The sequence below is a fragment of the Manacus vitellinus genome, unplaced genomic scaffold (assembly GCF_001715985.3).
Source record: "Manacus vitellinus isolate BGI_N305 unplaced genomic scaffold, ASM171598v3 scaffold_3_pilon, whole genome shotgun sequence".
NCBI lineage: Eukaryota > Metazoa > Chordata > Aves > Passeriformes > Pipridae > Manacus > Manacus vitellinus.
The window spans coordinates 5973186-6034133 of record NW_021940535.1 but is presented as its reverse complement, the minus strand read 5'-3'; the positions used below and the strand labels follow the sequence as shown (position 1 = coordinate 6034133).

General features: G+C 39.1%; 2 protein-coding genes across 2 annotated transcripts in view; one reads left to right on the top strand and one right to left on the bottom strand.

Annotated features, from left to right (window-relative positions):
* The first annotated feature begins 1228 nt into the window (after window positions 1-1228).
* SUSD5 (sushi domain containing 5) lies at window positions 1229-40987 on the top strand. Its single transcript, XM_008925132.2, has 5 exons — window positions 1229-1337; window positions 9313-9490; window positions 22018-22136; window positions 30603-30791; window positions 39665-40987. The coding sequence occupies exons 1-5, from the start codon at window positions 1244-1246 to the stop codon at window positions 40951-40953; spliced, it is 1869 nt and encodes a 622-aa protein (XP_008923380.2). The 5' UTR covers window positions 1229-1243; the 3' UTR covers window positions 40954-40987.
* An 8133-nt stretch (window positions 40988-49120) lies between these two features.
* CRTAP (cartilage associated protein) overlaps window positions 49121-60948 on the bottom strand; it is a 22112-nt gene continuing 10284 nt past the window's right edge. Inside the window, 2 exon segments of the mRNA XM_018075188.2 lie at window positions 49121-49822; window positions 59744-59827. Coding sequence (XP_017930677.2) covers window positions 49763-49822; window positions 59744-59827 — 144 coding nt within the window. The 3' untranslated portion in view covers window positions 49121-49762.

Sequence of the window (60948 nt, the reverse complement as noted above, 5' to 3'; positions counted from 1 at the left end):
AGAAAACAACATTAAGCAGGTTCACCATTCTCAGAAGATGCCTACAACTGCCTGCCAGCACCTTGCCTTGTAGGACACCACGGCCTCTGTTCCTGGTGGCTCAGTCTCTAGCCAGACTGAGCATTTTTGCCCAGCTTCGAATTTCTAAGGGAAAAATTTTAAGAAGCTGAAATAAAAGCAAAATAGGATGGGAATATGAAAACAACATTTCTGAGCCCTACTGAGTTCCAACAGCAACACAAAACTATTCCGTTTATATATTTAGCGAAATAAATCCTGGCATCAACACCAGTATGTTTCCTCTTATTGTGGGGAATTCTTTTGACTTGTGTTGGGACAGATATAAGTCGAATGAGTGTAAGGGACAGATGTCAGTGCTGTAAGTGCTAGTGGGAACTGGAAATTCCCTTCATCAGCTGCTTTCAGAGTGTTCCAAGCTGACCAGCACCATTCATCTGGACCAGGAGTGCTGGAGAAGACTAGCTGACAGATCCCTGCTTCAACCTTCAGTTCCTCATGCCTGTCCCGAAGCTGGAATCTGAAGTAGCAAGATTAACCCATCCTGATGCTGATCTTCAGGGAGGCTTGGCCGGCAGAGTCCCATGCCATTTGGCACTTTTCCTCAGCCTTCACCTGAAGACCATCACTCTCGCTGCAGCAGCCACTGACCTCAGCAAGGCACTGCTGGCTGATTTCACGTTGGAGAGAGGAAAACACTCCCCACGTCTGCAGGCGTCCCTCTGGAGATGCACAGCTAAGCCCACAAACTCACCACGTGCCAGTGCCAGCTACCTAGCTGCCCTTCTCCTCTCATCCAGGGGTTTCTTCTCCTCGTCGCTTGTCCTTTCCCCCCCTTTTCTCTCCCTCCCGGCTTTTACATTTCTTCCACCGTGATCCATTAGGTATTTACCGGCAGGATAATGTGACTTTTCACACCGGCTCTCCGTGTGCACTGCCCTGCAGTCGGGACTGGATAAAGCCTCTCCCCAGTCCCAGCTGGCTGGACATCTCCCCCCCACCTTCCCCTCCCCTTCACACTAGCCAAGCCAAGGATTCCTCTCTCCCTCCCTCTTTCTTTTTCCACCCCTCCCGCCTTCAGTGCAAGCCCAAGACGCAGGATCCTGCCGAGGGAAAGTGCTCCTTGAAATCATCACCGCAGACCCCGCTGAGAGAGTGCAGAGGAGGAGAGAGAAAACGCCTCGGCAGCCAACCTCCTGCGGCTGAGGGCTTTGCAAACAGGGCAATGGCTCTAGGCTCTCAGAGACCCTCTCTCACCTTTCTCCAGGGTGTGGGATCTGTCTTCTTCATTCTTCAGATCATCTCTGTTCAGGCTGATGGTGAGTCTCCCATTCAGTTTGGGCTGGGTTGCTATGGCTGGAATGAGAGCTGTATGTTGAAATGTGTTATTGCAAAAAAAAAAAAAACAAACAAACCAAAAACTTTTTTTTTTTTAATAAGAAGCTTAAATGCACTCCCCAGTTTGGGTTAGGAAACTTCTGATTCAGAGGTTTTTGAGACTCTACAAAAATCCTGGGGTTAAGCAGAGAAAGGAAATAAGATCTCAGAAGGGTGAAATTATTTTATTACAACAAAATGACAGGATAGTGAACTTTTCCAGAGGAAATAAGAATAATAAAACAAAGCCAGAACACGACTAAGAAGACTCAACTATGTTTTAGGAGACGTCTTTTCTCCAAAGAACTTCCTCATCTGCCCACTTCAGATGCCCTGCAATGTCAATTTATTGGGGCAGGCTCTTGAGGAAGGGAAAACAAAAAGTGAAAAACTTTCATAACATTTTCTGTTCAGTGCCACACACGCTGAAGATGACTACTTGCCTTTCTGCACATGAGTTTCATCTGCACTTCACTGCTGAGGGATGTGCTCAGGACATGAATTTGGCTGAAGCACCAGGTGCCGGTTACTCTGAAACGGGACTTTTTACTCACTGCTGGTAATCCTGCATAGCTGCATCCCTTGAAAGTTTCCAGTAGCCTTTGCCCTTTTGATGATTCAGCCTGTGATAATGATGACCACCTTGCCTTAGCAAAAACACGATTTATTTTTGAAACCACTGTGTCTTTTCCTGGGAGAGCAATGCTGAGTGGCCACATTTTTCCACTTTCACAGCTGTGATAGATTTATGCCTGATCTCAGGATTTTTTTATTTCAATACACTAATCCTTTACCATTGATGTTTGCTGCGTTATTCCAGAGAACAGATCTTAAACATTGTAAGGCAACAAAAACCTCTTTTTGTTTGTTCTCAGAGTATTTTTCCTGTTTAACTTAAATTTATTTCAGTTGGTGACAAAATATGGCAAAGGAAAGGGAGAAAATTAATCTTGCCTGTACTTTCCACCGTTTTGTGTAAAATACCATTTATACAACAGAACTCTGTCTTGTAAGTTTGAAGAAAATTACTTTTCATTAAGCATAAAAAAAAAAGAGAGAAATACATCAGGAAACTGCACTGCATTGCAATAGGCAAAACTGCAATTCTGTTTTAGGATATACTCCTTCCCTAGCAAAATACCTCTGAAATGAAGGAAGAGGGGGAAAGCATATCCATGAAAAAGAGTTCTCCATAGAACTCAAGCAGAGAGGACAGGAATAATAATTTCTGTTGCTAACAGTGCTTCACCTGAAAAATCCCCTTGTTTTTTCAGGAGCACCCTTCAATTTATTATTTCTGTAGAACTAATGTCATCATCTAAAAGAAAAACAGGTGTCCTCTAAAAGAGAAAGGAGAAAAAATGTTGGAGATCATTTTAAGGCAGAGTTCATGACAGATTTTAAAGATCATTCAACAGTTTGTCAAATTTACTTCACACATGGTAAAGCATTTTTAAGAATTAAAGGGTAGAATATCTAAAGTACATTACAGTTGTCATGCATTATTATAATACTGTTGTTTCCGTTTTTATTTAAATTCTGAGTAGCATTGTGAAAAATACGTAAGTCTGTTCTTAACTTGATCTTCAGTGGGTTTTCCTGGTATTAATATTCAAGCAAATAACTGTAACACTGTCCTATAAGCCATCTGGGTTATTATACAGTAAAACAGAAGAAAACAATGTATGTGGACTTTAAAATTTATGCCTATGTGTTTAAGAAGATCTGAGAGGATGAAAACAGGATTATTACTTTCTTTTCTAACAGATTCTGGCCTGACACAGACAGAAACCACTTTCTCATTTGTTAAATTGTAGGGTAAATGCAATTGTGCTAGTCTCTAATACACACAAATGTCACTTAAGTGCCAAAGGACCATTCTGGGTGACACATATGCGCTTGTGTATTTGTTATTTTTAACTAAAGGTACCTGAATGTTTTGCAAACCACTGAAGGGATTTTGAATTTGCCTTGTAAAAAAACTGTGAAATTCAAACTGACCCCTGTTATAGTCAAACCTCTGAAACTGATTACAATATATTTCCCTAAGGAAGACTTTTGCTTTATTATCTCTCACACAAATAATGACAGAGAGCAGGCAATAAAACTAGAGGCCATTGAGGTCTGGTGAAGGTGTAAAGCCCCAAAGCTTAATTGATCTCTTTTGACCAGTATTTACCACGGCACACATTGCTGTAGCACAGATAGGCTCCAGAAAGACTGAAATAAATGCCGACATAAAATATAGCTTTGTTTCACTTTGTAGCTTTTTTTTACAATTGAAATGTGCTTGCTCATAGCTGTTCAGGTCCAGGTCAGATGGACAGAAGGCTCCCTGAGGGCTTGTTCCTGTCCTGATGGACCATGGAGTGCCACTACCGTTAGTGTGGTTACTGGAGAATAATATGGGTTATTGTGGTAGTTCTCAATGGTACCAGTTCAAGGGGTTAACATTTCTTTGAATTTGTGCTGGACTAGGAGAACAAGGATGTGACTTCCTGCGTCCTGCACAGGAGTTGCCTCTGCTTTTTTTTCCTCCCTATTTTGTCTTTTTATGGCTGCTAAAGTATGCACACATATGAACCATAGTTTTCTGAAGAGTACTTGCTCTGAGACAGAGAATGCCAGGAGAGGATGATGGCAATTCATCTACCCTACCAAGACACTCCTGAATTGAAAAAATGTGCTAATTTCAAAACTTTATTAGTTGTTCCAAAGTGGAGTTGATCTGTTGGCTAAATTTGGATTACATGAAAACCCTATTGGTCAAGTCAGTCATCTGGTAGTGTTCACACTATAGTGACTGCAGAGGTCGCAAGGGAAAAGATCCAGAATGCAGAAAGCTAGGAACAAACAGGTGAGGATCTGAGATACATACTTCTGACTAGAAACTGTTGATGTCCGAAGCAGGAAAAAAAAAAACGCTACTATAGTCCTTCCTTTGTCTTGTTTTGTGTCCTTTTTTCAAGCAAAGGAAAAAAAAGCATGTTTTTTCTCTTCTGTTCTCTCTAGATGCTCCCATTTGAGTAGCAGGTGTCTATGCATTTCAGTGTCTAAGCATCTCAGGCTTCTGCTTTCAAAACAACGCAGATTCTTCCACAAAAATTCCAACTATTTGATTCTAAACTGTGTAGTAAAATCAAAATTTAGGCTCCAACTGAGTTTAGCTGAGGAGGAACACAAAGGTGGCCTCTTGATTTTGCTGGTTTTTTGATGATGTAATATTTTTTGAATTTAAGAAGACATCATTCACTTTAGTTTCTCACAGAAATAAACTCCACAGTCATGAACACTAAGTAGAAGTGGCAGCTAACCAAATCTCTGTACTGAATCCTTCACCCTTTCTGTTACAATCAAGGCCATTGTTACACACACCCATAGAAATGGAAACTAAATTGCTCTTGAGGTACAGAAGTGTCCTTCCCTTCCTCTGCTCTCTTTACCTAATTTGAAGTTTTCAACATTCAAGTAAAAATGTATTAGACTCCACATTTGCACATCTGTCACCCCATTTATTTTGTTGAAACTGATTAGTTTTTATCTTTTTAACTAGGAAGTGTCATTCCATGAGATTAGCACACTGGGCACACCTTTTAAAGTGTTTTCATATTATATTATTTGTGCGAGACATTCTTACTTCAGAGTGTATTTGGCTATGCAATTTTATGTTCCTTCTTCAAGCATAATGCAAATCCTGCTGAACACATGGAGAAATTTGAATTCATTTCAGTGGGCTTTGAGCTGTGCCTGTGCACCTCAAAAGAACTTCTTGTTGTGTCCGTTACATAGAATATGTATAGATTAGACAAACTCTCTTCTTGATAACCAAGAGAATTCTGCTAAATCCACTGACATTCCACAAAATATGAAGGTTTTGGGCTGGTTTTATCTTTGAAGGGTTTTGTTTTTAGACTTCCATACATTTGATCGCAGATGGCTCTTTAATCTCGAAAAAATAATAAGGATCAGTTGTTAGAAGCTGAGTTTAGCAAAATTTGGAGCTGGAAATAAGGTGGAGTGAGAGTAATGAACCATTGGAACAGTTTACTATAAAGTGTGCTGTAAATTCTCCGTTACTTGGAGGCATTGAATCATGACTAGATGCATGTTGAAAAGACATGCTCTAGTTCAACCATGAATTTTTGGACTTGATGGTGGAATTACTGGGGGAAATCTACAGTCTAGTTATGCAGGAATTTAACAAGGTGATAAAAATGCTTCTAAAAGCCCTGAGATCTATATTTTCAGTCAGAGTATATTGGGCTACTCTTAAGTAAAAACTATATTAATCTATTTCTTGTTTACAAGGTTTTAGTGCAAAAATTAATTAAAATATTATCAATATATCAAAATATAATCAAATTCTATAATAATAATGATCAGATAATGGTGGAGGCTAGCAATATAATACAGGCTAGTCACTAAAGAGAGACTCTCTGATTTCAAATGTGAGCTTTCCATCAGAACTATGAATCCAGCTGATAATTAGCAGTTGGAAGAATTATGTCTTATTATTTCTGTCTTATCAGTGACATTAAAAACTTTTTCACTGGTTTCAGATGGGAATCTGAAAAAACCTTACTGTGACAAGGATATTTTTCATTCTGAACATGCTAAACTCAACATGTTCATTCAGCCTCCTGAGAAATACTACTTTGTGGATTTTATCTTGATCTTTAAACCATAGGGACTTGCTTTGTTTAGAAAGGCTTCAGAAAAGTACATGGAGTTTTTGTAACAACTTTCTACCCCACCTGTGGAGGTGAAAACATTATGGGAAACAAAGGTTACCAGTCAAAAATGAAGGAAGAGAGTTGAGAGGAAACTCAGACATGGTGGCTGTTCAGAGGTGCCACAACCAAAGGCATATTACATTCTTCATGTAGATATGATCCTTGATCCTCTGTCTTATGAAAATATAGAGCAGTCTCATATTTAAAACAGAATGACAACACCTCTCTTGATACTATCCCAGAGAGAAAACTGATTTCAACTATCCCAATGGAAAAAATTACTGTAATTTCATCATGTATGTGAGACAAACCTTTTCTAAAAAACTTTTCATTAAAACTAGCAGAGATAAAAATGTTACAAATAATTAAACAGAATCCTTAGATTCCCTTAGATTGAAAATGATACCACATGTTAACCATGACACTATAAGGTGCAGAATTCAATTTAGTGTTGCAGTCTTTTTTATTTAAGAGGACTTCCTGTTTTGATGCACTTTTGTATTTTTCCTGTTACCATGCTAGCATGTCTCCTGTATATTTTTCCTGTGAGTGCCCCTCAGTAGTGTTATACATCTCAGGATATTGAGGATCCAGCTATTCCATTGGTCAAGCATCTGATAAGTGAACCTTACATCCCATGATATTTTCTAGGTGAGAAATTAGACAAAACCAGAGGACAAATCTTTAAAATTGGGCAGATGGCCATAGAACTTCTAAAACTTTGGAGAAGATTTACAGTTTGATCTGTTAAGAGGGTCAGGCTTCTGGCTGACCAGAATTTCCTATAAAGCAGCTCACTGTAATTTTCCCAACCAGCACATCTTTCCTAGCTTACCCTAAAATCCACTTGTGTATAGAATTTAAACATATTAGATAGCTTTACAAATGACAAGACTCTGTTTTGAATCAGCATCTTCATAGGTTCTAATAAGTAGTTTGTTAGTAGTAAGCACTAGTAAACACATAAAAGCAGTTAGGGAAAGCTGTCTCAGCCTCTGCCTTGGATATCTAAACTCCTCTAAAAATGTAATTGTTGCTTATTAGTGAAAAGACTAAATTATTAACTCAATTTCTTCTGATTGTATCTGAATGGAACTACCATGTCAAACTAACATTGATAATTTATATCAGATACTATGCAAATTTACCCTATATGTCTTTGATGACACATCTCAATCCTGACGGTCAAGCGGTGAAATGTAGAATGTGGATGTTTTTAGAATGTAGAATTTTTTATCTGGGACAAAGCCTCAGCAAAGCATTACATTTGATTACATTTGATTTCCTTTAGGAACAAAGCTGTTTTGCAACTTTGGAATGGTTGTTTAAAACGATCATCTTTCTGCTTATACTATCTCTCTCCCTCGGCCGTGCATACTTCACTAGTCTGTTCATGGCTTTAGAAACAGGAGCTGTGACATTAGTGTCATGGGCATTATTTGGGATATTTTGCAAAGAAACCTGATGTTTGTGTACTTAGGAATGTAGAGGCTTGCTTCTTTCACTACTTTGTGTAAATTCCCCTATTCTGATTACAGTTCATGATATTGATTGCAGTTGAGAATCAAGAGACAATGTAGTCTACTGGTTAGGATACTGATCTGGGCTTCTGGTTGTATTCCTTGGTCAACTACTGTTAACTGCCTGAGAAAATCACTCTGGGAACTCTGAATTTCTATTCCTTCTCATAGCTGTTTGCCCTACCTATTTAAATTGCCATCTGTCCAAGTCGGAATGATTTCTTACTGTGCACATGTAGAATTCCCATCAAAGCAGGAATTTTCGTCAGTACCCATCTGCACTTGCTAACTGATGTAAACACAAAACCCATGTTTACTTGAGAGAAACCTTGCATTTTTTGATGTAAGACTATTATTCTTCTAGTGGGTTCAGCTGTGCACAGGTGAGAACAGAAAGCTCTCAGGGACAGACCTACCCTGTGTAAGTTCCCTGTATTTAGGATTAGACTTAGATTTATCAATTTATTAAAATAATATGTGGTGGGGGTGGCACTTGGTGCAGAATCAGGCAGAATCAGTCTGAAGGATTCCTAATATTGGTCAATACATCCTGTGAGTGTAAAGCTAACTACATAGTGAACACTCAGTATGTGCTGGAAGCTATGCATTCCTATAATCACTACCGCTAATCCACTTTGGAAATGAGACATAAGTAAGTGTTTCCAGGCATTTACTGAATGAGCAGTGCTTAAAAATTTTCTTCCTGCACCTACAAGCAAATTCAATCCATATCTTTGCAATTTAGAAGTTATTCTGATTTATATATCATCAGAAAGAAGATAGGTATGGCAACTCTACTGTCAGCACTGTAAACTGCCTCAGTGTTTATTTCTTTTTCTGGAGACACCCAGCTAATACGTTTATTCCATAACCCAGTAACTGCTCAAGTGTCATTGCCAAAAACACAATTGCCTTGTTCCCAGTTGCCAAAACCTCTAACTTTCACCCATACAGCTTTCATGGTGTTAGATAAATAAAATTAAAATAAACCAAACCGAATATATAGATAACACCAAAAAATTGTTATGCTAAACATGTTCTCATGCTAATTAAAAAAAAAAAAGCCTTCCATTAAGAAAAAATTTTATCTGTCTTTTTAAAAAGACATAATAAAAAAGTAGTTTGTATTTAGACTCAAGTTGTCATATACTGATATAATTTTGATTTTAGAGAAAGTATAAATATAAATCTATTTCTACATGGGAGACTGGGTTGCAATACTAGCTCTTAAGAATGTGCTTACTTTATAGGTGTAGCTGTTATAAAGTAACTGTAAAATGTTTAGCAATGAATTCCAGTGTTAGTAGCCTACAAGAGATGTTCTGACTTTGACTATATATGTGCATATGAGAGAGTGTCATGCTTTCTTTCTCCAGATCTTAAGCACACACCTACAGAGCAAGACAAGCTTCTCCTATGAGCTAGGAATCAGTAGGGGCTTAGCCACACTTGGTTTTCTGTTGTTGAACAAAATTAAAAGAAAAGCTAATACAAAGATACTTACAGTCTTGATAAAATTACCCATTTCAAAAGGTAGGTTGCCCATTAAAATAAACTTAGTAAAAGCATGGAGACTTTATTCGGTGATAATTTGCAGTATTTCTGTTGAATATGTATTGAGCATAATTCCATGACGAATGGCATGTCCTTTCTTGGTGTTGCAGGGAAAGTGTTTGCACTTGAGTCCAAGAACAACTCTCAGGGTCTGGATTTAGCTGAAGCTGAGAAAGCTTGTGTTGACCTGAGCGCTCGCTTAGCAACTGCAGAAGAACTGAAAAGGGCTGTTCTGGACTGTTCTTTTGCTGGCTGCACCACAGGATGGCTCGCCAGTGGCTCTGCCGGGTAAGGACAACAGCATAACACTTTCTGAGAAGTATGAATGACAAGTTTTTCCTCCTTGACTAAGAATATAACCAAAAAACTGGCCACAATTCAAGCACCATGACATATAGTGAAATATGCTGCTGTCCCCCCAAGAATTAATTTTTTACGGCTAATGTTGCAAGCACACAAATCTTCATCAGTCTCAGATTATATATTTCACAGATTTGAAGCAATTTCCTCTTCTTTCCTTCTGAATTACATCACTGTGGTTCCTGTTTTCTTGGCCTGTAGTGGCATGCTGAGCCCTGAATAAGCTTGCAGGTTGAGGGCACAGTGCTGCAGTTAGTGTCAGTGCTCCCACTGACTCTGTTATTCTCCACTGTTTAAGAAGCTCAGCAAGTTGAACTTCTCATGGAAATCATGTATCTGTCTTAGGTATCGACCTATGCCTGAACAGACAATAGGCACGTTCAAATAGATACAGCTTTAGATATGATAACGCTCGTGTGGTATACAGTTTGTTGAGAGAGCCCACCAGGGAACTGATGCTGTCCCTCAATGTGTTTGAGGCAGCTCAGGGGACTTGGGTAGCTCAGGTGGCTTAGCACTAGGCTGAACTTTGCCTCGCATTACAGATAATGTTGCAAGGTGTGATGGCCTGACACAGCCCCCTCCATGAACCAATTTAAAAGAGGAATGTAGAGGTGTCCTGTGGTGGAAACCACTTCCCTCTGTTGATCATAGTTTCACGAGGCTACAGTCAGCCTTCACAAGCACTCCAGAGGTCCCAACTACTATCAGTGGAATTCAAAATTTTGAGAACATATGTCCACACAGGTGCAGCTACATGCCAGAAGCAGTATGGCCCTGACACAGTGCCACTCTGCTGTGGCTGATAAGGGCTTCCCAAACTCAACCTATCTCATTCCAGTCTTGCACTGAACTGGCTATATGCCACGCACTGGGCCAAGCACTTACATCCTAACTGTCCAGTCTGTTCCAAAATTAAAGTCTTCACAGCATGCCTCAGGAACAGGTAGGCAGGCTTCATAGTTGCCAAAGGGATCAAATCATGGCATGAATGTCTCATGTCCCTGAAGCTGGGACCATACAGGAAAAGGTAGATATATTCCCAGGAGTATATCTAATCTATTGTCAATGTTCAATGGTGATGAAGTTTTGTTTTATCAAAATACTGTTTCCAAGTTCCCAAACTTTAGCGTGTTATTGGATTTTGTGACAGTTATCAGTCACTTAAGCAAGCATCGGCGTTTCTGTATTTTTAGCGATAAAATTCCCAAAGGACAAAAAATTGCTGCTACTAAATGAAAGGCGGTACTTAAACCATTTCAAGCAAAAGCAACTATTTTCAGTGATTCTCATTTTTCCCAGGTGAAAAATCATTTGAAAATTTGTATGTAATTTTGGTCTTAAAAAAAAAAAAATAAAAATCCAGAAATCTCTCAGTATATAAGACAGTGATCTAAACCCTAAACATTTTTTTCTTAAGACAGTTGCTGACATGTTACACAGGCTAAAGACCCAGGAAAACTATATAACTCTAAGAAGTTCATGGCAAAGTTGTAGGCAGGGTCTTTTATGTAACTTCTGTATTCTGGAAGCAAGGAATGATGACAAGTAGGAGACAACTAGCCCTTTTTTTATCTAAGCAATACCACTAGTTAGTCCAGTGAGATCCTGAATTAATTACTGCAGGCACAGGAGTCACAACTATTAATAGACGAGCTGTGGACCTACCCCTGAATATCCTCAATATCAAAACTGTGTACAGTGATAAAAACACATCATACTAATGGGAAGGAAAGGAAGATTTTTCATCCCTTCCAACTTGCCATACACATTCCTCCAGTAAGCTGTCCTTAGTATGGAAATCTCTAAACTATTTATCAGAAAGATCATTGTGGGGGCACATCAGCACACCACTGCTGTGCATTCACCACATCTGACCTTCACTGGAGAGCTTCACCAGAGAGAAGTTCTGTGGAGCTGGAATTTTATACTCTGGGGCTATTTTACCCATGGCTGGGCAAGCACCAGCAAGTATGTTACTTGGTTCATTGAACTGGATATTTTTGACTCTGGGGAAAAGTAGAAACTGTATAATGCCTAAAAAGGCTATACTGGTTTCATTGATAGTTAATGCAGCTCTGGAGAAAGAAACGAGCCATCGAGTGCAAAGTATGCAAATGGGACAAAGTTGTTCAAGTTGAACAAGTTCAAGTTGAATATAGAGATTTATAGAGGGATTTAGGTGAACAGGTAAAATTATTCCAAATGGAGTTCAATGATAATACATACAGGGGAAACATGCAATCTACTTGAAAATAGGGTTCTGATTTACCTCTGTCAGTCCACCAAAGATGTGAGGACATCACTATGGACAGCACAAAGAAAACCACTGTCAGACTGCAGCTGTAGTAAAAACAGACAAACAAACAAGCAAACAAAGAAGTTGCTAGAGTACTTATGGGACGGGATGGAGAATATGAAGAAAAAACATATACAAATAGGTCAGTGTAAAAGCCTCCTTTGGAAAATTTATATGTATTGTTGTTACTGCATCTTAGGAAAGGTATTAAAGAGTCTTAAAAAAGTGGCTCAAGAATGATAAAACAAATGAAAAAGCTATTAAGAACTCAAAATATTTTACAAAATTATTTAGTTTTAAAAATTTACCTATTCAATACTTCTGGCATTTACTTGATAAATGGAAACATGACAGCAAGAATAGAGGATAGCTGATATACAGAAAAGCCTCAATCCACACTCTGATTTAACACAGAGAGGGGAAAGTGGGCTTCACAGCATGCCCAGAGGTTAGAGAAGTAGGGGAAATTATTTTCAAAATAAAGGACTCTTCATTGGGCATGCCTTGTGTTATTTATCTAGATGGACCTCCACATCTTTGAATGAGAAGTGACCTCCCCCCGTTTGCCAGGGCCACAACTGTCCAGGACTTTATAGGTTGGATTAAAAATCTTGGAATCCTGCCAGCAGCTGACTGGCATCCAGTGCAGATCACAGAGCTTTAGTCTAATATTCTCCCATATCCTTTTGGACTGTGTGCATCAGAAAGGAGATGAATAGGAGGGAATATGATAAAAGAAGTTCCCTATTTCAGAAAGAATGAAGTTTGGTTTGTTTATTTGGTGCCTGGAATGTATCCCAATCTTTCTCCCGAGGAAAAATGGATTAAACATTGGCAGTAGAAGTAAACACAAACAAATTATGTGAGTGAAGTCATTGTAGTGTTACAGATTTTCTTACATGCTTCTGCCCTCCTTTCACCACTTAGACTTAAAACTGAACAGGAGCTCTAGCAGACACATAAAGACTTTTTCCCTGCTAGATCCATTTTTCACATTTTGTACAAGTCAGTGATTTGTTCACTTCTGATGGCTATTTTATGGTTTTAGGGAATAATCGCAATCCCACTCCAAGCAAATATATCCATCACTGTTGGTTGTTGTGTCCTTACTATTATTTTTATGGCCAAATCAAGGCCTGGAAACCTGTGGGAGTTTTTTCTCTTATGACTTAGGCACATCACTGAGTCAGTGTGAGCATGTTTATATTTCCTACTCTCTGGGCTATACATTTTATATGGGAAAAGATGAGAATTTGGTCTAAAGAACCAGTCCAGTTTGGCTGACTGTCAAATTAATTTCTGATGACTTGTGTGTAAATGTGGATCCATATGTAAGTACAAGAAGTTTTCAAGATTATAATGGAACACCTTCTGTTCTCTTGTGGCCACCCAGCTCACTCCAAGCTACTTCTTACTGACCCACTGAAGGGACTGTTCCCTCCTCAGCCGTGCAGGTAGATGTGCTCACATCTGGTCTATTTTAAGTCAGAAGTGAACAGGGTGGACCACCAGCTATGTTAGGGTGTTAAAAACATTGTTCTGCAGAGACTGATGCTCGTGGAAGAAGATATCCACCTATCTTCTGAGTGCTTGTGTTGCACTCTCTAACCCACTTCAGTCCCTGCAAACTAGGCTACCCCAAGCAGCAGGTCTTGACAAATATGATTCATTTCAACTGATGTAGAATGGAAATTGCTTAAACAAATAGATCCTTGCCAGCAAATCCAGAGACACAATAAACTGGGTGGTTTTGTGGTTTGAGCAGCCTGAGACAGAACCTCTTTCACAGGCATAAGGGGATGTTTTGTCTTCCACTTTCAGTTGTTCATACCAACCCAATTCAGAGCTCAGGGCTCTTTGCACAGACAAGTCACTGGCAGGTCCAAGGACTTGGGAACTTATTGAGAAGAGCCATTGACAAAGTTGTCAGAGGTAACTTCTTCCAGCAGCCCAGAAGTAAGTCGTTTACAAGTCAGTCCTGACATGTGTAACTTATTATTATTACACATTGTTGCATTTCAGGAAATGAAATGTCGTTAGGCAAGTCTCATTTGTCAGATGAGCCCTAATAGCTATTTATACTAAAAATGACACTCTTATGACTTACTTGCATGTCAGACAAGTGAGTCAGTAAAACCATCAAGTAATCTGCCAAAATATAAATGGAAAAAAGGTGGCAGAGTTCTCTGAACAGCTCTCACTGCTATCTTTTGAATTTAGATGTCATATTGGAAAACTTGGGCAGTGTGTCTTGTAGGGTCTTATATTCTTTTGTGGGGTTTTTGAAATTTGGAAAGTGAGCACGACACGATTGGTCTTATGATCAACCCTGTGCACAGAAAATTAGAAAGCAGCTATTTATTTTAGAAATTGTTAAACATCCTCAACAGCTTGTATTAATATATTCATAGCAAATTTACTCATTTCCATTGCTTTTCTAGGACTGAAAAGCTGAAGCTGTCCTGTTCCCTATCCTGTTCCTTATTTGCCTACAAGAGAATGAAGCCATGTATCCCCTCTATGACAGCTTTGAATCTCTGCATAGAATTTCAGTTCTATGATAGACCTCCTGCAGGGCTGTCAACCTGTTCCCTTGCATGAAATTGCCCTGGGCTGGTTCCTACCCAGTCCCTGGGGGATTTATTTTAGAGGGGATAACTCTGGAGTGAGCAAGCAGAATCAGCTAGAATAAGCTTTGCTGTGGAAGTCAGAAGGCTGGAGTTCTTTTCTTGGCTGACCACAGACCAGATGTTTGCTGCTAGGAAAATTACTTCATCTCTATTTTTCCTTCCTTTTGTTAGCTCTTTGGAGTTTGCCCTGACTCGTATTGAATGCTTCTACAGTGTTAAACACAACAGGGCCCTCATTGCAGATGACACCAGTGCGAAATGTAATAATAACACTCAGAAATGGCATTTCACAAGACTACCTCCTTCTTTTTCTGCCTACTGCACAGGACTTGCCCAGCACCTGACAGTAGGGTAATAAAAGCACATTTCTTGGGAAAGAGAAAAAGCAATATCCAGGGAATGAAAGAAAGGGTTACTTGCTGACCTTGCCAGTCCTCTCATCCGTGTGTGTAAACCCTTGGACTTGTGGGTCCCTTGAAATTCGTTCCAGTGTATATGCTAAAACAGCCCCAGTGGCTTATTTGCAGAGAAGCAGTCCTAGTGATACATCAATTTGGCAAGCTCTCTGTTTTATTTCAAGGCTGTGCTCTGCTGTCTGATGATAACACACATGAATTTGCTCCCAGATGTGTTTGAGGCAGGTCAAGTAATTCCCTTCAACAGAAAAATCCAGACATAGCTGACAGGACACGGCCTAATTCAAAATGCTAAAGTTGCTTATGAAACTGTCTGAGGAGGTCTTGTACTCCAAAATGCCTTCATGTCACAACCTTCGGTCCCACAGCTCTTGGCTGGTGTCACACTCCGCTAGAAGATGACTTTGTCTTCTTGTTGTTTCTTGTCAGCCATCTCAGAAAGTCTTATACAAAGTAATTGTATTTCAGGAAAAGGGATTTCTACATAAAGTTCAGTCAAGAGACTTGAATTTAAGGTCTGGACTTGGCCAGTTTACTCCAAGGAATGATGTCACCGAGCAATGTGGACATGAGCCACTTTGCATCTGCTTAGGGAGGTGGGAAGCAGGTCTTTTCTTAGCACATCCTGGGAAGACAGCATGGGCAAAGCCACAGTTCTTGGAATACACACAGCCCAACAATTGAAGAATTTTTTAGAAAATGTACTTTTTGAGGAAAAACATAATAAAAAAAGAAAGTATATATTTTTGATGTATTTTCTAGGACAAGCACCCAAATCCCCATCTGCTAAACTGTAGCATCATAATCCTCGGAGTTGCTATTTACTCACATGTAACTTGCACCCTGAAATTGTGTTTTTACTGGGAGGGTTTTTTTTCAACAAACTCTGAGGGATTTAGCAAAAGTTTAGCAAACTTTGACACAAAATGTAGGGGTTCACTTGTGAAATTAATTAATACCAGAAGGTTAGAAATCATTCTTAAGATCAAGGAAAACCACAATATTGAGCAGGAAGGTAAGCTTGACTTCAGAGATGGAGTAACAGAAATGGAGTGCAATGCAAAAGTATGGTGTGAAAACTGATAGGAATTTTTGCCTTTAACTAGCAATTCATCTGGAAAAGGCAGAGTAGGAGAAAGAGCTGAGTGTAGTCACAGAACACAGGACTGCAGTGAGGCTGTTGTAAAATAAAATAACTCACATAAAATTTGTGAGAAAAATAAATGCAGTCCTCCTAAAAGACATCCAAGAGAGAGGGGGCAATACTGAAGGGCTTGAATCAGGCACCAGTGAGACACTACCTCCAATAGTGCAGCGTAATTCTCGGCATCCAACCTCAGGTCTGAACTCAGACTAGCATTAGCCCAAAAAAAGCCTCTCTCTTATCAAATGTGATTAAAGGTCATCAGTTTATCTGAGCAAAATGAAATCAGAAAGGGGATATACTTACTCTTTGCAAATGCACAAGAGTAGCTAATACCAGGGTTTTAACTTGTCAGGTAGTTCTAATGAGATTGATTTTCTAATTTTCAAAAGAAGTTCACCCATTTTGCCTTTTTTTTTTTAGAATTTCTGTAATGCTTTGTCCTATCTGAAAGCTTTTTCTTTGAGAATTGAGCTTCTTTATAAATTAATAGCATTCAGAAAATATTATTGTATTTTTAAACCTTTTGATAACTAATCAGTAACATCTGTTATGAAAGCCATGGATTAAACTGAAACCCATAAAATGAAATTGGGTAAAACCAATTTTCTAGTGATGTGTCTTTGAGCATCCAACTAGTCCAGGCCAGGAAGAAACATGAGTCTCCTTTTCATGCACTAAGAATGCTCAAATTATATGTACCTAGTGATATTAGAGTAAAATGGCTATATAAAATCTTTCATACTAGGCTACAGTATAAAAATCTGCATGAATGGGCCATATTTATTTAATGAACAGAGACCTCACTATTTCAGTAGTCATATGTACAATTTTAAGCACAAAAGGCTGCATTTTGGTGTATATTTTTAAGAATCTAAAGGATATTGGTTCTGCCTTGGTAAGACCTCCTTTTGACATTTCCAGTGGCAGTATTACTGTTGGAATGTCTCTTCATGTCACACTTAGCAGCTGCTTTCTTTGGATCCCATCCAGCCAAAATTAGCCTCTATAGTTCCCAGTCAATGGACTTTCCAAAGCCCACCTGTGCTCCCCTTCACGACTTTTCAGGGAAATTTTCTTCCCTTTGGTAATCGTGAACATGTCATATATATATTATTCCTCATCAGAGCCAGCTTTCTAATTTGCAGTTTCCCAAACTACAGAACGGAAAGACTAAGAATAAAAATCCCCTGGTCTGGCTTCCATACTACTGTTTGGTTTTGGTTTTTTTTCTCTTACCTCGTTACTGAAACACAAACGGTAAAGCTGACCTGTGAAAAAAATTAGCAGATGCAAAAAATTTATCTTAATTAAGAAAAGTGATGAAGTTATTAACTTTCTAATTAGGGGAAGGTTTGTTATAGTTATAGTATGCTGTGAACCAGACCTCCACAGTGCTTCAGCTAACACATTGGTGATGTTCTTCTGCATGAATATATTCATATGCAAGCTCATACTACTATGAATAAATGTCATAAGACCATTCTGACTCAGTTCAGTGAATTTATTGACTAAGACTACAAAACTTACAATCAACTGGCAGATAAAGTAGTGACTACAAAAAATCCCAGTCCCACCTACTGGTTTCTGTGCTGATGGATCACGCTTTGTCATATAAACTCAGCTGTTAACTCCATATGTTTTAACTTGGGCTTACTGAAAAATTTTCAAGTATTGCCTTGTAATTATCTTAGAAATGAAGTAGCTGTGGATACTACTACAAACAAAATTTATATAAAAATACTATGTGTCTATTAAAAATACCTTTATTAGACATACATACAATATACTAAATTAGGTATCTTTACTACAGTTCAAGCATATCATCATGGCATATTTATTAGTACATATTATATAATGGCATATCATGGCATATTGTGAAATAAATACTATTCATGCCAGTTTTTCTGCTGTTTTCTTCTTTGAACAGAGGAATTAGGAGAAGAGCAAAATATACCAGTTACTCATTGGTCACATAATACATTAGAAAAAATTTAAGCAGCACAAGAGTAAGCAGAAGGCTTATGGGAAGTCTGGTTCATCCTTTATTGTGCTGCAGGTTAGATTTTCTCCTCATGTGTGCACATGATAACTGCAGTATCTGAGTCATGGCACAGGAAAACAATGAGCAGCTTGGCCAACCTCTGATCTTTTTTTTCAAGGTAGGTACAAAAGAAGGACTGTTAATTGTTCTTACTTGGATGAATGTGTTGTACAGCAGGAATTAAGCTGAGGTTCAACACAGTGCAGAGTCTCCAGTCTCTGGTTTTCTCTATTGAGAGGAAAACCATGAAACCAGTTGTCCTTCTAGGCTGGGTAGTGGCAGGTTGAGAAGGTTCTCTGTAGTTTGTCTAGGAAACAAAGGAGACACCATCAAGCACCTTCCCACTTTCCATCAGAGAGCAGGGACTGCTGTTAATACCACTAAAACTCTCTCCTTTCCCAAGTACATTTTTACCTTACTGAATAGTATATGGTACTTACACGGTCTATAGAGATAGTGTGTGTGATTGATTGATTGATTGATTTTTATGCTGAGATTGTGAGTTCATGGCCATGTAAGGATAGTTTTCAGGGACACATGAATGTTTCAAGCAGATGTGTATCACAGAAGATTATTATGAATGATCTGCAGTTTGAATCAGTATGTTTCTTCTGAGCATGTTCTACCTTCACAAGAGATCTCCACAGAAGGAGCGACAAAATTTAATCTATTTCTTAACTATAGGGTACAAAATCAGGAAATTACATTTCTCTGAGCATCAGATGACATTGTATGCTGAGTAATGAGAAAGTCCGCTTGAGTTCAATTAATACATGAAAGTAGCAATAAATAGAATTAAAGTTCCCTACACGAATAGCTTTGTAGGTGAATGTATCCCCTAAAAAAGTGTAAAGTGTCATTCTCTCAGCCTTGATGTATGCCCCAGTGCACAAATTCAAAACAGTAAAGAAACACAACCTCTCAGCAAAGGTGCCGAAAAGACTAGGAAAACTGTACAATTTTTTGTTCTTTATTTCAGCACGGCAATGCTGCTGCTGAAGAAATTTTAAAATATGTTTAAGTCTGAATTGATAGCCATTTTTCAGTCATGAAAAGTGAAGTTAAGAGCATCAAACTCTACCTTTTAGAATGGAGACAAAAGTGTACCTGTATATTTAAACTGTAATTACAGATTAAAAGCTAGCACTTTAGGATTTAGGGAAACCCTCAAGAACTCAGAGAAAAGAGACTATTATTGCATATTTTTAGTCATACCTGAAGTCCTACCAACTGCAAAGAGACTATTTCTATGCCAAGGGCGTTGCAGGTCTGATCATTAGACCCACTACTAAGAAATGCTGAGCACTCTTGAAGTTCAGTAGCCATAATAATACCTTACTGAAGATGTTTGCTTGCAGGACGGAGCTTGTGGTAGGAAACTACTGACAGAGAAGGTGGAATGAGAGATATGACATAGATTTTTTTCCTTCAGTTTTTTAGAATCATTATGGTGTGAAAAAATATCTGAGATAATCAAGTCCAATCATTAACCCGGCACTGTCTTGAGTACAAGACAAGATTTCTTTCATTTCAGAAGAATTGGTTTAGAAAGTTTGCAGTTTTAATCAGTTCAAATTTAACATGACAACCATCCAAACTAAACTCCTAAGTAGCAGATTAATCAGGGTCTAGTCTGCTGTAGAAAAAAAAAAAAAAAAGAAATAAACAGGAAGAGCAATTTTTCAACTTCATGTAGGAAAAAATTTAGTGAGAAATTCTTGTAAAAATCTTAATATAGTTTAAAGCCTTTCTTTATTTATAATGTTGAAACTATATGCAAGGTACACCTTTGTAAGTCAGATTGGATAGCAGCTGAGAAATGTTCTTAAATGAATTAGCTAATCAACTAACTAAGCTAATCTGTCAACTACAAACTTGTAAAAAGAGGTGAGAAAAACTTGCTCTTTAAATCACAATCTTACAAGTGAGCCAAGTATCCTGTTTTGGATTACTTGATTACACCAGGGATGTGACACGCATGGACAACATTTTAGCTTGTTGAAGAACTGATAAAAAATTACAGTGCTTGGGCAGAAGCTAAATATATAAATATAGTAACTGGATTTAGAAATCAGAAATGTCAAGGTAAGATTTTAAAAAAATTCTTCCAACTGTCAGGAACTTTATTTCTTGACAGAACATAGAAATGGATGTGGCTTGATTTTCAGAGACCAGAATTTTATGATGGCAACAGTCTTCAAAATTGGTTTGGTTTGTTGGGGGTGTTTTTTGTTTGTTTGGGGTTTTTTTATTTTGGTTTGGGTTTTTTTGAGTTTTTTTTTTTTTGAGAGAGAGACTGAGAGATCCTGAAGCCTAAAGTACACAACTGCAGACAAAAAGCATGTTTCTTTACAGACATATCACTGTCTACTTGGTGCTGCAAGGCCTAAGTGATCCAGGGACCTAAGCAAGTAATTATTGAAAAGATTAAGGTTGATAAGGCACTTTTTGAAGGAAGGCATAACTGTCTCCTTCACTTAGACCTCGTAAGACCTGATGGAACAATATGTGAATACATACAGAAATTTTCTAATTGATTCTTCCAGTCATCTCAACTCAGCTTGGCAGATCAAGTCATTTCTGTCTCGGTGCCTAATTACTGACTAAGAGGTCTTGGACTTTAAATGCATTAAATTCTAAGATAACTTGATTTAAAACTTGTATGGACAATATTCACTTCAAGTGATTCCCCAAAAAATCAAGTGGAGTTTTCCTTACAAAAGAAACATTTGATTTGGAATCGTAAAGGGGCTTTCAGCAGGAAATGATGTCATGTTGCTTTCCAGAGCAACATGTAATTCAATTGTTAAATATATTTAAGTGCATGATCAGATATTGGGTTACCATTGGATCTTTTCCATGCTCAGTGAATGGGTATTTTATTTTATTTTATTTTACTTTATCGTATTTTTTATTCCTCAAATTCAGTGCAGGACTGACGACACATTAGTTCAACAATTGCACAATACGAAACGATGCATTTCCTTGGCTGGAAGGATTCCTCTGTGGAAGGCATTTTCGTCTGGCTCTCGCTAGAATAGCTGACTGTGCAACACTTCTACAAGCCTGCTGTGCACAAAAATATAAACCCCTCACCATTAATATCCAGCTGCAAAAATTTGGGCTGAATTCACTTTCCCAGCCTTTGTAACCTTTAATGTAACAGTAAAACCAGTGTTTTCTACAACAAACTCTCTTCTATTTGTTAGTTTTAAGCAGCCAGCACAGCTGAGAGAAGAGAGATAATTAATAAACTCTTGCTTCATGTTCAGCATCTACAGGGCCGTAAAACCAAATACAGACTTAAAACTTTTCAAGCCTATGAGGGGCAGTAGGATGGATTAGTTACTGCTGAGTACCAAACCAGAAGAAATGGAGTTTACACAAATGTGTGAAATCACTATTAAAAAACCCTCAGTTTTATTTCCAAGACCCCAAGACGAATTTTCTGAGCTTGCCTGTGTTAGCCTTTGAGCGGTTAAATATGCAGCCTAATCATTCTTTAATGTAAAATGCTAATGATTTATAGTCTTTCAGATTATAATCTTGAGTTTTCCATTCATTTCTATCCAGGTGTTATTGGTGGGAATGTGTACTGCTGAAATGTGAGAGAAGAATATGGCCTTAAATACTCTGGGTCTAGGTCTGATATTTAGAAGTGTTACAGTATATAATAAGATAAACATTCCTTATTGCTTCCTTTGCCTTGAAGTGACCTACAGCAAACATTTTTTTAATTATTTCTATTTCTCTCCTGGCTTCTTCCATAGATCTTCCCACACTAATCTCTTACGTGCCATCTATGAAACAGTTAAGATGAGGCTAAAGCCTGACTACTCTGATAAAAAATCTTCAAATTTCATCTGCATGTACAACTCCAGAAGATTTCTGATTATTTTTTTCTTCTTCTTCTTTATTTTAGGACAATTATATGCAGAAAGACGGGCAGCAAACAGCAGAGCGTGAAAGCCATTGATGTTAAAATTGAAACCGATCCCTTTGAGAATGACCAATATGGTGCTTTTTGTGTAAAGGATGAAGGTCAGCACTGATATACTTTTGAAATATTCACAGTCATTGCTATCTTGTAATGTTAAAAGTTTTGCCTTCAATTTTTTCTACTGGTGAGAAGCAAAAAGGAAATGTAAAAAATAAATCCTTATAGTCATCACCCACTAAGTGAGCCAACTGCTGCAAAGACATTGTTGCAGCAAATAAATTGCATTATCTTTTGTCTTCGCTGCAGTTTAGCAAGTTCAAACAGCACTACTGATCCAGCAGAATCCATTTTGTTGTTCACAGAACATACTTTATGAAAAGGAATATATCTGGCACAAATATGATGGACGTGCCTGAAGCATCTCCCTTACTCAGCATTGTAGCAGAATGTAATTTAGCAAGGTGATTTCGAGCCCCAGAACACCACATTGTTGCAAAGCCTTTGACACTGTCTTCCATGGCATTCTCCTGACAAAGCTGGCAGCCCATGGCTTGGACAGGGACACTCTGTGCTGGGTTAGGAACTTGCTGGAGGGCTGGGCCCAGAGAGTGGTGGTGAACGGTGCTGCATCCAGTTGGTGGCCGGTCATTAGTGGTGTCCTCCAGGGATCAGTGTTGGGCCCAGTTCTGTTTAATATCTTTATTGATGATCTGGATGAGGGGATTGAGTGTACCATTAGCAAATTTGCAGATGACACCAAGCTGGGGGGGAGTGTCAATCAGCTGGAAGGCAGGAAGGCTCTGCAGAGGGACCTGGACAGACTGGAGAGTTGGGCTGATTCCAACAGGATGAAGTTCAACAAGGCCAGGTTCCGGGTCCTGCACTTTGACCACAACAACCCCCTGCAGCGCTACAGGCTGGGCACAGAGTGGCTGGAGAGCAGCCAGGCAGAAAGGGATCTGGGAGTTTGGACTGAAGGCAGGTGAACATGAGCCAGCAGTGTGCCCAGGTGGCCAAGAAGGCCAGTGGCATCCTGGCCTGTATCAGGAACAGGGAAGATCCTGTGGCCAGCAGGACTAGGGAAGTGATTATTCCCCTGTACTGAGTGCTGGTGAGGCCACACCTGAAGTACTGTGTCCAGCTCTGGGCCCCTCAGTTCAGGAAGGATATCGAGGTGCTGGAGTGGGTCCAGAGAAGAGCAACAAGGCTGGTGAAGGGACTTGAGCACAAGTCCTATGAGGAGAGGCTGAGGGAGCTGGGGTTGTTCAGCCTGGAGAAGAGGAGGCTCAGGGGAGACCTCATCACTCTCTACAACTCCCTGAAAGGAGGTTGTAGCCAGGTGAGGGTTGGTCTCTCCTCCCAGGCAACTATCAGTAAGACAAGAGGGCATGGTCTTAAGCTCTGCCAGGGGAGGTTTAGGTTGGATATCAAGACGAAATTCTTTACAGAGAGGGTAATCAGACATTGGAATGGGCTGCCCAGGGAGGTGGTGAATTCTCCATCCCTGGAGGTTTTTAAGATAAGACTGGATGTGGCACTTAGTGCCATGGCCTAGCAACCACAGCGGTAGTGGATCAAGGATTGGACTTGATGCTCTTGGAGGTCCTTTCCAAGCCGGCTGATTCTATGATTCTATGATATCTATCAGTATACAACATTTGTATGCAAATAACGCCATTTTAGTGCTGTTTTGGGGTTTTTAATTCGTTAACAAGCATAGACCAGCCCACCAGGGACTCTGATTGATCATGGATGACTCTGAAAACCAAACTATTTCCAATGTAAGTTGATGCTTTGACTTTTTGATATTAAAATGCTGGAACCCACAAGCAAAGATGAATTCTGAAGGCAAAAAGTAAATTGCTACTGAGTGGTAGGATTGTGTAAAGAAGTTTGGGAACACTTGAAGCACATTGTTGATGTCCATAGCGAGTTTTTGCATCCCCTTTCCAAGAAAAGCAAAGGCAAGCAGACATTTACTGAGAAGCAGTAAGTTCATCACACAGGGGTTATTCTAATAAACAGTGGCAGCAGCGGTGATGAAAATACAGCTGAAGTGAAATGTAGCAGAGGTGATGCATATTTGATGTGTACCAAATAATTCTTTTTAGAAAGAGTGATTTTAGTAGAGTTTGACCATCCTCTCAAATAAGCCTTGTGATATCAAATCCAGGCTCCGTGCTGCTGTGAGCAATGCCAGCTCTGTCACCCAGTTGCTAATGTTGTCACACAAGCACCTTTGTGCTTTCTTCCATGCTGCTCCTCACATATAGGAGCAGCTCCCTGTAAACATCTGCAAAACTCTCTCATTGTCTTCCTTCAAATCTCTCTTTTGTCATCATTCCCCCCTCGAGAAAAACCTTGCAGTGGGTGGGACAGCTGTGGGATGCTGAAATCATTGCTCTGGCCACTATTGTTCCATTGTGCCCTTGTGCTCCCCTGTCTGTCCCAACCTGCTCCATCTGAGCTTACACGTAGATGCTGGATCTCAGAGAAGGAGCTGTGTTTACCTTTTGCATTTGGTTACTGCTCATGGTAATGTGGTAGTAAAGATGAAGATAAGAACATAACAGACAAGGTTATGCTGCAGAGGAGTACTACATAGGACTCAGAAACTGCATAGTTAAAATTCGGGGGAAATTCAGGTCATTTACAAAGAATAACCAATTTTTTTAACAATTTGTTTTGTACAAGGCAGGGAATTTTCTGATGGTAGAATGGGATGATCATTCCAATGCACTCACCAAACAGTTCTTATACACAGAAACATTTCTGGATGACTGTAAGGTTCCCTCTTCTTTGAAAATATAAAAAATTTGGGATGCAGAGCCAATGTTTGAATGGAAAGGCTTAAGAGAAGTTGTGTGGCAGAGCCTAGTTTGTAGCTGGTATGGAAAGAGCAAAGTCCAGAAGGAAACAGCTTTAACATGCAAGTATAACACACAGTGACACACAAGCCAGCACAGAGCTGTTGACCAATGAAACAATATCCTACACCTCAGGGATGCCACTTCTAGTTTTAGCAAATGCCCAGTAAGAAGCAGCAACAGCAAACCCTGTGCCACAACCTCACACATAGCATATCTGTTCTGATGTTTTGTACATGTGGCTCATAACTACACATCTAAGTCTGGATTAATGAGTTGTTCATTCGTGAAACCTCATGAATATTTTTTTCTTTTAGAAAACTGGGTATCACTTTTGAGCACTACAATTTCAATTATAATACAGAAATACGTTAGTATTAAATATAAAAGGCAAGATGTTTTACCCTGTTGAAACTGATAAATCCCAGGTTTCTTATACTGAGACCTATGTCCCCATATTAATTTCTTCCAGCCCTTTAATTTCTTCTATATTCATCCAACCAATAATCTGCAGTCCCATATGAAATTCATCTGATTGTTTCTCCAGTGTTTCTCAACCTCACCCTCTACCCATCATCTCCCCACCCCCAGGGCACTCTCAGCTCCTTGCTGGGTCTGGGAATGGCTGGCTGGGCAGAGGGGAGCTGTGCTGTGGCTGCCTTGGAGATATGATTACGCTGGCTTGTTCATCAGTGGGCCAGAACTGCATGTGGGAACAGTAAGAGCTGAGTCCTACATGTGCCCATCCCGATGGAAAAGACACTTGGCTTTGGCTCTTTCCTCTTTTAAACTCATCTCACCACAATGAGCAGACACTCAGTAGCTTTCCTTCTTTGTCAGACTTGGCTGAGTTGAGATTGGTTGGTTGAGAACGGACAGAGGGAAGAGTCACATTAGCTTTCTCTTCTTCAGTTGATGATAGTAGCTCTTCAAACTCTATTTGCAGTTCTTAGGATTGTGTAAAGGGCATCTCGAACCACCATGAAACTTCTGGTACAGACTATTACAAAAATTTCCTTCTTAGGCCTTGATTTATAATTAACCTTGACTCAATTAACATTTAGCATGCAAATGAGTTCAGTCAAATTCCTTAAGCACACACCTCAGCATGCCCCAACAGCAGGGGCAGTGGTCAGGTGCTAGCAAGAGCTCTGGGTGCACTTGCAACATCAGGAAAATAAAAATCCTGAAGAGAGAGAGACTTTTTTTTGGTTTTGTTTCTGAAATGGTTTTTGTTCCGTATACACAGAAGAATCACAACAACCTTTAAGGCTAAGAGTTGTTTTACATGGAATTGGTACTAAGAGTTGTGTTTGACAAGGAAAGATGTAGCTGTAATGTTTTATGAATGTTGTGAGAATAGCTGCAGTTTTCACAGTACAGAGAAATGTGTCTTCTTGATTTCCCGTAAAGTGATGTTTTATGAAGCCATTAGAGTCAGCAAGACAACTCTGTAACAGCTCAGGATGTGCTGAGATCAGAAGTTTCTCTCTTAACCCTGAGTGCCAAAATACACCTAAAAGTATATTAGATTCTGCCTATTCTGAATATGCAGCATCACACATAAAGTCAGATCTGTAACACAGAGTGTGCATTTATTCTCTAGCAAAGCTCGTAAGAAAATGCCTCAAAGTATAAAGTAGATAAAGCAAGAAAACCAGAAAGCTGGAATTTTTCCTGCCTGTCTTATTTTTTTTTTGTAATACCACATACCGTTCAATTTCATATGTATATAATACTTTTGGTTCTCTCTCTTATTTTTTTTTTATGCAGCAAAGGAAAGATCTTTTTGTTAATAGCTCCCAAGTTTTGCTGGTACTTTCTTTCAGTCATCCACTGATATTTACAGGAAACAAGTAAGATCTCTGTTCCATAAGGCTTTGATTTGCTGCCACCACAGGAAAACTAAACAGGCAGCAACTTGTAGTACAGTACAGCATAAATGCAAATCAAACTTTTTTAAACATGTCTCCTGGCTCCAGATATCCATTGAAGCTTGATGGTTTACATACATATTTCAGTTTGCCTTTTTCAACAGTATAAAAAAAGAAAATAGTGTGTTCTTTACAGAAAATATATTAAATGTACTTTACAAGAGCAATCAAACTGCAGCTTGCTTTGTGTAATATTTGAACTATTTCTTTGTATTTGTCATGCTTTGCTGTGGATATAAAATTTTTCATTATTTTTAGTGCTACAGCTTTCTTTTTTCCAGCTTCGCATATAGCTGACAGTGAATTCCCACCTATGTGGTGATGTCATTTAAACTAATAAAGTCTTACGAGTCCTATCGATGTAAGAAGTATTGGCATTCCAACATTGGTAGCTTACAAGCAACACTTACATTGGCTATAATTGAGGTTTGGTTTTTTGTACTCTATTTTCGCAGTACTTTTATCCAAATAGAAAAATTCCATATACTTTCAGGTCTCCGCAATCAAGAAGGAAAACAAACATCTTCACTCATCTCTTTCACAGGCCTGACTGTTAAGAGTTGTGTTTTCTAATTTCTTAATGACGAGATGACATCCTACAAATTCCAGTGGTCTCTCTGGAAAAACTCTACTGAACTGAAGGGTTGTAACAGGGGATGCTTTATGTCAAAGCAGATGTCTCACATCAGCTTTCAGAGCGTGGTACACAGTTAAAGTAGCAACTGCAGATAAACAGGTTCCAGTAAATTCCCAGTTCTGCCAGGTGATGTGGAAGCTGAAGTCTGCATCTTTTCCACGTTGATTTTTTCTGCACTGGTCTTAGGCTGCCCTTTCTGTAGACAGCGTTCTATCAAGACATCTCAAAAAGAGTCTTTACAAACTAATGGGAGGTTGTAATTCAAGTAAAGATGCTTCTGGAGGAATCCAGGTAGGGGAGGAGAGGTGCTGTGTTCCTAAAGTGACGTGTGTCAACTCTTTGCCAGATATCACTTGTCACAAACTCCTTTCCACACAAGATTTGGAGTTAAAACCAGTATTCTGAGGAGCCATTTTTCCTAAAAAACAGTAATTGACTGAATATGCTAACTCAATTAACAGGAGGCCTCTTCAGTCCCGTGTAAAAAAATAGTTAATGAGTCTCTAAGAGGTCTGTAACCAGAACCATTACTAGCCCTAACATATTTTTGCTCAATACTTACATCTTTGCTGTGCCACTTATTCCCTATCATTTTTCAGATGTTGACTCTGTCCTGATTTCTACACATGTATATTAAGGTCTTTCTTGACTGTAGCAGTGGTTTTCACTCAAGGAGACAGTCTGTGCCAAACTACTGCTGACAGGAGGATCTTCTGTGTACTTTAATTTTCTTATATCTGTGCTGTGCTGTCCTGTCTTGCTCTGTAGCCCAAACCATTCTTGTTTACCGGAGGTCAGTTATCAACATATGGAGCTGTGTTACGTGATTGATACAGTGTCAATATATAGAAAACTCAGGAAGGGTCATGATGTCCAGAAACCAATTCCAAATTCCCAGTTTTGAGATGTGATCTCAGACACAAGCAGGCAGAGCACGGGACCTGTTGGGTGGCCCTCAAGTATCAAGAAGATCATGCTCTTCTACTGGGAACCATGCAGTGGGCTAATTTTTTAGCAAGCACTGAGAAAAGATGCTGGTTTATGGGAGGATAGATGAGGGGAAAATCAGAGCTCCAGATCGAGAGTTCAGCACTAGAGGAGCCCAGTCCTCATCTACCAGCATCACCACTCCAGGCAACCCCTGTGGTCTCCTTAACAAAGAGCACTACTGTTCCTCTGCATGACAAGCTGCTGCCAACACACCCTCTGTCACGCTTTGTGGCCTAGATCTGCCTCCTCTCTTCCAGCAAGAAAATGGCCCGAATGCCAGCACTGAGCACAGATTGTTGTTACAAATAAGCCTGTGCTCTTCCAGCTCCTAGTACAAAGGCTGCAGACAAAAACCTGAAGCCTGTCCCCAGAAGTGGCTCAGTTTGATGAGTTGCTGTGCCAGTGTCACTTCTGTACATGTACCAGAAAGAACATGTTTGGCAAAAGGATGAGCAGGAATTGTCATAGCAACCAAGACTGCAGCAGGATGAGGAGCCATAAGATGCTGTAACCCAGAAAATTCCTGTACATCTTACACAGGAGAGGACAGCAGCAAAATGGATGTAGGAACTTGAGTTTGTCGTTGCAAGATATCAGCTTTCACTTAAGCTTGTCCATGCTGCCACTCAATACGCTCTGCAGCAAAGGCATGACCTTACAAAGTCACAAGAGAGTCAAAAGTTCCCCACAGAGTGTTGGTCCATGAACGTCTTTAAAATCTCTACTTTTCTTTCTATTCAACACCAGCCAGATCTCTTTTTCAGGCTCTCATAATTCTGTTACCATGTCTGTTGTCAAATTTTACTGTAAAGATCCCTCCACCTTTCTTCTATCCTGGAAGGTTATAATGTGATTTTTGAATGTGTTTGCCATAGTTAACTAATGTGTTACTTTTATGCTTCCTCTGGCCACAGGATCAAGAAGCAAGGCTTTGTAGATAAGAATACTCTCTGATGTATCCTCTGATGTATAATTGTCCCATACAACCTTGGGATCAATACTTCCCTCAGAGCAGACACACAGCTCCCATTCGTACCAATAGAGGTAGCTATATAAATAAAGTACATGAAATGCAGGGCTCTGTAGCCTTCCTATGAGGCAGTAAAATAATTTTTTATTCCTTTCATCCACATCAATCTCTGTTCATCTGACCAGTTCACAGGAAAGGCATTAGCTGCTAACTGCGCCTCACTTCCTCAGATGCCAAACCTCCATAAGACTGTTCATAGACTGAGCTTTGTGCAGCCTCAACAGCTTGTTTTTTTCTGTCAGTGTGTGTGCATGACTCCCACTAAGTTCTGAAGGTGTTAGACAGTATATATATATATATATTTATATATATATTTATATGCATGTGTGTGTGTGCACAGTATAGAGAACAGACTTCAAAGCTTTGACTTCAGTAGTATGTCCCTTATATTAGTGGCAGCTCTTTTTCAGCATACCCAGTTAAGAAGTGGTTAGTCAGGTCTATCAGATGATTTCTGAAAGCCTGATCCAAAGGAACTTTCACAGAGGGTGGATGTTTATTGTAGGATTTTCATTTCACTACAAGGTAAACAGCTGGCAACATAAATACATCATATTTCTAAACAAGCATGTATTTACCTATGCTTGGGTCAGAAGAGGGTAGACGATGGGAAAAGCAGCAGCTGAGACTCAGAAGGATTTTGCAGAATGTCCCCAGGGCAAAAGCAGGAAAGCCTGAGCTTTGGCAGAAAGGAGACTGAGAAAAGCTTTTCTGTCAAAACTATTGCCCATTGAAAACACCAGACATGAACTGGTGTCAATTGAACTGTTGCTGATGATGCCCTAAAAGTGGACTCCTGCAAAATAGCAAGGGTGCTCTCTGAAGATGTTTCTCCTTCTACATGTTTAGGAGCACAGTCTTGGAGGTCACTTTTTCAGCTTCCAAACAAAAGCCTTTTTAAGGTTATTGCGTCACAGTTATAGCCCAATATATACCTCCTCAAATACAGCTGAAAATAGTTGTGAAGGAGCATAAGAACATTAAACAGATGAGATTTCTGTGAACATGTATAAGTTTATCCTCAGGATAACTCTTTCAGCACTGCTGTTAGCACCACATTAAAAGACTATTGTAAGGTCTCTACAATCTCGTCTCTTTTTACCTTTCAGACAAGCCCTGTGGGGACCCACCATCTTTCCCCCACACCATCCTGCATGGCCACACTGGCTTTGAAATGGGGGATGAGCTGCTGTATGTTTGTGCCCAGGGGTACATCATGGGCAACAAGGAGACAGCGTTCACGCTACTCTGTGACAGCTGTGGGGAGTGGTACGGGCAGGTCCAGGCCTGTGTCAAAGGTAAGCTCACCCAACACAGGGAGCATCCCTCCAGGAGGTCACATCCTCCCATCAGCCTAACCAAGATTCTTCCAGGCTCGCGGGGGTGTGTCCTGGGCAGTCCCTGGGAAGGTCAATGCCTTATCTGGCCCAACAAGGGTTCTATAATCCCACTGGTAGACATCTCCAATAAACCACAGGAAAGGATAACTTATTCATACTTATATGAGCATGAAAGTTCTTTCTGGGCAGCAGAATCTGTTCAATATAAAAAAGCCTTTTAAGTTCTCGACTATTTCCACAGCCCTGTAAGAAGCTAGATGGGATGATCTGAGCTTTTACTAGCCCTTTCCTTTAGCTTTACTCCTTTTGAACCTCTGACCTTGCACATATGATAAATGCTGCTTCCTTTTGTTAGCCTGGGAAAATTAAAGACTTATGTAAGTTAAGAGACCTACCTGTGCCATAGAAGTCATCTGTGACAGAGTGGCAGAAATGCATTTTGTGTTATAGCTAAGCAGCGAGACAGAAAAGTTTTTAAAAAAAGTGTATCATTTTTTAATTTGCCCCAATAAAAAGGTGAACAATTCTTAACTTGTACCCAAGTTTTTGTCTACAAACACAGTAGTAGCTGCCCAGATATTTATTCCATTAAAAGGAAAGTGGATTTTTTTATCAAATGACTTGACTCAAGAAAACAGATTTTTATTGAAGAAACAAAACAAACGAAAAACCTCAAAATAAATCTAACCCAAACCAAAAAACAACAACAAAAAACAACCCAGAACCAAAAAAAAACCAAACGAAAACCAAAACAAAAACAAACAAACAAAAAACCCCCAACCGAACCAAAACCCCAAGCAAAATGTAAAAGCTCTGGGAAATTATAAGAATGATATTTTCTTAATTTAAATCCCCAATAAGATCCACCTTCAGTTATTCTTCAGTAAGCTTTTAACTTCGTCCGTGTTTAAACATAAGCTAAATGGTACCACGAGTTCAGGTGTGGGTGTAATCTGAATTCTGCTTTCTCTTGTTACCCTGCTCAGTGCATAATCTCACTGTTTTTTCCAATATTTAAGAATAGTCATCAGAGTATCTTACTATTTTTTCAGGGAGAAATCACAGTTTTAAGATATTATTTCTAGAAAAACAGATAAATTTTAGGCAAAGGACTGGGTAGCCATTGGGTAGCTGAGCTATCTATGTGGGCTGGAGTTAGCATATTAGTTTCAGAACCCATATATTCCTTAATGCCCAGGGGCTTGCAAAGAGTTATTTTTACTTATGAATATATACCATCAGGCAATGGATAATCATGAGAAAAGGTCAAACTTGTTTTTAGTAGAAATAAGTCATGTCTGTGCACCTGGGAACCAGACTTTCAAACCCATCTAAATGGTAGAGATGTAAGAAAAACCCCAAAATAAAAGAACCAACATTTTTCTGAACTACTTCAGCTTCTGAAACTGTTCTTACAAACAGTAGTTCAGATGGTTATGCAAAATATTGCAGGGCATAGAGGAGGAGCATGGAGGGAAAGACAGAAAAAAGTATCTACATCTGATCATAGAATACAGAATCATAGAGCTGTTTGGGTTGGAAAGGACCTTTAAAGGTCATCTAGTCCAACCCTCCTGCAATAAGCAGGGACATCTTCAACTAACCTAGTGGGTCTGAATCTCCTATAATCTGCACCAAATTGATACTTCTTTTTCCTTCACTGAGATTAGTGGAAACGCTAACTTCACCACACACAGAAATAAAACTGTATTACATCAAAGTAAGGAAGGGAAAGAATCAGGCCATTTGAATTGCGTGTGTTTCACTGTTTCCTCTGGATAAATGGTCTATTTCCCGTGTTCTGCCTGAGCCTTTCACACAGGGGAGCCACAGGGGAGAGAAAAATATTTTTAAAAGAAATAGGGAAGTGTGACTGTAAAGTCACAAATATCAACAATGAAACTTGGGGCAGATGTGATATTGTGGATTATGATTTTTTAAATTGTTTCAATGTAGACTTCATGCTGAAGGGTTTCCTCTAATTATTGTTTTTCAAACACTTTAAGGACCTGGGATAAAAAATACAATAAGTGTTCAATTAATATATTTAATCTTCCTGATCACAAATTTTTAAGAAAAAATACTTTACAGGAAGACTGAAATGTTTGTAGGGTTCATTATTTTTTAAAAAGTAAGAATTCAATGAAAAAGAACAGCAAAAAAAAGAAAGTAATTTAATTAAAAGAAACCTGATTTACAGTTGACTGATATTTTGGGGTCATAGGAGAGAGAAGAATAATTCTTAAGTACTCCAGAATTCAGCATGCACACTGCTTTGTAAGTGCTTTGAGGCAAGAGAGCACCTTCCTATCATGAAGGTTAATTATGGGACTTAACAGAGAATTTATATCCCTGTTGGCAGACTGGACTACTGTCCTAACCAGCTGACAACAGTGGAAAGATGTTTGTGAAGCCTCCTCAATGAACATTTAAGTGCTATGTTTAGAGGCTGGTAAGATGATACAGTTCCCTTGCTCTGCATCTGCGCTGGGTGAGCAACTGGAAACGTGAAGTGTTCCTGATGCTCTTACACCAACACGGTGGGAACACCGGGAGAAAACCACCATCAGAGGATTGAGAGATATAAGCCTGTTCCTATATCTTTCACAGTCTCTGAGACTGTGGAGAAGTCACTATACTGCTCTCTGCTGCTTGCTCCACCTCACCTGTGAAGGAGTGATGACACTTATCTAATTTCATAAAGCTTTCTGAGATTTGTGGATGCTATATCTGTGTATCATAGTTCTAGTTGGTACTTTCTGCATTATAATGCCCAGCTGTCCAGGCAGAATATCAGACTAAACCACAATAATTTTATGTTTTTCTTGTTTGTGTAAAAACACTGGGGCTGCTTTACCCTCCCAGTTGTTCACCCAGAGCAAATAGAGAGTCAAAGAACTATCATCACAGCAGTGTCTAAATATAGCCCTCAAGTGTTCTTTGAAGTCACTTTATATCGTCTCTCCTCTCTGTTTTGATCCAGTAAGAAGAGATACAGTCCATTCTGGCACCCAGGATGCAAGCGTACGACCATACAGTTGGCAGATTTGTAAATTCAATGAAAAAAAAATTATGCATCAATACACATATAACCCAAAATACATGGCAAAACTTGGCTATGGGCATAACTGAACAAAATGATTTTGGGGTTATATTAAGTGGATTTTTGATACAGTAAACTATGTTGGAAATTAAGAAAACAGTACATTACAAATAGCTTTAATGTAAACATTGTGCACAACTGATAATAGACTGTAATTTTTAATCAAGATGCTTTTTAAGAAAAATAGTGGCTCTGTACAGTTAGTGTTCCCTGTAATTCCTCATCATGAAAAGATGCTGTGTTCTAGCTGAAAACACAAGGATATTCAACCCAACAAGGCAACCTTAAGCAGAGAACAGGGAAATACATGAGTTTTGTAGATTATTATTTTTTCTATTTTTGTGGAAATAATGCATTTGTTTCGTATCCTGAAGATTGGCATTGTAGTAAGGTCTGAAAGCAGATGTATACATGCCGTGCCATGGCTGTCCTGCAGGCACAGAGACTAAAGTGACCATTGTTAAATGACATTAATTTTTTTTCCCAAAATGAACTACAGGTTCAATATCAGAAGCATTAACGCCAACACTTCTGTGAGGGAGGTCAGGGCTGCATTGCATTAGGCTGCATCCCCGAGAGTTGCTTCCTCAAAGAGAAGGCAGATGATAAAGTTGGGAAATCCTGGCCCATCTCTGCCCTAAAACTGGCTCAAAAGAATATATCTATTTATCCTTTTCTCTGGGCTGCTTTGAGTTTTTCCAGCTATATGCTTGTGGCAGAAGGGTCCCTTTCTTCTGCACATCGAAGGAATCTCTCCAGTGTCAACACTTGGATAGTTGCCTAGTGTGTTCAGAGTTGGATTTGGCTAACTCTGATCATCTCTGAAAGTTTTATCTGCAACTCCCAGTCATTTTGCCTGGTTCTCATTACTTTGCTTATTCTCATTACTTCAAACATTGTTTTCTGAATTGATTCACATTCATGTGGTCTGTAAGCACAACTGACCAGGACCATTTCTTTTTATGTCTTTTAGTTTTTTGGGGTTTGTTTTTGTTTTTGTTTTTGTTTTTCAAATTAAGAGAATCAAACAAAATGTCTTTGGCTTTCTATCTTCTTTGGGAATGCCTTTTTTTTTTTTATTCTGAGAGTGCAAAGGAAGAGTTGTGACAGAAAAATAAAATCAGGAAAAAATATCTCCATGGCCTGTCAAAACATTTCTTATGACAAACTTCAGTTCCCTTTTCAGGCCTGTCAGTGAGCGGTTGTATTAGATTAATGTAAAGTATCGATCTGGCATGAACTGATTCTGCCAAATGGAATTCGAAAAAAAAAATTGATGGGTTATTTATTTATATTAACAGGTTTTCTGCTGGAATAAAATTTATCCTCCTTCTTGTAGTTATTGCAAAAGACAAAAAGCAACACAATATCTGTCTAGCATACTCTGGTTGACTCGACAAAAGTGTGTTTGTGTGCCTGATCCAAGTCAAATGGATAATTCATTGGGATGCTGTAGTTCACAAATCTGACTGATCTTGGGCAAATTGGTCTACATGCTCTTTTCCTTCCCACCCTTAAAACAGATGCTGTCTTGTTAATGCTTGCTGCAGTTACTTTGAGACTCTTAGAATAAAGATGTTTTTATAGAGTAGAAATGTTTATAATGATGGTCTACATAGAATCAAGTTTCAATTTCCTGTACTCCAAAAATACATCCACAAAATATGCAGTGCACTTTATGGTTGTCCAAAATAGCAACACTCAAAATAGAGCTTGGATGCCAATATGCTATCTAGAAGAAAAATTAAACTGATCCTAGAGTGTGGAAAACCAAGCTCTTTGTATTTGCCTGTCTCTATGTTTGGTCACTGTTTTCACATTAGGACCAAAAATTGAAGTAGATGAAAGCTCTTAAGGATGGTTGCCTCCCAAAAATCTTTAATTAAAAATTAAAAGGATTTTACCTTTTAATTGAGCTTCCTGTCTTTGGTAGTATGTCATTGCAGCATCTGTTGCTGTAAAAGGTTCATTTTAGCCTCAGTAATCCCTTAGACATCGGGTAAAACTCACTGATCCTTGAGTCTGCCAGAGGAGGGTAGGGGTAAGATGTAACAATGACCAAATACAGAAAGATTCTGGTCTTGGATAAATTAATTTTAGTGCTAGCTCTTCTTAAAACCAGACCTGCCTGGGTAGAAAGGAAGATGCAATCACTTTTAAATCAGTTACTAGCTGTTTTAAAAAGGGATATAAATAATGGTTATAACTATTTGGATAAGAGGTGGAGCTGAATCTACTTTGGTTGTTGCTCTTCAGTACCAACACTAAGATTCAGGGAGCTCAAAAGTTCCAGAAAATGCCAAGAAGGTGAGCAAAAAGAAGTGCAAAAATTGTGCAATCTGTTCCTGAAAATCAAGCTCACAGTGAACTTAACAGATTGTCGTGGTAACACAAAATCACTAAATACTAAGTCCAAGACCCGTTTGAAGGTCAGAGGCCCAGAAGAAAGAACAGGGTATTGTTACTGTGTAAATCAATCCAGGATCATATAAATCAAAGCTTCAGAGTAAGGGGGTCTGTATTTCCTTTGATGGTTAGAGAGCTCAATAGCTGCTTTCATTCTGGCATCCTGTAAGCTAACATTAGTTATGTTGGTAGTCTTTGCTATAAACTATGGAAATACGTGAGATTGCATATGAAAATATGTTATAGCAGCTTTACAACTTGGACCACAATCTAATTGTCAGAAGGAACAAGACTCCCTTATGCAGTGACGAGCAGTGCATAATGAGCTCCAATCTCAGGCTCCCTTTAGACTACAATGGGCCTTTTCTTTCCTCAGCTCAGCATTAAGAAAGCATCAATTCATTTCTCTACAGGCAGGATCAGGCCCAAAGACAGCAGGTTTGATGGAGACTTGATCGATGTTTCAACAAATCTTTAATATGTTCTGATAGACTGAGGACTTGTATTTTCTTAGGAGCACATGCTTTTTCCTGGTGTGCCTCCATAGGCTGAAACTATATGGCAGGAGAGGCACTAAAGAGAAAGAGCTTCAAATTCTATAAAAAGCATGTTACTGCAGTTGTTAAGCATTCACAGTGATCCATTCTCGTTGGTGAATGAGTACAGATCATACTGGTCATCTCATTGACCAGTACATAAGGTACTGGTCAATGAGATGAATACTAGCTGCTCATTCATACTGCTAACTAAATAATAGGTGTGGAGGAAACAACACAAGCATGTGGATGTAATTTTTTTCATGGATGCGTGAACCTGCTCTAGAACACCATAACATAAAAATTCATGTTTCAACCTCAGCTGAATTACTGCAGTCTGAAAAGTAAATGAATGGCAAAAATAGAGGTACAAGAGACAGACAAGTGAAGACTGGTGTGATGATGCATCTCAAAAAAGAAAACAATGACTATAACAGCTGGTAAATGGTGACTTCTCACATTACGATCTTCCAGTTCATATACATGCAACAGACACCTATGGGCTGTCCTGAGAGAAACTGGAATTTAGTGAAGCAGGCATGCCAGATACCAACTTCTAGCAGGAGTCTGGATGGACAACAAAATGGTTTGAGACACCACTTCCATGCAAAGAGAGTGCCATCCAGGTAGAAAAGTTCTTAAGGGAAAGCAAGACAACGGACAAAATGAGACTAATGTTTGATGGCTAGTAGAAGTGCAACAGAGCAATGGCCAGTGCCATGCAGAGCTTCATGAACATGTTGCTAAAGTGCTTCAGTATTCAGAGTTAGTCTCCATTCATTTACAAAATTCTGAAAAACTATTGGAAAAGATTTTAGGATTAACTAGAAAAGTGAGAGTCCTACTAGGAAGCTTTCCACTCCAAGAGTTGTATTCCCCTGATTGTTAAGTTACCCTTGCACCAGACAGAAGTCTTTTCTGCTTTGGAGAAGATGGAGAGGATCTAGAGGATTACACAAGCAGATGAGGACACTGGGAACAGGAGAGAGAGAGGTCAATTGTTGGTACTGTTTTATCATGCGCAGGTTTCCCCCAAAACCCTTCTTGTGAGATGAGAAGACCTGCTCTACAGGACGATAGCTTTCACAGAGATATTAACTCTCTGCACATTTTGTCACACGTTTGGGTTTCCTCAGCGTAACTGCTTTGATTTCTAGCAGACCCAGATGCTATTCCAAGGAAAATACCTTTTGTTAATGCTCATTCTGTTTTGGCACCTGGCTTAAGCTGTTCTGGCAAAAAGTGAGCTGGTGGGAGCTGTATCACTGCTAAGCGTTTTTGGTCAGACTGGTTTGACAGTATTTCTAATCTTTTTTAAGAGTAGACCAAATATGGTTCTGCCAGAAGTCTGGGAAGCAGTCTCCAAGGAGAATGTGACTCAGGTGGGAATTGAGGTGGGCCCCAGATGAAAATGTAATGCAAAATTGGTTGAGTATCAAAAGGCAAAAAAAAGATAAGGCTTTATGAATGCATTGATCTGTAATACAGATTGTCCTATTAATTTCTTGTTTCCTGTGCCATGCCAGGTCTATTGCTTCAATGTCTTCATGAAAGACTAAACACTCTCTTAAAAAGAAAAATTCTCACCATGATTCAGTTTGTTTTATTTTCCATATCCCAAGGCACTGTTTTCTATGACTTTTAATGCCAGCATAAATCTCAGCAATTACATCAACTTTCTAAGGAGTAAAACTTGTGTGAGCTGAAAATCAACCATCCTGTCCAGTTTGGAAAATGTTTCATTGAGCTAAGCTTTTAGAAGAGTGGAAGAAATATAAATTACAATGCATTATTTCATTCAAATTCAAACATTTAGCTTCATGCTTTAAGTAAAGCCTATTTTGCTTTGAGTGCTAGGTCTGTTGAGACATGGGGAGTATTGCTAAATTAAACTCAAACTTTGCAATGAATCCACTCCTCTGTTACACTCTGAGGTGTTTTTTACCAGTTTGATTTTGGTTTTTTCCTTTCTTTGGTAACATTTCATTTCTTAAAATTGGAAGCCTGAGAGTTGCTTACAGACAGTATTATCATGATACCTAGGAGTTAGGCTTTAAATATTGGATTTAAGTTCTTCAGATGAAAACAAGCAGAACTCAAAGTCAGCTTTGGTGGCAGGGTCTTCCTCAGGCAGCTTTGAAGAGCTCTCATGGAATGAGAAAGACAGTTCTGGCCCCAGGTGTTGTAACATTGCAACACCAAGGTAACTGAAGAAAAGCAGTTTAATGATAAATATGTACCTTGATATTTTGAACATAAGGTACTCCATATAATCCTTTAAAGTCATCTGGCTCAAAAGGAATGAAGTTGCTGTAAAACTTCTAGTTTAGTTTGGGTTGGGTTTTCTTAACTGTCAATTAGTACTTGATTGCTTTTTGCTATACCTTCCTCTCCATGCACATTTCTTGCTTGAATGTGATGAAATTCTTTTCTCGAGGCTGGCAGAGTCATATCAGGGAAAGCAAGTTTTGAGAAAAGTATAAGCAACTGAAGGAAGTCCTCTAACTGCAGACAGTAAGTTATTTACATACATTTTTAAATCTGGAAAGGTAAGATACTAGCAGTTAGTGTTGGCGCTTATCTGATTTTAAAAAAAATTTTATATTGAGTATCAGCTTATGGTGGACCATGTCCCTTTCAAATAAACAATAACATAGAACGAAAAATACTGTCTAAAAGTCACTCTTCATTGCACCTTTCTTCTTGGCTTATTGCAACAAATCATCCCAGTGCTTTCCTGGAGAAATTAAATGTTGGCTTCTGTGGTTTGTTTTTAATGTTTCTAGATGAAACCGAGGCACACATTGACTATGAAGATAACTTTCCTGATGACAGATCAATACCTGTTGTTGAGAATGAACATAGCAATGGCAAGGAAGAAATTGAGCAGGAGCAAGAACAGCTTTCGTTCAGTAAAAGTTCAGAGGAAGGAAGAACTGGAAGCACCAAAGGTGTTACTCAGGACACAGACATTTCTGAAAAAGGAAGCAGAACACCAACTGAGTCCCCCGTGTCACTTCTAAGCCAAAAAAACTTGTTTTGGTTTCCATCAGAAACTTTCAGTGAACCTGAATTGGAGAAAGAGACAGATGATTCTACTAAAGTACAGTTTCCTGAAGGTGATAACCACATTGGAGGGAAGACAGTCTATGATGAACCTGGTGCCAAAATGTTTTATGACAGTGAAGATTTCCCCATTGGACCCATTCTCACAGCTAATGATACAAAGACAGTGATAGATGCAGTTGCCATTACTGATGAATCATGGTTAGATGGTTATCCAGTAACACAAGAGGTGGTAGAGGAGGAAGTAGAGGAAGAGGAGGGCGATAAAGTTGATGGTTCAATGGGAACAGAAGACGACATCATCCTCACAACTGACCAACCAAATCATGTTGAAGTAAGAAAACCGGGAAATGGCAGCCCAGCTCCAGAGGAAGGTTTAACACAGATTGTGGCAGCAACAACAAGGATAGATGATGAAGGGGCTAAAGAAACACCAGCATCACTTACGTCAGCAAGTGGTCTGGAGAACTTCAGTGTGAGCAGAGGTTATGATGATGCCACAGGGGAACATCCAGCTGCATCTCTGGAAACTGTGACTCAGGAGCCCAGTACAACAGTACTGTTTGACATAACCAGCTTAAAAACATCCATGTCAGAAACCTCTGTCATGGTCAGCCCCTCTGATTACACTCCACACACAGAACTAAAAGAAACAACCACCTACCCAGAACAAGTAGCAACCACTGCACCAGCTCCAGACATCTTTACTGACACAGCATCCCAGGAATTAGCTGAGCAAGAAAATCTCACCCAGGGCCTTGGAGAAAAGCCTGTTCCCACTTCTGAGCCCTGTGAGGGAGAGGATTGTCCCAAGTCCAGTAAGGGTGCTATCATAGCAGTAATTGTGATTCTTCTCTGCTTGTTACTGGCTGCAGCTGTACTGGCAGTGTGGTTTTTCAAAAAACGGCAGCAGAAAAATTCTGTCTATAAATTAAATGGGAGGTGTCAACCCAGACATCATTGCTACCACCACTACCATCACCAGCACATCGAAATGCAGAAAGTCTAACCAGGGCCTGTTTGGCAGAGATGCTAGAGATCAGAAGAAAAAACATACTGATGCTAGAAGGATCACATGACTCATGGATGCTAAAATCCAGCAGTGCAGAAAGCAGAAGAAAAAAACAGTGCTAAAAGAACATAGAAGACAGAAATAAATTTCAACCTTTTGAAGTCACAGTTTAGCATATTCAACTTTGCAGAGCTAAAGAACCTGTACATTTTTATCACAAGGGTCTTTTGGAGACATCAGCAGGACATAAGCATGCTTGGTACTACACCTACAATTTGTTCTGCTTTTACATTTTGCTCCTATTAATAATAAATTAATTGATTAATTTCTGTGTTACCTGGTTATAATGTAATGGTAGGGCTGGTCAGGCCTTTTTGGTCTATTCTCAGTGGAAGAGGAAAAGAAGGAGAGAAGAAGGGAAGAATAGGAGACGGATATTTTTGGAGCATCCACACATGTGGTGTTTGTTCCTTTTTTAGAACCTGCCCAAGCTGGTCAGGATAAACCACAGTAACAAACTATTACCTGATGTGTCTTAAAAAGAAAAACTATATGCTACCATACTTTAATTGATACTATTGCAATGATTACTAAGGTTATTTTCTTCACCATTGTGAATTTAACAAGCCATGAATGTTGGATCATTGTGCTATTTTTCTGGAAGGTGTTCTTTTAGCCTTAGTGAAGAAATTCCATTCTCATCCTAATCTTCCTATAGAAATCATGATGTCTCCCTGGAACTCAGATAATACTGTTAAGTGCCATTCTTCCTTAAGTATCAGCAGGAGAGGAGTCAGAGCACCTTTGATTCCAGGTGTTATGATGAATAGCCTCTTACTACAGAGCCAAACAGTGATGAAGCACTTTCCAGGGAAACTCTATACAATTAAGTCAGCTGCTTTTCTGAACATGATGTTGACTGACCAAGATACTGAATTTTAATTCACAGCCAGTAGTACCTCTGGCAACTGAAGCCATGTATAGTACTTTTGCCATGTGAACTCTGTGGAAGGACTGATTTTTTCACCATTCTGCTCTTTTGTTGGCTGGAGGGGTGTCTGGGATGGACCTTGGCTATGGGACATGGGTAGCCCTTTTGCATGCTGCTTATTGTGGTTTTAAAGATAAATCAGACCTGGGAAAGAAAGAAATTGCATCCAGTTGACAAAATGCAAACACTGGGCTTTTTAAACTGGTTGTTGGTGTAAAAGCACAGAGGCTTTTCCAACAGCATGTTCCATTTTCAACAGTTCTGAAAATAAATAGGGAGAGAGGGGAGTTAGAATCCTTTAACATAGTGTGAGTTTAGTATGAAGTACTATTCCTTACCCTTCTGAATGAACAAGAGAAAGTCTGGCAACTGTGAATAATCTGCAGGTCAGAAATAAATTCATCTGCCACTCAGCCTTAGTCAAAATACGCCAGTAGTTCAACAAATTAAAACATTGGAGTAAGAAAAGGTGCCTGGGTGGGGTTCACCCATGTCCATGTTCTGCCTTGAGCCACAATGGTCACTATCTCTAACTCCATGGAAGGCAGGGTTTATGAAATGGAGTGCCAAATCGGGCCCCTCTTACACACAGCAATCAATCTCAGGGCTGGTAAGCAAAACAAAGCATTTTTAGGTGATGGATATACGTTATCTTGGAGAATTTGACCTCAGAGTGGTTAAGAGTTGAACCTAGTTGCCTGGCAAGAGCCGCAGTAAATAAAGAAGGACAGAAACTGTACAGATTTGTAAATATGTCTCTGACATACACGTGACTTTATGCTTTTAATGCATTCTAGACTATGAAATAACCTAGAATTTCTGTTGTAAACTATTTTTTTAATGCAGAAAAAAACCCCAACAATGGATTTTGCACTAAGCAACTTTATGGAGACTGTTAACTCAACTAAAACTTATCGTCTGTAATCCCATGGAAACATGCTGAAAAATAAACAAGGGAACATCCATTAAAAATATTGCTTAACTGAAAGGTACAAGTAGGTGTTACAGTTCTGTGTAGCATCATTCAAAATGAAAAGTCAATACTATTTGGCTCAGGAACTGAACATGTGAAAATGAGACTCAAAATATAATTACAAACACAAATTGTACAAGGATCTTATTTGAGACTTAAAAATACTTGTTATTCATGAACCAGAAGAAAGTGTACATTAACATAATGCTTTGGAAGTATTTAAATAAAAATCAAGTTACAAAAAAAACAGGAAAGGAAGCACTTGTGTGTGTTCTTGTGCAAATCATCCAGTTTGCCCATATGTTTATGAAGAAAAGATAGGTCTGTTACTTGTGTAAGTCTTGCAGAAGATACTTCGATATTAAAAAAATTAGCTGAAAAGTGTATAGCTTAGACTGTCAGCCCAGTTCTGCTTGAGAACATCTACCCTCTTTTGCAGAATCATCTCTTTGTACTCACAGTATTCACTTAACCAGAATGATTCAGAGAGTTTGGGAAAACTAATAAACAGATGATCTGTTGTTCTGTGATAAAAGTCATGTATCATTCTCTTCTAGTGAAACTACATATTACAGGAGGCTGGTTGGAATCTGCTCACTGGGGTTAAAACTGAGATATGATCTCCCTTCCCCCTCCTTTCCATTATTAACAGCTACCTGTTAACTGAGCCTCCATCTCATACAGATCATGTGCTGCTGCGTCTGGACAGAGACTATATAAATTTGCTTCAGCTGGCTGGGAACTGATGCTGTGGGATGAAACACAAAGCTACTGGCAGTATCTGGGGGCTCAAACCCTTGCAACCAAAAGGTGTTTGCTCCCCTTTGTACAGAAACACTGTGTTCATTCATTTTAGGTACTTACTGCGTTCTCAGGCTGAAATCCCCTCAATTTCTGTGGTTTTCCTTGCATTAGTCAGATAGATGACAATATATGGTTTATTGTGTTGTACTGCCTTGTTGCTTAGTGTACCTCAAAAGCTATTATGCTGCAGATTTGTTGCCATGGGCATTGGACCCAGCATAGATTGATTTTTTTCTTCAATAATTTACCTTTTTTCAATACCCCGTTATTTGTCATGCAAAGATACAACATAATACATAGCTGTGAAAGATCAGAATATGTAGCTATGAATGACCATTTAGAAATTAGTCTTAATAAGAAATTATTAGAACGTTGTAAGACTTGTCAAACTACATGGTTTCCATCAGTTCAGGATAATACTTAAATTAAGTGAATTAAATGTTTAATTCATTTTCAAATAAGTGATAGTGAGAATGGGGCAAACGCAGAAAGCCCTTTTTCTTTTTTAAAGTCGGCATTTACGCAAAATTACTCCTCTGACCCCAATGTTTCCTTGTGAAACTAAGCAAATTTCATTACTTTGCAAAAGAATTAATCAGGAAAAAAAAGCTCATTTGGTACTTCATGCTGCTTAAAAGACCTACCCATGAGATATATCAATGGGAAGAAAAAGTTAAAAATAATCCAAGATTAGAAAGTTCTTCTACAGGAAAGGTTAGCATTTATAAACTTCAAAATTTGAACTCTCTACAGAATTTAGTTTCCATATATCATCAGCACTCTAAAGAGAGAGAAGAGAGGAAGGAGGAGAGATGGGTGTCGAAACCGCTGAATATTTCCTTGCCAAAAATAAATAAATAAAAAGGTATCTATTTATTTTAATATTTTTTCCTAGGCACTGAAGAGGACTTAAGATACAAACCCCTGATTTGCTGGGGCATGCAACCCAACTTACTTTGGCTATTTCTTACTTAATTCCTTTTTTGTATATAGCTTAAACTCTCCACACTAGGTCATTCAAGTCTTGAGTCACCAGGAAAAAGAAGTCGCTGTTTAAAGTATGGCAGACAACCAAAAGTTCAGACAGCTGCAATGAAGGATTAGTTGTGGGTTTTTCTCACTGCCTTGCTACAAACTGCATCACAGCTCTATGTTCAAACATTATTAAAGGGGAATGTTTTCTCTGGCACTGACTACTTCTCCCCACAGTCTAAGTATTGAATTTTTTTAACTGAAGTAGCTTTGGTTTACAGCTCACATTAGAACTTAAAAACATATTTCCATAGTAGCTGGCATATGCAAGCAACTGTTTATTCTCAGTACCAGTCATAATAAACACTTGTACTTTTATAATCCAACAAATCACAACTCCATTTTCAGAGCTGTATAATTTGCATGCTATTTAAACCATTTTTCATGAAGACTCTCTAGAAATTGAAAGATTTTCCAAGTCTGCCTCCATTATCAGTACAGACTAATAATTCACTGTAAAGGATGTGAAGACATATGGTGGGTACTAATGGCAACAGTCTATTGAGAAAAAACTTTGTAAATCAGAGCATTCTATCAGACTTCCGTAGGGATAGTTTGTCTTGAGGAGACCTCTCTTTAATTCTGCCTCAAACTTGCTCTGGAAAGTATGGAGAAATGACACCTCCTTGGCTGGATGGGCTTTTTGAGTGAATTAAGAACAGCATCTGACTAACTTTTGGGTTTATATTTTAGCATTCCAAAGCAGTAAAGCTCTGGAAAAGGGAGCAATTTGAATTTGCTTTTGGCTCATGCCTTGTCAACAGAAGTAATGAAGGTCTGCTTGCAGAATTACTACAGCAAATGAAAAGGCCCAGCAGGACATTTGAATTCCCATTGAATTTGCCAGAACTGATTATTCTAAAAGTATTTGTTTTCTGTAGCTGACTTTATTGGCAATCGGAATTGCCGAGGCACAGAAGTATGGAGCCTGTGATGCTGTTTTATGGGAACAGAATTAAGCTTTGAGAAGAAAAATCACTACCAACCTTCTTCCTTTCTTAATGAATATTGCTATTTATGAGGATCAATTAGCAAGAAGCCAGTAATAAATGAAGAATTACTATCAGTAAGAGTAGGAATTAATTAGAAAAAGATTACATACTTAGCATAGTCTGTGAGATGCACTGATTTTCCACCTGTGCATCTCTTCCCTTGCCCAAGCTTTAGTTCTTACATAAGAAACTCTCCTGACAGCCAGCAGTTGTGTTTTTCATATAAACGAATATCCACTTCAGCGCAACAGTGCTTCTGACTCAGTTTAATCTTCAGCTTCCAAGTAGTTCCCTGTCATGCAGGGCCCCATCCAACATGAAAACGAGTACAGGACTCACATGCATGCAGCCCCCTGTGCTAAACACCTGCCAGAAGATGGACTTCACCCACCATTCACCTCCAAGTGGTGACGGAATGACAGGCTCTGAATTACTGCAGACTTTCTTTTGAGCAGAAACAGAGGATCAGAGGCCAACAGCAGCTACCAGAAGACCAAGCTTTGGTACTAGAAATGTGAGCAATTATTTAAAAGTGCAATTGTGCATCTCTATAACAAACAATACTACCAACCAAGGCCAATATGAATTTCACCCCCGGGGTCAGCAGACATGGTACCAATGTTCAAGCCTGTCACATGAACTTGGTGGGTTCAACAAAATTATGTTACCTTGAGAATCAGCATAGTTCTGTAAGCCTTGCCAAAAAAGGAAATGGAGATGCATCTAAATATCCCATGTGGTTAGGTAGAAGTTGCTAATATTTGAGGCAGGCAACTCACAACTGCAGGAATTTGGAGTGGTAGAAGGGAGGCAAGAATATTCCCACAGCCTCCCAGGAAGATCTGGCAGGATCAGAGGAGTGGAAGAAGAGACATTAAATTATTACAGTCACATGTAAACGTTGGCATTTAACAACAGCAACAGGAAAAGAAAAATCAGTTAAAAGAACCTGAGAATGCTGAAAAAAGCCATGATAAATACCGAAGAACTGGAAGAGGAGCTATTTCTCATTAGAAAAGAACAAGGGTTTGAGAACTACTTGTACTTATTAAGATGGAACTGGCTTGGGACTATATGTAGTGGAAATTAAGAAAGCCAGAAAAAATCCAGAGACACCTGAACAAAATGAAAAAAGGATCCTGGTGCCATTTCAGGAGACCGCAGGAATATCAGTCACTTCCTCAAGTTAAACAGAATGATAAAGGACATACTTACTTTAAGTAGCCTTAAGAAAAATAAATCATTGGCTAATGGACATCTTAGTAAATCATGAAATTCCCCACCTGAGAAGGCACTATGGCAGGGGATTTTAGCTGCAAGATGGAGAGTTGAGGAAATGACCGAACATGAGAAGAGATCAGCTTAAGGAAGCCTTGATGATGGAATCATGAGCTTACCAGGAAATTGATAATACCTGAGAAACTTGCAATAACCATTGAAAAACTGTTCAATGAAGATGAAAAATTAGGGTTCATAGGCACTAAATGTATTCCCAGTTTAATCCGTTGAAGTCCAATGAATCACAAAATAGGTAACTCTGGTGCGCTCTGGTTTTAGCGTTGGAATGAAAATATGGCAGTGTTTTACCACGTACTTTGCTCTTTAAAAAAAGGTAATAGTAATCCTGGACGATTAGTGCTCAAAAAGGAAATGGAGTTTTTTAACTGGAGAGAAATAATTCTGGGTGGCAAAAACAAAGAGATCCTGGAACTTACTTTCTGTGGTCTTGTACCTACTGCAGCCTATGCTACTTGCTTCACCAACAGGCAAAACATGATTAGAAGCTTTATGCACCCATGTTATTTCCACATAAGATGTACAGTTTTGGAAATCCTCAGGCTCGGGAACTTGAATTACAAGCACTGCTCTTGGAAGCCTTTCAGGTTTTGCGTTGCAATCCCTACGGGCAGCACACAAGAGTTAGGGCACCACAGAAACAAACAGCCAGGCAACAGCCGGTGCTTGGCAGAGCTCTGAAGTCAGCTTGGTAAATGGCAATAGGAAAAAAGTAAACTAAAAATGCTGTAAAACAAAGGCAGCCTAGATGGATACGTCCACCTCCAACCAGCTCCGTGCCCTTTAACAGTGGGATTTCTGGATTCGAAAGCCAGAGTATGAAAGATGATGCTATTTCGGTACATGGTCTTAAGATCAATCGTTGAGTTCCTGAGGAGGAAATCTGGAGTTGTCTATGAAGGCTGGGAAGCAGAAGGACAAATGAGGACTCCAGAGCAGTAACCTCTCCCTTGAGCATACACGCACCTCCAACAAGAGAAAACGAAGTATAAATTGAAGAAACTACCCCAGCAGGGTATTACATGTAATTCATGACGTGAAGTGATCGTTTACAATCAGCTGCTTTTAAGTTTTAAAAGCAAAGTTCATTTCTTACACAAAATTACAATAAATGGAGTGATAATATTGTGTGGAACAAAAACCATAATGAAATCTGATACACACTCTGCCTGTTCAAGGCACACAGCAAGCCAGATTCTGGCCTCATTACCAAAAGTGGAGCTGGGCAAATGTCCCAAAGTTAAAAGGCTCTTGATAGATTTTCATTTTGAGAATAAAACAATCTACCCATCAAATTCAGTGGATTAGTTGTGATTTATATTAAAGCAGCTAAAAAAGCCAATCTGATCTTCCAAACATCTTTTACATGCAACTTCAAATGTTTCATTGCTGTCACAGGCTGGTAGACACTGAAATCTGAGCCTATGGATTCCCCTTCTTACGCCCTGTAGACGCTCAATAGCATAGACTACTACAGCATATATAAGTTATAACAGCAATAACTCAGCAAGGTAGTTTAGATCATGCTTTGCCTTTTTAAAAACTCAACACAGATTTTAGCTGGGCAATTCACTTCCATTCAGCTGGATAACAGTTCAGTCGTAAGAGAGCTGAATGCTTGCCTGCCCTTGATGTAAGTGGGATGAAACCACTTGCAGGACTTGATCCTTGAAAATGAAAGAGGAAAGCAAAGGATGAAATCCTGGATCCTCCTCTGAGGTCAAGGGGATTTCTGCTCTTCAGCACACTTATCTACCAACCCACAACTCCTCTCTAGCACACTCTTTTGGGCCTTCAAAGTATTTCTGTTTTGGATTCTGCCGTACAGCTAATAATAAAAACGACAGGAATTCACATATAAATATTTTTCAAGATTCCATTTTAAATCACTGCAGTTTCCACATGTACTTACTTTTGGATGAAAATTATGCAGACATTCCCACCAGATTGAAAAAAACCAAGCAAACTGTTTTCTTCAGAAGAGAATACAAAATACATCAATTACCAATATTTCATAGATTGGCCCCACCTCACACAAGGACCACAGGTTGTTTCAACAGAAAGAGTAAGAACAACTGGTAGGAAGAAGAAATTATTTTATTTTTAATTGCACATCATGGAATTTAATTCAGTTTTTAAGAAAGATCAAAACTGCTTTCAAAATTCTTTAAGCAATTTTTACAAGATCACTAGCTGTGCTTTGTTAATAACCTTATTTCAGCTAGTTAAATGTATCTTAACATCTTTCAGGTGCACTGGGATTCGTTACCACTTTATTCATCATCATATAAAAAGACATATATAAATAATAGAACACATAGCTCAGAAAGAGGAACTGTTATGTCTTCCTCGGTTCATAATCCGACAAAAGTTCTTCAGAATTTAGCTGTAGTGCTACAACTTAGTAGAACAGCACTGAAATGAGGAAACTTAGTGTTATCCCAGAAAATACAAATAGTCTGTTTTGTTGTTTGTGTAAAGGAAAGAAAGTTCAAGAGGCAAACTCATATGCACCAATTCTGCATAGTGAAAAGCCATGCTCACGGAAGAGTCAGTGCAGCATGGAAGTAACCTTTCAGGAGTGGATTTTGGGACACAAAGTGGAGCTTAAAGAAGCACCTTTGAGGTATATCTAACTGGAACTACAAGTGACCAAAAATAGTGAGGAGCAATGGTGAGTCTTCACTTTCGTAAAGCACTTTGTGATGATTTCACTCATCAGGATTCCTTCTTTTCATCCACTTCTAACAGCTCATCAAGGAATTCCACAACTTCACCCTAGAAGGCATTAAATTTAACAGAAACAAGTTAACTTTCTACTGCAAAATTGGTGGGAAATTTTTGCTATTTTAATCAAAGCATAAACTGTAATAATATGTGCCCAAATATTTTTAACACCCTTCATGTAGATACAACAAGCCTATTAAAGGCAAGTAAATGGCCCGTACAGGAGTAACACAAGTACTTGCAGGGACACACAGACTTAAAAGAAGGAAATGTTACACTTTACAGTAAATCCTGTTGTACTTTTTCAGGTACTTGAATAGACAATGAAATCCTCAAACTTAGAGAGGAATAAATGTTTAAAGCACCTGTCAAATCAGGAAATTGTTAAAATACCATAAAATATTAGAGAATTTTAGAAAGCTTCAAAATTCAAACTGATAGTGTTTTGTAGAACCATAACTTTGACAATATATTTGTCTGCTCTAACTGTTTATTTGCCATCACACCCTTCAATACACACCTTTTCAATTTTCAACCCCAGATCTTCACATGTCATGCCTCAATGCAGCAAAAATGTGAAGAACCAGAGATAACAGAATGCTTTTCATACTGGAAACAAATACACTGGGTTTAGAGTCAGCCTAGGAAATACTGCATTTACAAGCTCCACTCTGCTAATACAGGGTACCAACACAACATAAATTTCCTTTATTTAAACTACTCCTAACATAGTTATACGTTATATTTTGCCGCAGCAAAATGTCTTCTCACAGTCAAGCCTGAGTATTTTGGGATGATACAGTCCCACTGGCTGGAACTTACAGTCTTGTCAACTAAGCTACAGTAACTGAGCTAAAACCTGTTGCAATCATTTACAGCCCAGCGTAACACCTTCAGTGCTGAAAACCAAGTAGTCAACAGCAAATGTGCAGCAACCTCTCAAACTACTCAAAACTGACTGTAGCAGCCCATCTGCTGGCACACTCAGAAACACCAGTGATGTCTGGTTTGCCTTCCATATGCAATTCAGAAACACTGCCAGAGATGGGAGATTCTGTGGGAACGTCTGTGCATATTTGCAGTTTTTGGTACAACTTAAAAGCTGAGCTGTACGAGAGATGTGGATGCTCAAAATTACATTTCCAACCTTTTACTCTAAGAACTACAATTTTCTGATAACCTCTTAATTTCACTAAGTTTTCTTTAAACTTTCCTGCCTTTCCTTCTTGACACGTTCTAAAAGGGTCTTAAGATGTCATTTAGTTTTTTTCCAAAACAAATTGTCACTTTCTGACAGAAAAAATAGTCTGCTGGAAAATCTGATCAGCTCTTACTCACTCTCATGTTTAAATTAATAAGAATTTATAGCAGTTATGTTGAAAGCAAGCCGTCTTTGCATGGATGCTCATTCTCCCTTTTCCCTTCACGACCCATTTCAAGTCTTTGTGAACTGTATTATGCTTCTGACTCTGTTTAATGAAGACTGCAAACAGTATTTTACCATCCTAATTAAATTTTAAGCACATTTTTTGCCTAGAAAGATATTTCTTAGAAAGACAGCCTCTTCCAGACACATACATTTTGAGAGGCAAAATTTTACAATTTTCTATTCTGCTGAGGAAAGGCTGTTAAAACCTCTGTCACTGAAAACAGTACAATTAAATAGAGAATTTTGGCTATTTTTAATACAATAACAGTATTATGGATATTGTAATTAAAAAGCACTAACATCATATTTTTCAGAAGTGTGATTAGTGAGGAGATAAATAATGAGAACCAAGCAAGCAAAAACAAAAGTTGGAGAAAAGCTGGCTGAAATAACTGCTGCTCTCGTTCCCTGCTTCACAGTTCCATCTCAAAAGACCACTGAGTTTTTCCAACTATGAAGCAGTATTAGCAAGTCCTGAAGGATGGTAATTTATTGTGCTTTGGATTTGTTCGAAATATTTAAGCATCCAATTCAGTAAAACACAAGAAAAAATGCCAACACTTTCGTATTCCCTACTTGTCTTCCTGGTTGCAAGAAATCTGGTTCCTGCAATTGGAAAACAGGAATTCAACGTTTCTGCATGTTTTCCTTTGTTAGAAGAATTTTGATTGCCTAAGTAGCGCAGTCAAGGGAGGAACTCAATACCACTTCACAAATGCACATGAAAAGTAGCCTCTGGGTCCAGTAGTCACTACACAAGCAGTTGGAAGATACAGAAACAGAACACAGAGGACTTCAGGTCAAGTTTTATAGCACAGGTCCCAAACCTGTGGGCATTCGGGTGCCTCTTGAAGGACTGCAGACAGGCAGGTGCCACTAAACTCTGAACAGTTACGAGCCCGGGAATCCAGCTGTCTACTACAGGGGTCCCAGACCTAACTCAAGCTGATTCTTTTACACCTCAGGATCATACTTTAATGAAAGAAAAACAGATATGAAAAAGGATTTATCTCCTCTGTCTACCTGCAAAGACAACCTTCAAACGGTTAAGAATCTGAGAAGGAGGGTGAATGGAATAAACATCTTACTGGATGACCCAGAATTAAGCATAAGGAAGTCATGGAGATTTCAATATTACACTTTTGGAACTCAACCATATGGGAACTTAATTCGATGCATATTACTGTTGCACACTCATCAGTAAGGATCTTTCGGAAGACACAGGAGATACAGATAGAATTCAAATTTTTTACTTCTGGTATGTTTTCAAATTTAGAAACATATGAAAATATATGAAATATAGAAATCCATGGTTCAAATGGAAAAGGATATTTAAAAGCAACAATATTTGGGAAAAAAGACTGATACCTGAAATCTCTGGTGTCTGAAACTGAGCTCTAAAGGAAAGCTTCACAGAAGCTATAGGGAAGCTGTTGCGGTCTAATTGGGCGTACTGAGAAGTAACAAAGTTTGAAATATGGCAAAAATATTAAAAAAGTTGCTGAAACAATATACATACATAAAATATGCTGCAATGCAACTGAATAATTGCCTGGATGTTGGTTATTTTTGAAAAGGCAAAACGTCCAGATTACACTTAAAGAAAACCAAAACCTGCACTTAAAATAGTTTTGCCGGTGCCTTCGTAATCAGAATGTAAAACATTTGCAAGTTGTCCATGGAGCAGTTGGTAGCCTAACGAAAAAGCAATAAGGCTGCCTCAGAAGAGCTGATCACATTGTCACACTGGCAGCTGGGACCAGACTGATCACTGTCCTTGTCCCATCAGTGCTCACTTGACACCAGGCGTTCAGTATGACTAAAGTCAGTAAATATTTCACAGGTGTTCATTATAGGGAAAAAGCCTTCTGCCTGCTCACATCTAGTAACTTCCTGCTGTCCTGCATATCTGGAGTATGAAATGAGTCTTCGATAGTACCTAGCCCTTCAGCATGACAGAGTTCCTCATGTTATTTGGTACACTCTTTAGCTCCTTCCTGCCCTTACAGAAAGAACATCAAATTTTACATGCAAAATCAGCTGGAAACCCATAATGCTTTCCCCTGCCAGCTACTAAAGGGGACAACAGCCACCCACCTCTAATGCAGGTTACGTAAATATGCTGCTCAAACATGGTGCTGATGCAAATCATGGGTGAGCAATATATGGCCCAAAGCATGATGCAGCTGTTTGGCTGATAGTTAGGAAATCAGTATGTGGGGTCTGACTAAGCTCAGGGAAGAGAACAGTTTGCTGCCAGGCCAGTACATGCCTGATAGTTAGGCAGCCAACAACAGGGAAATACATGCATGTGGGCTGCCTCGTCAGCTGCAGCAAAACAGGTCCTCCTTGGCTGGCCCTTGGTCCACAGTTGCTGCCTCCAGGTTTGCACTGGAGGTCAGGTACCTGCTGCAGGTTCAGCAGCTCTGTGGTACCCCACAACCTCCCTCCCTGTGCTACCAACCTCTTCCCTCTCTAGGGACAGTCAGTGGAAAGTGGGACTGACAGAGCAAGGATGTATGGTAAAAAGATGGAACAGATATAGCCTGAAATATGGGAGGTGTGATATCGAACAGAAAAAGGAGAATGTTTCCAAACTAGTGTGAGTGGTTCAAAGAATCAGAGAAGCTGATCTGACCAACTGGAGCCTCTAATTATCTGTCACATATGCAATTGGAGCATCCTTGGCTTAGATTAACAACTCAACAGAGGCACTGGACAGAACGAACAAGTTTTGTGGCACAGTAATTAATTCAAGAAGGTTTCACAGAGGATATGTGAATAAGTGGATTATAATAAAAATTAATTTTAAAAGAGAGTTCTTGGTTAATTCTGAATAAGATAACCCAGGCTACTGAGATTGGGGCACTATTATAAGTGAAGCTAGAGCAGTTGGAAAAAAAAAAAAAAGGCCTAAAAAAGAGAAGAATGCAAAACTCCCCACCTAGTACATGAACCTGAATGTCCAAGACCAAGGTACATATTGGGCCAGGCCATTTCCTATGCAATGTTAAATGCTGCATTCACACACACAAAACACAACCTTTTAGAAGAAACATCTGTACTTTGGAGACTCCTAGCCAGATATTAAAATAAACAGCAAAGAAGAAAGGCTACCAATACATGGCTCAGTTATGGCACACTTGAGACTGATGGTCCAGCACCAACTTTTCTTTCGACAGCAGCATTTAAAAACAGCAGCCAGCAGCAGCATTTGCATTGCTCACTGACAGACCCAGACACTTTACCATTCCTTGCAAAGACTAAGCATTGCCGTCTGCAAATGCAAATATTAATCATTCACAGGTCCTTGCCTCCACCTACAATCTTGTTCTGTCCTTTCTCAGTGTGGACCGGAAAAGTTGCAGGAAAAAATAACCCATACTTTCTATGCAAATCTGCTGATGGCCTTTTCTATAGGGATTCTGTATGCACTGCAGTGGGATAGCCTGTTGTTCAGGGAAGCAACAGAGAATATAAAAAAGATAGTGTAGTAGAATGAATTAAGATCTATAGAAAAATATTATCCTGGACGTGCTTTTATGTGTGATTACCAGTGAATGGATAAGAAACAGCCTTTATTCTAACTCATCCAACAAACCAAGCCTTAAGAGACAATACACAGAGCAAGAAGAACTGGTTGGATCTTTGTTTCCTTATAATCTATGACCTAGAAGGAAAATATTTATCCCACATAAATGTTCCCCAGTTGTCCTTCACAACAAAAATTCAAATTTTGCTAAAGTTTGAAGATCTTAATGATTGGATACTTGTTTAACACTGAGAGCAACAGATTTGATTTCCTTATGTACTGGGTGTAGGTGGCCAGGTTATGGTAGTGGGAAGGGTTGCACAAGTGGTCTCTGTGAGGAGAGGTCAAGGGTGCCCTATAACTAATGAGTAATTATCCTGTAATTGCTCTAGTAACTAATTTGAGGTACTAACAGGAGTAGCCACAAGGAGTTGTTACGAAAACCAGTGGATTTCATTCTAGAACAATTAATTATCTTGCAAGAGTGAAGAAAAAGGTTTGATATGAACGACTGTGGAGGATTTGACTCCATGAACCTGATAGAGCCGGCAAGTATACACCACACAGTTCACTGGCCAGCAACATTTTGAAGGGGGAAAACATTATATCAGGGTAACAGTAAGGCATGTGTCAATGAGTGGCTCAGCCTGAAAGGTTTATTCAGCCTTCAACCAAGAGAAAGTTCCTTGATCTAACCTTCAGTTAAAACATGAGAGTTCACTATAACCACCGCAAAGCCCTCCCAGAACCTCCATGAGCTGTACAGACCAGTCTGGACACTCTTTGCGTTCTAGTAGGGGAAAAAAAAAGAAAATCCCTCAATTTCTTGTGCAGAGAAATTATTTGGTCCTTAACTTGTTTATTTTTCAGATACTTAGTCCACAGTATGACCCACTCTCACATGCTTTTAGGGCTTTTTTTTCAACATTAAGAGAGCTTAGTTGTTTTTTACATGTCTGTTATCTAGTTTCTCAAATATTTTTCCATTTCATTTTAATGATATATTCTGAACACTTAACTGTTCTTTTCCAATATAGCATGGGGGATTACAGTACATTGCAGTTATTACAATAGTATTTTACAGTAAATCAATAAATATGCTTTCCTTTTAACGTATTTATGATGCCTATAAAACATGAGTCAACTCAGTTTCAGAACAACTTCAACATTGCTCCGATTGCACTGAAAACAAGCCTTCTAGTGCCTTTGTTTCTGAGCTCTACTTATGCTCTCTTGCCTGCTTTATGCTACACAGAGAGCCTAAAGAAGATCTGGGCAGCAGAAATTCCTCCTAATGCCAGTACCTGCAACTTGGGCACCTACTGCCACTTAAGCCCAACTATGCTGGCAGCTTCCCATGGTAGGTCATTTAAATGGAAGGAAGAACATCTTTGACTAAGACACACATCCAGTGGTGCAGAAGCAAGAGGAGAAAGCAGGAAGGTCATGGAGAGCCAGCCACATGGGAAGAACCTCCACTGGGAAATCATGATGGGAAAAAAAAAATCTCTTTTTCTTTCTTCTTTGAGGAAGCATATGTTGAACAGGGACCATAACACTGCCAGTTAGCTGCCAACTCTCTCTGAAACAGCTGCCACCAGCTCTTCTCAGCATAGCGGTGCTAGTGCCGCTTTTTGAGGTCACAGGCAGGGCAGGGTTTACACGTCTGGACTTATAACTTGCTGTATATACAGCACACTTGTATAAATCATTTGAACATAAGCAAAGAGGGAGTCAATAAAGCTGGAAATACACTGTTAGCAATTCCCAAACAGAAAAATAGGCTGAATTCAGATTTACTATCAGTAGTCCACTGGGCCCTTGTGCTTTGATGCTATTCCATATTTCCTCTTTCCACCAGTCACATTAGTTCAATACTTATTCTTTTTTGCATCACACTTAGGAATGGAGCATTCTAGTTTCAGCCACTATTCAAGTGGACACAGACATTATACACAAATAAAAAGAACAAGATGCCAAAAAAAGTGGGTCAAAGCTGCCAACATCTTTTCACCTACTGATTAAGTACTGAAAGAAAAATCACCTTGTAGGATCATCCCAGCCAAATACTTGTGGTTCTTATGTAATTTAGAACAGCTAAGTAGCTATCCCCCCGAAAAAAATTCCTCAAGAACACTGATTTTATGTGCCAAAAACATGTCTCATACAATTAGTGTAGTGCTGAAGCTATATCTACACTAGCTGAGTGTCTGGCTCTTAATAGCTCAGTTTGCTATATAAATCTGCCATACTAGGAGTTGTATCCATGACAGCCTTTATGCATTACACATCTGAATAGAAATCAAAAAGCTCATCTATCCATGGCCAACTAAGATGACAACACCATAACGTTCTTTTAACTTCCCTGTGGAAAACTGCAAGGATATTTAAGAATAATTACTTTTTCTTAAAAGTAATTTGTAGGTAGTTGGCGCTAATATTCTCTGTCACCTCTTCTGTGTTAAATGTTTGAATTAGAGTTTTTCATTTCCTTGTAGAAAAACATTAATAAAGTAAGAGGAGTAGGACAGTATTTCTCGTAGTAACATATGCAAAAATCATTACTGCCTGTTCCAGCCTCTGCAATTACTGCTAGGTATTACAGAAGAAGTCAAATGTTCTCACTCGCTTTGCTAATGGTATATAGAAAGACACATGGATGACCTGAGATACAGGAGCACTGAGAAGTCTGAATAAAATGCGATTCTCCACTTGAAAATAATGACATTCACATAGGAAGATATCTCTTGCCACATCAATCCTTTTAGTTCAGTCAAGGAAAAAAGAATTTTTTTTTCTGCAGATTATCTTATGGGCTTGTTGGCCCACAAGCAACTTCACAGACAGCAAACATGGACCCCAGAAACTCACAGAAGTTATGGCCTATGGCCCAAGAAGCACATGGTTTAAATAAACAGAGTGCACTTCCAAGAGAGGTTGCCTCCATCCTTAACAATTTTTAATAAAGTTTTTACTGTAATGCCTTATCTGGGTTTTTCATCATTCCTATGGAACAAGCTTTTCTATCTGTGCCAGAAGAAATATTAGAAAAAAGAAAAATTCCAGTTACACTACCAGGTCCTGTCCATAGAGCAAAAACTGCAAGGTAGCAGTTTTACCTTTGTGCTATTCCTGCTCTGTCTGGAATCCCTGGAAGGCTCCGGCAGCCAAAGACAAGTTCGGGTAGCCAGGGATTTATGAGTTCACTACCAAAAACCAGAGCCAAGCCAGAGGCATGGACAGCCTCCATCCCTCTCAGGTTCTTCAGCCCTAGCAAGGGAGGGTACAGAAGCCCTTCAGCTTTCCCCCTGGAGAGGAGAATGGTAACTTTCCTAATGCAATGAGAGTGTGAGGAAGGGATATCTGTGACATGACCAGGCACAGTAATTTTGGTTGTTTAACCCAAACATATAACCCAGTGTACTGTGACTTCCTTGTCAGTTCCTCAAAAGTTTAACTGACATTTTCACTGCACCTCCCTCTTGCAGACTGCAAGGTCATTTATAATTGCCCTGATGAAAGGGGCTACAGGAATGAATGCCAGCAAATGAATGTTTGTTTCCTCTATATATAGTCCTTGAGGCTGAAGATTGTTTCTATAAACCCTCCTAGTAACAACATATGGGGAAAGCACTCAAAAAGGACTGTGTCTCCCCTTCCTTAATTACTCATCCCCGTGTTTTGAAGCAACAGATATGAGAGAAGGAAAAAAATTACAAATAAGTTTATGCCTGACATAAGAAAACCTTATGGGCAACAGCACAAACCAACAAGGGAATATAAAAAGTGCTCAAGTATTTCACACTCTGATGAAAATCCATACCAACTAGTCCTCATCTAAGCTTAGTCTTTAAATAAGCTTATTAAACTGTCTTTCAGGGCATTTTATCACAATGGAAAGTCTTCCTAAAGTTTGGTAACCTTGCAATGGAATTTTACATAGAGTTGCTTTCAGGTCATGAGAATACTGAAGGCAGTGCTGACACTACTTCTCCACTATAAAATATTATCTCTCCCTATGTGATGGATAACATAAAAATTGCAAAGGTGATTTCATTTTTTAACATAAACCATCTTTGCCTTTTCTAACTAGGAGAGACATCAGCAGTGCTCATTATAGGTATCCTTGACCCATGCCATAGCTGAGCACCGCTGTTTCTTTGCCAATGCCAGCAACAAACAGTTCCATCATTTGAAGATTTTTTTAAACCTCTGAATGAAAGGTCCCAAAACCAAAGCAAACAGCAATCCAAAGCCTTCCACAATTTATACTTTAATTTAAGCTGTGGGAGACAAAGAAATGCCCTTTCAACAATTTAACTACTTTTCTTGCACCCCTCCCCCCCCCAAAAAAAAATCCATTTTACATATTTCCAGTGTAAATAGTAGTCATTATATGTTATTTGACCATGATTTCTAACCATTTAAGAAGCAAGACTGGGTGACCAAAATTTTACTGAGCAGAATAAAATAACAGGTATCAAGACTTCCTTTGGACAAAAATTACAATTTAGGTGGCAATTTTCTGGACAAAATTATAAGGATCTCTAATATAATTCAAACAACATTTAGGAAAAAAAAAACCACACAAAACCCCAAACCACCACCAACAACAATAAACACCCCAAAAACAAATAAACAAACAACCCCCCAAAACAAAACAAAAAATCCCCACACCCAAACCTAGAAAAACATTTGGTTTAAAAATACATACCACTTCTCTGCCCCCTGGTGTTACAGCTTGCAAAGTAGACTTTCTTTTTTTCTGTGGGCTCAGTGCACTGTATTTGCCCTTATGTTAATTATGGCAATGTTTTTTAAAATTGTATGTTATGTTCTTTGGGTTCATTCTTACATTCTACTTACAAAACTAAAAATTTGTTATAAATTGGTCACAGTTACAAGAAGATTTTTCTGTATTAGTTAAATCTTGGGATTACATCTATGTATCATTTTCACTTTAACGTGACTGCTGTTTTTTTGACCATGATTTCATTTATATAAAACTCACCTCATCATCATCCATCAGATGTTCCTTCGCAAATTCATACATTTCCAGCTGAAGTGTGGTTATTTTGTGGTATCGAACTGCCTCCTATCAAAAAAACCCAAAATTTCTATGTCACTTTAGGGTAGCAAGACAGGAGAGCATCATTACACATCACCTCAAACTATTCCAGTAAAATCAGACTCGGCCTTAGTAGAAGGCATATCCCAGGAGGGGTTTATAGTGTTTGAGAAAGGGAACAGTAAAACAGCAAGTGGTGTATCCAAACTCTTCTGTGGATCTTCGTAAGCACAATCTCCATCAATCGGAGAAGAGCAAAGCACTCTCCTCCTTCTCACATTTCAAAGCATTGGTAAGTCTGAGAATAAGGAATAAGACTGCCAGAGCTGAGTAGCAGCATGCACCTCCATTCCAGTGGGCTATGGACATGAGAAAGCCTCTGCCTCCCTGTGTGCTGACCCTGGCGTATGGCAGCAGGCAGTTCTGGGAAAAAGAGACACTAAGCTATTTTGCATGATAATGACTCACCACCCCAGCCTGAGTCTGGACTAGTAAAATTCTGCAAGGTCACTCACCTGTCCCTCCTCACTTCCCAGCTCTTGCCCTGGACCACAGAGTGTAGCTCAGTCACATATTCTCATATTTGTGAACATCAACTGTAATCTGCTTTGACTACCTTTTGGGAAGGAAAACAGGAGACTCCCTCTTTCACAAGAACATCTTGTGACATTAGATTAGTGCCAGAGCTAAATCCTGCTGTCACCCCATTACCACTTTGAAAATAAACCAGAGGCATTATGGTTTTCATGGCAAGTGATTAGGACAGCAAGCAACTCCTGTTCATAGTTACATAGATCAAAGTACAAGAAAATACAGCTGTGTCCATTTAGTATTTTGTACTTAAAAATCAAATTATCTGTAGTCCCCAGCTACAGAAGTTATCAATGAAACATTCAGAATTCATGTGTAGGGCCCTTGTTCTGCCCTCTCTGCACATGGATGCCAAATCTATCTGCGGTTTGCAGTTTCAAACTGTTGCTACCCCTCACCATCAAACATTGTCTCCAATATGGCCATAAAGCACAGTTCTGTTCCCAAAAGCAGTGACAAAGGAGCGGTTCCTTTCCCCTGTGAGCTCAGACTTGCTGCTGCTGCCTTCTGAAAGAACCAAATGCATTTTTGCTGCCTTCTGTCTCAGCTGGTCCTGC

What these genes read in the sequence shown, in the direction of transcription:
- SUSD5 (XM_008925132.2), top strand. Translation starts at nt 1,244, where the DNA reads ATGGCTCTAGGCTCTCAGAGACCCTCTCTCACCTTTCTCCAGGGTGTG. An exon ending in CATCTCTGTTCAGGCTGATG is followed by an intron (nt 1,338 to 9,312) that starts GTGAGTCTCCCA and finishes TTGGTGTTGCAG; the next exon opens with GGAAAGTGTTTGCACTTGAG. An exon ending in TTTTTGTGTAAAGGATGAAG is followed by an intron (nt 22,137 to 30,602) that starts GTCAGCACTGAT and finishes TTTACCTTTCAG; the next exon opens with ACAAGCCCTGTGGGGACCCA.